Source organism: Dufourea novaeangliae, unplaced genomic scaffold (genome assembly GCF_001272555.1).
Source record: "Dufourea novaeangliae isolate 0120121106 unplaced genomic scaffold, ASM127255v1 scaffold21, whole genome shotgun sequence".
Lineage (NCBI taxonomy): Eukaryota > Metazoa > Arthropoda > Insecta > Hymenoptera > Halictidae > Dufourea > Dufourea novaeangliae.
The window spans coordinates 6,232,478-6,304,566 of NW_015373910.1; the positions used below are offsets into that span (position 1 = coordinate 6,232,478).

Consider the following 72,089-nt stretch of genomic DNA (forward strand, 5'->3'; position numbering starts at 1 on the left):
CAGCGGGGAGCTACAGGGAGGGTCCGAAGGGGTTAAGTAGAGGCTGTCTTCCGAGTAGAATAAGGGAGATGGGGGTTAGATGGTGATAATAAGAGAAAATAAGTGTTTCTTATATAAAAACGATAATATTTTATTGTATGAATCTTTCATGTTTTATGAACAAAAATATGTACATGCAGAAATTTATTTTACAATTACTTTTGGCGTAAAATTAAAATGTAATTAGTGAGTAAATTCGCCATCTTATCTGACCGTTGGGTGAGATGGCGAACATACTGGGCAAGGTGGATATATTAATTTAATGAGTACAATGTTGACATGGGAATAACCCAGCTATTTGATACTTAATGCAAGATTCATGCCACCGAGAAAAATGTAGTAAAATAAATTTGAGTGAAGAATGCTTCCTTTACGTTGACGTTCGTGCATCGTAAAAGCACAGAAACATTTCGTACGTAAAATTTTGTCAGATCTCGTTGAAAATAAGAAACGAAAAAAGATGGAGTGAAAATTAAATGTCGCTATGATACGTGTAGAGTGAAATGAAGCATGTGCAAGAGCCGGGGAGGAATAAAAAGGAACGAAGGGGTTGATATTCGAAGGCAAGTGATGTTAGCAATTTTTTACTCGCGATAAATATTCATTGATATATATCCCCCACTCTGGAACGTTTAAAGCAGGGATCGGACATCTGTTTCCACGTTCACTTTCTATCGGGCGAAATTTCCAAATGTTTGCTTCCCAAATATATTTATTGCTGAATCGTTTTCTGATGGCAAAAATGACTGGAATTTCGTGTTCCACTATTGTGCACAAGCTCCGCGTTCCATTGTTTGAATACATCCGAACTTTTCTGTTAGACACTTATGTTAATTAATAGACAAAATTTCATTTGAGTGGGTGAAATATTTCATAAATAATGTAAGCTGACCTTTACTGGAACTCAGACTAAGATTCAATGAAACTGAATATTGTATCTGTAATAATTTTACACAATGCATTATTTATTTACAGTGATCAGACGTTCGAAGCCAAAGAATTTAACGTGTAAAAAATAATTCTTCGAAGTTTATCCAATACTGAAATGTATTTCAATATGACAAGATTCAACTAAATAATTACTGACACATTGAGGGTCATGTATAGAGACAAGGCTAGTACGCAATTTTCCGACGTAGACGGTTTCTAAGTATGTGATAGGTATTAGGGCGGATTCGAATATCGGCTAAGTCCTTCCTAAGCTGTGCCCTGTCCGGGGAATTACTTTGGCCCTGCGTCCGCATTAATAAGTGACCGTCCCCGACAAACACTGTGATCCCTTGATTTCAAGACTGGTCCCAGAATCCGGCCGTGTTAGCATTAAACTTTACTGCACATAGCAGTCCTTTTAATCTAGGATTAAGCGTAACGCTTCATCAGAGAAGTAGCTACCCACCGCTGATACTCTGATATAGCTGCTTCGACGAGTCATCTGTCCCTCTGACCACACAGCATCCGGAACAATACACCAAAACCATAAACCTGAACGCAAAGACAATGTCAGTTAAAGTATATTAATATCCGTGTGTTCTAGTGTCTCTTTCTCAAGTTTCCACATCTCCACAACAATACCCAAAATAATAAAGCCTAGATGCAGAGTGTGTATATACCAAAGCGTTCACCGAAAAAAAACCAATCTTCCACGGGCCAAAAAGATAAACTTCTAAACAATAGTTCACCCTCCTCGTAAATCTGCCAAGGGTTACCCGATGATGTTCACGGATCCGCGCCCCCGGCTCTGTCTTTCTTATCGGGGTGGGACCAGAGGAGAACACTCGTCTCTTTTGCTCCCAGCTCGCGTGCACTTTGGCTTATTAAGGGCTGATTCACCCTTGCCACCTTCTACTCCCGATAAACCTCGTCTTCCTCGCTGTCCCACAACCGCCGTACATCATTGACTCCCCCCACCCCTCCTCGGAAGATGAGTAATGCTCCCCTCTAGTGTACGGCCCTGCCGACCTGACATGGACGTGGTATAGGACAGATCCAGCATACTGTGTATTTTTCTGTTCTTACGTTCATGGTGTGTAAGTAAATATAGAAATGATTAAATGTAGAAATAAGTAAACGAGTAATGAGTTACTTTTATACTTGTCTGACTATAAATGCCAGCTCTATTCCACATATCCGATCACTATATGCTAGATCTTATTCTGCTTGTTTGAGGCATTTACTGTTTTCTTCTACTCATTCCATCAGGAACAATTTTATTGTACCTGATTCGAAAATTTAGTCAGAACCTCGTATTCACGAATTAACCCGTCAGCGCGACACCTCCATCACAAAGATTCTCAGCTGAAACAATACCGTACCCAGAACCCACCCCATTCCCGTCGAAAAACAATTCATCCCCGACAACCGACTAGCGTAACCGTGGTCCACGTTGCATCAAGCGACAGAACAAAGGCCGGGTCATCGTCGAACCCTTCGTCGTCGTCGTCGGGGGCGCGAGTAAAGAATGCAGAAATGAAACAGGGAACGCGGAGACACCGACCACCGCCATCACGATGGGGTAAATTCCGTGTGGCAGAATTATGGCCCTCGGAGGTGCCGCCGGAGAGAGGTTCCTGTCTCCACTGTTCTTCTCTTTCTCTATCTGTTCCTCTTGTTTTTTGCAACCAGTGTCCCGTCGCGAAAAAAAAAAAACATAGAGATCCACTGGACAAGAGTGAGAGAGATGAAGAATAGATCGCGGACGAAGGTGGCTCGAAGGAGAGAAGGGGGTGGGAGCGCTCCTCCAGGCTCGTTTAAAAAGTGATAAATGCGCAGCTGGGAATATGACTGAGAAAAATAACGTCGAAGGGTGGAACAGCGGCGACGGTAGCGGCGGAGTCGTCGATTGGGGCTCGAGGAATCGAAAAACTAATATCCGCCCCCGGGGGCCGTTTGTTTCGTATTGTTTCGGACGCTCGGCTCCCTGGCGGTTGTCTTTGGCGTGATTGAGTGTCGCCATTCTTCATGGGTTTCGCCGCTTTCTTTTTCGTCGACTTCCGAACACGCTGATCACTGCACCCGGGGATCGCGTAACGATGGCCCACGGAGTGGGGGGTAGGGATGGGCGAAGGCTGGAACCGGCTGCTTGCGGGGGAGGCAACCGTAAGGGTGGATTGTTGCTGGTGTTTCTAGTTGTATATTTTTGGATTCTTGAACTGGAGGATATGATGATTGACAGAATTCATTGACTATCTCATAAAATATAACCAATAGAATATTAGAAAGATCAAGGGAAAAAAATATTAAAACTTTATATTTAGTGACTTAATTCTTTCTGTCTATTTGTCACCCCTTAATTGAACCATCAGATACGCCAAGGCGAAGTTTCTCCGGAAATTCTTCGGCGTTACCGGCGAAATATCGCAAGGAAGTATCAAGAACCGGGGGCGGGTGGGACGTCGTCACGGTGCATAAGCGCGACACTTTGTTCTGCAAGGCGGCTAATGACAATTTAAATGCATGGAATTAACGTAGCCGAAGCGGGAAACGTGTCTGCGGGGTGAGCACGCGAGAGTCAAATAATATCGTTTCCATCCCCTATGGGGACGCGCGTCGATTCGGCTAACTAGAAACTTGCCCCGAGACTCGACCGCGGGGGTTCACCGACAAAAAATCTCGTGCTGCAAGCGAATCGACACTCCCGCTGATTTTTTTCCATCCCCATCTCCCCCTCCTGATCGATAATTGGCGCTTCGGTTACGTTTTCGAAACTGGAAACTATCCGAAAAACGTTTGGACACCGCTCGAACCGCATCACGAGTCTGCCAAAAGTTACAGCGGGACCATTAAACTAAATAAAGGTAACATTAATCCATATGATTATGTTTGTATTAGCTTCAACATACTGTAATTAATCCTCAAAATTCGATTCAGGTATAGTACCGTTGATAAGTGTAGGTACCACTGGTTTGCATGAAGTGTTGTTCCGTGAAAATTGTAGGTAAGGTGTACTAATAAATCGACCACTATTTCTTTACGAAATTGATCTTCGTTTCTGTAGAGATCAAGGAGTACTAACTACAAAGAGTACTTCTGAGTAAACTGCGGATGTTTATGCAAATTCACAATTTTAAATATTATTTTGTAAAGGTGAAAATAAATAGAAATTTGTTTCCTGTACTGAATGTCTTAATATTCTGATAACAATATATGAATATCATTAAATATGATTAGATTCTTTATTTTAAGACTTTCTGCATGTTACAATTTGTTATGAATTCATAAACATCCGCAGTTTATTTACGAGCAGTAATGTTCCAGACCAAGTAGAATAACCCCGTACATGATCAGACAATCAAAATCCCGCTAAAAATATACACCATAAATATTAAATACAGGAAATTAGAAACCGTAAATATTTATATGAAAAATAAGCAAAAAGAGCCTAAATCAGCCTAAATAAATCCTACCACGGATCCAGTCATAAAGAGGGCTCATTAAACCTGCGCGAAGTTTCCCCGACGTTGGAAATTCCATCGGGCGGAAGTCTCGCGTTCAGCCAGCTGATCGTTCGACGCTCATTCTTGCGGGGGGTGAGTGACGCAACTTTTAATTCGATCAAATTCGCAACAGTGATCGGCCCCCGTTGTTGGGGGGTGCTCGAAGCAGGCGGGGGTGGCGCGAGATGAAACGAAACGCAACGGCTGCGTAACCGAATTTAGCGATTTTTAATTCCCGGGCAACCATGGCGTTCCGCCCCGATCTCACTCTCTCTCTCTCTCTCTCTCTCTGTGTCTCTCTTTCTCCCTCTCTCTCCAGTCAATACTACAAGGGGCGAATCACCCTAAATCGCTAATAAGGCTTCGCAAACCTCTGTACATCCCACCGACAGGGATTCCCGCGCCTGGTTCTCATTCCGGATGGTAATCCGGACAGATCTGATCGGACGCCTACGCGAACAAGGTTTCTCCCTCCCACGCGCAATCCACTTTTTCCAAGACGTTTTATTAAGCGTACAAATCAGCAACTCGTTATCGTTTCAATTTATTCAAAAACAAATCGTTTTGACTGATCAAAAAATTCTTTTCCTGTTTTTTATGAGAACTTTAGAATCTAAAATAATTGAAACGTTGGGGATATATTTAGCTGCTATCTATAATGTTTACTGATTCGTTCATGAATTGTCGTTTCCGTCAGAAATTTATGCAGGAGAATTTTTATCTATACACTGCATGGCATAACTATGAAACCACCCTGAAATTTCCGCTTCATATACATATATTGTGGTTAAAATAGAAACGAACCAAGTATACTGAAATAGTGTTGAGAAATAATGATTCTCTAGAAAAGTATAGATTATATTCCCTAGAAACGAAGTGGCTTGTTTTTATTTCAACCACAATATATAGGTTTTTAAACATAAAAAGTAATAAAAAAAAATACCTATGAAATATTTTCATGAGAACTACAATTTCACAGAGTTGTAATAAAATGATCGATTGTCAATTCTGTTGTGAGTTCACGGTTGCTACGGGGCCGAAGATTTTGAGCCATAAATAACCGAAAATTCCGCTCCGACCTCTACAAGGGTGGTCGGCCAGGGCCAAGCAGTGTCAACTCACACGTGTCGGTAAAATTTTTTCCCTGCTCCTCGAGGAAAACAATGCACATTGTACTTTCCAACTCGAGGCAACGGGTACGTTGGTGGTCCTCTTTATTTCGGACATTCTCAAGCCGATGCACGTGATATCTGTTTCTTATCTCGAAGCAGTAGGTACCCTGGCAATAAATTAACGGGCTACGCGCCTTGGCGAAACTGCGCGACAGTTTTTTCCTTCCACTTCTGCAAAGCACGTGTTATCCTAGAACAGTTGGTTTCTTTTTACCTGAATCTTGTCGTGGTGGGAGTGAACTCACAATGTAACGATGGGAAACTGCTTCGGGGTAGAGGAAGCCCTTTCGGAAAAATTCTGTCAGTCGGTTAGCAATCGGGCAACAGAGATGTTCAGTTCACGGGAGTATTACAGAAAAACATCTGATAAATTGAAAACAATCTGCCTTTTCCGGGGCCACGAATTTTTCTAACGTAGGAACAACACGTTGGATTAAAAATACATTAAGTGATTGTGTCGGGTGATCAGTGTTAGTGGTCGTGTAGTGAAGTGACTACGTATTCGGTGGAATAACCAGAACGCACTTGACGTTACAACCCTTAACTTCGGCTGGTGAGGTATACCTGCGATCACCTGCGAACTAGGCGATACCCTGCCATAAACCGTTTCAGCAGTCGATGACCAGGATCGGTCCAGTGACCTAATGACACAGGTTTGCAAACTGCAGGTGAATTTCCGAAAGGGTGAGTTCTAATCAATTTATTGCTGATTATTATATTTTTAATATAACGGAAGCTATGACTTATTTCCGGTGATAATTCTGCAAGTTTCTGTACCTAACTTTTTCTTCGGGCTTTTTGAAGAAACTTATTCATTATCAGTAACATTGTTGACCGTTATTAAACTACGAATTTTTATACCAATACCGAACTACGATCACTTCTCGTTCATTCTCTGTTATATTACCTTTTCGTTCATACGTTATTTGAGAAGGATATATGGATTGAAAATTTTAGCTTGGTTTTATAGTTATACCACGCAGTGCATAGGAAGAAGCGATGGCATTTTTATTTCGTCGTGGATAACTGAAATTCTATTAATTACTAATTATTTTTATTGTATCGTATATAACACTCAAAATAGTTGTGAAATATGTAATTGTGTTTCTATTTCATAGTGGAACTAACTCGTTTATAAAATATTCGTCGAGCAGCCGAATTTTCAAAGGTTCCGCGTTGCACTCCGATCATTTTTCAAGCAAATCGTCGGACGTTCGTCAAAGCGGGAATTAAAAGGGGGAGGTGCAGAAATATACGAGGGAATCTCGTATAAAGTGGCCGTTGCTTGGGGCTAATACTTGGCGCCGCACCGGCCGAACAAATCTTCGTGCATCAACGTGCACGTGAAATGGATACGCATCGGTCGTAATTCGTGGCCGCAGAAGTGCAGCGCAATTAATTCTCCCGCTGCAGCCTGGATCTCCGCAGTCTTTCCGCGTTTCGGCGGTGGGTTCCCGCGCAGACCCCGGCCTTTAATCTCGAACCGTCGGTGCTGCATCGCGGGACGGAAAACGTTGATTCTTGGTAGAAATAGTCCGCCATTCCCTGGAAAAGAGTTCTGCAATCTCGTATAAAATCATACGATATTCAATATAATAAAAAAAAAAAGAATAGTCACAACATCGAATGGAAACCAGATCGTTTATACTACAGAACTCGTAAAATATTTTTTTTTCAAACTAAAACTTAAAGATATCTAACAGTTTATTTCGAGTGAAATTAGAAGCTTGATCGTGACACGGAATAAAAAAATGGAACATTGCTTTCATGGAATATTATATTTTGATATTTTAAAATATGTGTTTATAGATTGGGTGTAATATTCAACGTGAAATAGGTCCTTCACTCGTTCCACAGAAAGCAATTCAGAATCTGTAACAAACGAGCAGAGCTTGTGTTCGGGCGAAAATCAATCGAAGGGTATAAATAGAAGCGAAATAATTTAACAAACTGATTATACAATCAACGTCCGACTGTGATTCAATAAGTCGGAGAACCACTGGGTATTGATGCTCGATCAGGCAGCCCCTGGAGGTTTAATTAAATACAAGCCCCCAACCCCCCTGGTTCCCGTTAGCGTGGCCTCCGCTTTCACCGCCTGTAAAACGAGCGATATTTTTCACGAAAACCACCTCCACGGCCGGTGATCTCATATCTGGCCTCGGTATCACGAGTCAGACGTCCGGATCCGATAAAATTATTAAGTCCTGCAACGGGGTTCCTCGACCGAATATTCTTCCCTCCCCTCCTCGTTGGCTATTGAAAACTGGGGGAAACTGATCTCTTGTCCGTTTCCGTTCTCGAGAATTTGCCAATTTGGACTCACGAAACATTCGGATGAATTTATTTTCTTGTTCTTAGTATAAGAATCTTTTGGAAATTAACACAAATTCGAAGAGATTATACATAAAATTTGTAGTGTTGTAAGTAGTACAAATCAGTAATTACCGTGGCCTTTTCATTACACAGAATGAATTATTAGAATATCTTGATGTATCCGGATTTCAAAATCTACAAGCTTATTCAAGCTAGAACCTTCCTTTAGTCGATATTAAAACGAACAAGAATCGAATTGACTACACGTCCATTAAAAGAGGGAGCAATAGTATCCTCACAGCTACGTTTTACCCTCTTCAATTCTTCTTCGCTTACAATTAAACCACTGCCCACCTCCAGTTACAATAAAACAAAATAATACTAGCAATTCCAAGATAGTATCCACAAAAAAGTATTCCATCCCTCGATTATCAAACACATCAGAAATTCTCTATCTTTTGTTTCACCCTATAATAGATCCTTCTCCCTCTTCATCCACTATTACCCCACTCGATATGAACATTACACACATTTAGCAATCTCAGAATAGTTACAAACTAACAATCCAAGCAGCAAAAATGACAGGAACGTAGGATCAACAAGACCCCATTGTCTCGTCTTCGGCTAGATCCTCTTTCGGCACAGGGGGATATGTGTGAGCGTGATACCAAATTAAGCTGATCGCTTCGTCACGGTACGATCCTGTCGTACCTATGGGCGCGTGACGTTGGTAGCAATGTTGCCGGGGGATATGACAGGCGCGCATGGCACGGGGCGTTGCAACACCCCCCGCGTCAAGAATTCATGCAGCCCCCGGATGGGGGACCATAATTAACCGAATACCGATACTCACCGGCTTACCCGGACTCCATCTGCGACATACGTCGCCTATGTATGTATGTACATGCGACGGGTGCGTGATTGTATATACATATGCGGCCTGGCGCGTAATTCTGCGTGCACCTGTTCGCGCGCGCAAGGTATGCACCTGTACCGGCCGACCGCCGGAAAAATCTTGGGCTTGCACCACTGAACCTCGGGAGCCATAGTATATGCAACACTCGGTATTCTTCGATCGTGAAAGAATTTTTGTCCAACAGTGGAACTTTATTAACTTACGATCCGATGGATTAATAACGCTGGAGGGGTGGGGTCCCCGTAATTTAAAGGTGAGATGTACTAAAAAGAGGAATATTGATGGTGTGATTATGAGATAGATGGTTAGTTTATGGATAGATAGTTTGAGTATGAGTAGACTGCGGATGTTAATGCAAATGTAGAATTTCAGATACTAATATCTGAAAATCGGAAATTTTGTATTGGAGGGTTCTAGGTTAATAATACCACGCGAATAGTTTTAAGCTTTATTAAAACTTTTATTTTATTACATTTTCCAAGTTAAGAGGATTTTAAGTGCATAAATATCCAGTCTAATTACGACAATCAATATCCGTCTACTTTTTACGATAAAGAGTATTGTACGTAGTGAATATCCTGGTAGTACCATGACAGTCCGTTTTAACTTTGTCTGACCAGCGACAGTCGCATTCCACTTCACCTGACCGGGTCCACCTCCGAATAGATTCATCAACCCAAGGATATTCCCTATCCAAAAATAACCTTCTACTAAACCTCTAACGCAAAACTCACATCCAGGTGAGACACCTGTCGACGCCTACACACGCTTCTCGGAGCCTAAGGCCTCCTCGCCAAGTCGACGTCCCTCTGCTCCGAGACTCCTCGCTATCTCGGCAATCGCGAGTTACACAAGGGGGTGGGCTAGAGGTGAAGAAGGGGGTGGCTCAGGGGGATGGGTCGAGAGAAAGGTGGCTAGATAGACGCGGAACGGGCAACGAAGCGGCGGGAGTGCTCTCGCGCGAAAGACAAGGAAACCGAGCGAGAGAAGGCTCGAGTAGACCCTGGGGGGTGGGGGGTGAGGGTGAGTCGAGGGTGGCTGTACGTCGATAGAGCGGCGCGCCACGGAGGCCAAGATACGACACCGCCGCCACCGCCGGCAGACCCGTAAAGGGGCGGGGGTTTTCTCCGTCTCGCCCTTGGCTCACTCCATCCTCTTTCTCTATCCATCTCCCTCCCTCTCTCCTGCTTTCGCCTCAGTCGAAGGGTTTCCAAGGGGAATGAAGCGGGTGGCGACGGGAAAGGCGGTAGCCAAGGGGGATGAGGAACAGCTCCTCGTTCCTTTCGAGGCTCCCGCAAGGAGCACGACAGAGACGCTCGAGCCGTGGTGGTGCGGTCTCCTTTCCGCTCGGCTCGGTTGCTTTTTTTTTTGTAGCTCGGCAGATGTTACACACCGGGGCGACGTGCACCGTTGCCCTGCTCCTCGATGCCCGGATCCAACGTAGGTACTACCAAGCGGACGGAATTTTTAATCGGTGTCTGGCCTCGACGGTTCTCTTGTACCACTTCCTACGATTTACGATTTCGACTTGGGCTGGGTTTGTTTCTTTATGGAATCTTCAATTATAGTATGGGGCTGTTGACCTTTTTTTACTACTGGTTCTTCTACTGCCATTCGTTCCTGAGGAGTTAGAGATGTTAGCGAAAAGCTAGGTTAGGCTTTTAGGTTCTTAGTTTGTCGCACTCATTGTGACATTACTGTACGACCTTCTCTTTGGTATTATTGAGACTTTCTGAGTCATTAACTAGATCTATGATCTCTTCCGTTTCAATGCTTGAATTCCTTTCCTAGAAGATATGTGACGTGATAGAAACAGGACAATGCGCAATTGATTACACTGGCATCAACCTTGTATCCACGCTGAAATCAGGGGCTTGCGTTTAGATCGGCGTTGAATTGCTGAATGGAAACGCCGCGGGCAAGATGAGATGTATTATCGTGAAAACGCGTTATTGAGATCTCAACGGGGTGGATTAACCTCCCTCAACAGTTTGGCAATGCACGGGAGGCCTGCGTCTGTGTGCGTTCCCGAACAATCGGGAATTTCCTGTAGGTTAGTTTGACACGACGGGAAAATAGGTATCGCGGAATCCGGGATCCGAGGAGGACTGGAGCTGTCACGAGCTCGCGTTTAGACGACTTTATGGCCTACCAATAATTACGTATTTCCAACGGTGTCTTCATTCAATTAACTCACTTCTGCATTCAGGATCCCAGAACATTGCACTAACCTTAAGCAAACGGAAATGAACCTCTTTTTCCAATCAAATTCTTATACACTAGTGTTGCGACGCAAAGTGACGATCGGTCAGATTCAACCTTTCGGATGTGTCGCGCTCTCAGAGTAAACTAATACTCGGAGCGGAGGATCGAAGAGATGACGAATAATGAATATATGTGCTGTACCAATAAGTTCTTTTATTTCACAAGACGTAAAATATATCCAGTTATAATACTGATCGTGATGTGAACGTATTGGTTGTTGTGAGTTCTCCTTGGTCTGTCGAAGTTCTGTCTTCATACAGGGTGTCTCACCCGATTTTGACATCTTGATTTTCTCGCTACTGTTGCTCGTAGCAAAAAATTTTTCAGCGGAGGCTTGAATGCTATCATGTGGAGCATATTCTGATGTTAGTAGTTTTTTCGTGAGTAGACGCGTAAAGGTCATATAAAGATCAACTTTGTTTTTTTAAATAGAATGAGGTATTTTTTAATACGTCACTCGATGCAGCTGGACATTCGTTATAAAAAACGCACTAACGTATGTATGTCGAAAAGTTAGTAGTTCAGGAGATATTTCAATTCAAATAATTGTAAAACACCATTACTGTCGTACTTTATTACCATTCCAGTAAATAAACGCTAACGTCTTCGTACATAATTATCCAATCCGCCAACAAATTACCATAACAAAATTTCTATAAACCTCGCGGTTAATTCCATCGAATTCATCTCTGTACACATAGTAGATCTCCTTAATCCCGTTCAAACCTCATCAAACGGTGTTCAACAGCTCCCGCGCGATATTTTTGCCCGTGGACAGGACGAAGGGGCTTCCGCAAGGATCACGAGCGCTGGTCAGCTGGTACTCGCGATGTACTTGGGGAATACGCGCGGGCCCTAAATCAGGGCTGATATCCTCGAAACAATTCGACCCTCGGAGGATGGTGTCCGGCGGCAGGCGCTAGCCTCCCGGGTAGCACGGAAGAAGATTTAATTAAGCCGGGACCGATTTATCTCTCTGACAGCTAACCCCGTCCTTTCCACCCGCCCTCGTCTTCCTCCTCTTTCGAATCCTCGACCCCTCGGAACCAACCACCACCATCCCCCTCGTCCCCCCTCCACACGACACGTTCTAGGTGCCCGGACTTACTCGAGATGGGGGTGGCTGAAACCCTTTCGAGCCGTAGCACGACAACACGTAGGTGTTGCTTCTATCCGCATACCCTTTTATTGATACCCTAACTGGTCCCGGATGACGATAAAACGATCGATAAACCGATATTTCGGACGCTGAAGCTGTGTGTAGATGCTTGCGTCCCCCCTTCCTCTAGGGGGGGGGGGAAGGGAGTTTGTGAAATTTGAGGGGATGTTTGGTCTGCTGCCTTTTTAGACTCGCGCTGCTGGCTGCACCTGGTGTAAACATTGGACTCGCCGGTGGGAGACAGAGTTCAGCAAGTCTGAAAATGCTGCGGTGTATTTAGAAAGTTTAGTGGTTCTGTTAGATACTCGTATTTTTTGGTAAGTTACCACTAGAATTAGTTGGTGCACTTTTTTACGGTGGAGACACTGTGCTTGCGTTCGATATGAGTTTTTACAGGGCTCAGTACTTTGGAAAATAATTTCCTATTCACTGAATGATATCTTTCATCTCATTTTTCTAATGAAATAAATAATAACAGATTCTCAATTGATTGCCAAAACACTTCAAATTCGAGATCAGCATAAATTCCTTCACACAATCTACTCTAGAATTAATTCTTTGAAATAGGTACTGAAGAGGAATTCATAATACATATTTTCTTGTAAATATTGCGTGATAATTCTACTGCGAGAAAATGCAGGGAATGTTTCGTCCGCGTAAAAAGGGTGGAAAACGAAGATCGATCACGATCGTTGATCTTTACTATCAGGCAGTTTCCAGCACGTATGATCCCCATCCTTCGGACCGCCTCTCTGCGTTTCTCTCCTGAGGACCGGTGGCACCCTACAGCAATTATTAATTAACGCTCCCCTCTCAAGGCATTAACGCGGCTAAGAGCAACCCCCTTTGCATCTCTGCCGACCCTGTCGACCTCCTCCGACCCCTTGCCATCGGTTCAAAGCGACACGAAGTAACGGTACACCTTGGGCTATGGAACGACACGGGGGTGGAGAAGGTCCGACTTTGTTCCACAAAGAGACGGACCACGTCACCCACGCGACACACTGCGCGATCTAAGACGCGTGAACTTATTACCTGTCGTCGTCGAAGCTCTGACATTTCGTCTACGCCCACACGGTATGACGTGGAAGGTGTAGAAATGTCCTGGGAGGCGTTATGCTTGACTTGTACTACTGAATTGTTTCTGAACTGATGAATAAATTCATGGGAGAATATTCTATCCTCTATTCGATGCTTCTGTATTGTAAAATGAAGCTTCGTAGATTCGTTTAGATAGAAATTAACGCTGGAACTACCAAAACCGTGAAAATTACGAATTACAGATTTACTATTTTACCATTATTAAAATTATAAGGGTGCTTTTGACGGAATCTATGTTGGCTTTAGTTTACTACAGACTTTATTTTGTGGTGTATTATGCTAGATGGTCTGATATATTCTGTATATTATTGTATTATACAATTTAATTTAGTATACATTCAGTGCTGGTGATTCGACAGACACCACGTCCACCATTCTAAGCTTTAAAATTTCCACCGAATCTCACCCTTCCTCTGATCATCGATAAATTATCCCGAACGTTCTAACAGTAACAAGAAGTTCCCGCGACTCGGCAGAGGAAACGACGTTTCGCGGCGGGGTGGGAACGCGTGAATCGTACGCAACACGCGAGATCCCGTGACACCCGTAGGATAGGATCCCAGCCGTAGTAGCAGGGCGGTCCTGGCGGTCCGCGTACCGGGATAAGGATTTATAGTTTAATATCTCGGCCGGCTGGGTCGTCGTCACATTTTCAACCCCCGAGAGAAACTATACACGCGAGCCAAGCCACCCTCTAGCCCCCGAGGCCACCCCTTTTACGGATTCTCCTAGTCCCCGAGAAACACCCACACAAATACACGTGGCACATACATACACGTAACCGACCGCCTCTGTTTCCGCCACTGTGTGTCTCCACTCTGGTCGAGGCAGCGTCGTGGATTACCGAGTCAGGATTCCAAGGAAGATTTGTTTCCGTTTGATGGGGCCGTTTAGACGTGTAAATGCGCTCGTTAGATTGGAAACGCGTGCTCGGGATCGATGTACCGCTGCGAGGAGGAGAGGGTCCATGGTTCCTTCGAAGACGAACGGTTTCGAAGGAGGAAAGGGAGAGAAAAAAAAAAGAACACAAAGAAACGGGATGACGGTTTATTGGAGGTTCGACACTGTAAAGCGACATCTAGATGGCACGTGGACGCACACCGGAAACGATCAAACGGGACGTCTGGAAATCGGTTTCGTTCGGAATATGCTTTGATTTTGATGAGGATATTTTCTTTGGGAGACTTCAATTAGTAATTATGAAGAATCTGCTATACGCCGGAGATTTCGGAATAAAACTGATGTTTCAGTTATTCGTTAAATACACCTCGTCCTTTTGTGTCCGGTCACGGAAACGTTAGCCAACAGCGGTCGGTTTAATATGAGTTTCCAATTCATCCACCCCTCTCGAAACGGATTCACTTCGAAACGGACGAGAGCAAGAAAGAAAGTCAGTGGCCGAGCGAAACCGTGCTGGGGCCGTATATATCCGTAGCGTGCGCGCCTCGATTAAAAGTTTCGTCGTGGCGGTCGACCGCCCGTGGATCGAACTGGCCTCCCGCGACACTTTCAAATTCACCGGATAAAAATTCCCCCCGCGGAATTAATCGAGCTCGTAAACAATTTGTCCGACCAGATGTTTCTTTCTCCACTGCGAGGGGGAAATGCTGTCGATATACTGTCGAAACATTTCGATGTCGAAGCTTGAATATATAAATCAAGAATCTATAGTGAAGGAATATCAATTAAGAAATCATACAAACCTGATTATTACACTTTGAAAATTCAATTGGAATAAGTGATTCCATTTTTCGGTATTCATGAATCTGCTTGAAAATCCTTAGAGGATATTTGTTGGAATCATAATCGTGTCTGGTTCGCGTAAGAACGATTTTCACCCCCCCCCCCCCAAGCCCTCCCTATGAACCGTCTATGAAATGGCCAGGGTCGTAATAAAAATTTATCGTTCTCCTAGACACTTTTAGTAGGCACCGTGGATGGTATTCTCGTTCGACATAACGTTCTATCTGACGAGGTGGAAGAAAGGTTTGTTCCTCGGGGCGGCTGGAACGCTCTCGGCGTTCAACCCCTAAATCAAGCAAACAACCATCCCCCTGCCCCTCCGAAAACACGAGAGAGCCCGAGCAGTTACGCAGCCGGTTGGTCATTTGCGGTCCCGGCAATGTCCAGGATTGCGATGTCGCGATTCCTCGGTCTCTCTGTCACGCGACTTCTCATATTTGCCTGTTAAATGTTCCGAAATTATCAGCTTTACCAAACATTCGCTTGAAATACCGTGATTCAACCTTCTATATTGCCCACGTGTGAAAATAGACTGTTACTCCAATCCCTTGGAATCAGAGATTGTTTTAGAAACTTTAATCACTTAGGTCTGAAAACCTCAGAAATTTAAAAATATTTTATCAATAATACAAAAGAATTTCAGGAGGCCGAAGTAAACCTGTCTATTTATAGCTTAATTATTATTTTTCTCCTGCGAAATTATACCAAGAGGAATGTGGGTAAACGCTCCGAGGACTGAACACTTAAGAAATTTAGTATTTATTAAAGTCGAATTTTAAATGATTAAAAAGATAGAGAAGAAGTGATTAAAATTTAGAAAAATTTTTTTTTTTTCCATCGAAATGTCGCAAAGTGTTGAACGTTTCGAGAAGCGGGACAAAGGATTTCACGGAACAGGGAGAATTATAACGAGACGGATCTCTCGTCGCCGGGTGTTTCCTTAAAACGAAACCAGCGCACGTATTCGACTAATCATACCGCCATTTCCTTTAATATCCGCAGATGGCCACCCCACCGAACCGTACTGCTGCGGCACTCTTGCGAGTCTTAGGGACTTCCGGCGAGATTATACCGTCGACGAGAGCCTCGCATCCGCCGCCACCGCCTAAATGTTTCAACTCGGTGTACGGTTCTGGGCCGGAAAAGTCCGCGTCGATCGAAATCCCCGACGAAAATGTTCCCCGTTCACGAATGATAATCCTTCGTTTAACTAGACTTATCGAGCTAATTTATTTAGGCGTGCAAATATCTCGGTTTCCGGCCAGTTGTGGGGTTGAAAATTTCGTGGGGTGAAAGTTCAAGACAGGAATGACCCTTCAATTCGTAATTAAATTAACTGACATCTTGAATATTTCTGGAAGGAGATAAAAATTTATACAAATTTCATTAGGCGTATGAAATTAATTCGTGGCGCCCACAATTAATTATTGATTCAAAATTATCTTTTTTTTTTTTAGAGAGGGCATTCGTCAACAATATTTTCATTCGGTTTTGTATAAATAAACAACAAATCTATGAAAAAAGGCAATGAATTAATTTGTACGCCTATTATTGAAAGAATTCCAGTACTATTTTTAAATAGTAAATATACAGGTTCGAAGAATTGAAAATTAATTGTAAATGATTCGAATTTATTTAGACGAATTTGATTCGGATTCAGGAGAATATTGTTCTCGATTCTATTGAATAGAAAGTTGTTACGAAAAGGCTTGGGAGCTTCCTTGTGGACCTTTTCATTTAAATCTACCGGGCACACCGTTGCACCCTTTCGATCTACCCTCTATTGGCCAAATCTCTCGCAGCACACGCACGTCATTAGCGCGGGCTCGGACTATCGATACCTAGCCCATGGCCGGACGGTAGTGCGTGGATCGTGTTAAGCGAATAAAAAGCCTATTGCTTCGGCACGGGGGTGGAAGTAATGTTCGTGACGAAATGGTCGAGCTGTGAATCCTCGGTTCACCGGAACGATCTCCCGGGGCAGGTGTGAAAATCGAACGTCTCTGGCAGCGACGTTATTCCCGGGTGTAGAATCAACTTGCAGAACAATTTCAGCAGAAAATCATTCTTCAAAATTGATCTAAAAAGAAAATAAAAATACCTCCATTCCATAGAAACAGATATTGCTTGGTAACAATCAGTGTTCACAGAGGGTTGAAAAATTACACGTGAACTCTATGCAATTCAGCAGATATAGAAAAAGAATTTTTATAGATACTATTATTTCACAGAACATATTATTGGAAACGAATTTTCAAGTAGATTCAACGATACTTTTCATTTTCATACTGAGATATAGAATTTTAGTTTATATTATGGTTAAAGAATAAACCATTGGTAAAAATGATACGTTCTATTTCCAAAGAAGTTACAGATAGATCCTTTGATACGTTTGACTTCGAATCGAGTTTAGGGATCTCTATTTTGTTCACAGAAGTACAGGGGGGGGGGCATATCGTCGTACAAACATTTCGGTTATTTACATACGGATAAGTTCCCCGCCACCCCCAGCCCGTTCCTATGGTTTGTCTTATAATATTAATAAGGGTAGTTTCCGCCCTGGCGTGCTGCGGAATCGTGGAAGGGGCTCTGGCAAGAGCTATGCCCGCTATGTCCGGCAAGGGTGGTATGTTGTAGATAGTCCTCGGCAGCGTAGCCCCCTGAGGGATGAAGTCTGGACCTTGTTAGAACGAGAATGCTAATTTATTAGGGCGCGTCGGGGAGGAAAGGGGAAAACGCTCTCGTGCCGGCGATTTTCGGATGCTTCTTCGAAAGCACAGAATCATTCGATTCTCGCCCGGTCGAGTGAAAATTTCGTATTTTACGAAACATCGGGTTCGATGGATCCTCGGTAAACGAACGGGGATGGAAAGTTTGGGAAAGCAGAACAGTGGTTAGAGAGGGGTGATAAAGGCTACAGAGGATAAAATAACATTTACTTTCCAATTGTTTGGTGGTGGTTGACGGAATAATATAAAACAGTTTTACTGACGAAGGTGAATAATGTGTTTGAAAAGAAGTTGTGGATGATATACGGGAAACGAATAATTTCCACTAACCAGACGAATTTAAACATCCGGTAAATCACTAGTACACGAAAATACAGATATCCAAGGATTAAAGTATGTACAAACGAACATACAATAATTTCCGAAGTCACCTGGACCATCCCTAAAATCCTACGACTCCAGTTCCCACCTTCTCGAACCTCCTCGAACACCCCCGAACCCCCGGTGGTCCCGATTAAAACCCCCATCGCGCCGTTTAAATCTCACGATCCGAGAAAATTCCCTAACGAGCAAAAACGAGCGAACCGTACACCGTATATACCGGGACGGCCATCCGCGTCGCGAGTCGTAAAAGACCGGTCTCAGGACTGGTCGGTATCGACTGGTAGAAGAGGTTAGCACGAGGGGGTGGGCTGGGTCCGAGGGTGGAACCGGTTCCGAAGAAAAAGTAAGAAGCCGCGATCAATGCCGATGGCCAGGATATCGGGAGTTATACTTTTAATAAAGAGGTATCCGGCCATCACGACACTAGTATTCACCACCATCGCAGAGCCTCGGAGCATCGCCGTTCCAATCCCCTGCCTCTTGGACCCGTAGGATGGGGTGGGGGGTTGCACGCGGGGGATGCGCGAGCGCCACACGTGTCTTGAGGGTGGTAATTACGCGGCATCTGCAGCCAGCCCACACCACCCTGCCGTCCGCCAGTTCTGCCCTCCACCTCCGACTTACTCCGCAACCTTAGGTGGGCTGGTGGGTGGTTTTGAGAGGAGGGGAGGGTGGGTGGGTGGGTGAGACTTGCTCTGTCTCTGTTTCGCTAACGTTCCTTCTACTTCGAGCCACCATCTCAACCCTCTCTGTTTGACTCGGTGTATGCACTCTCCTCCAGCGCTCGTATATATATCTTCTGGAGCTTTCTCTCTCTCTCCCTACCTCTGTCTCCATGTTCACGCTGGCTGGCTAGATAAGACAGGCTGCCGAGAGAGCTACGTCGTCGCGAGATCTTTTATCGGTGACCTGACGCACACCTGAGCCTGTTGGGGGCGTCGATTCTGTTATGGGTGTCATTGATCTTGATGAGGGATACGTGGGGTGGCTGGGGAATCGCTGATTCTGGGGAGAGGGATGGCGTGGTAGAGGTTCAAGGGGTGAGGATGTTTTTGGTCGTGGTACAAGAAGATTGTTGATTTTAATTGAAGAAAGGTTTGATTTTTTATTACGGGACGAAGTAACTGACGAATCTAGACTATGGACCTAACGACAGTTCTGGAACTGTGTCCTTTTTATTCTTTTTATGACTGTTCTTGAAAGAGCTGATTCGATGATGCAAAAATATCTAGCACCCAAGTGATTAAGACAAAAGGGATTGATGCTTTCCAACTTCACACTGTACCCATTGAACCTTCCTTACTCTACTCATTACTACTTTTACAATTAAATATTGCAAACATACTCAAACATATATCTGTGATTCCAACATACTAGTTCAGAAATTCTAAAATCCTAACCTGGACCAAGGAGTGACGGTTCAGAATCTCTTAGACCCTCGCCACCATCTATCACCTTCATCAGAAGTTGTCCAAATATTTTCAGAAACAGTTCAGATCTCCCCACGGTCGACGTTTCCCGAGAATATATAAAAAGCGAGTGAATAGGGGGTGGGTGCAGCGGGAGAATGGAAACTGACGAATGTCTTCAGAATTCACGACCCCTCCGTCGTTGGTCCAAGTAACGATAGTTTAGAAACTTGACGGTGGCTGGGCGACGGGGCAGCGTGAGAGACACGGCATCTGGCCGGTAGTTAAAATGCATGTAGTCCTCCGAGAGAGTCTCGTATTCAAATACAGGATCAGTCCTTCTTCGACCTCTCCGTAACTGATCCCGATCCCGATCTCGATCCCGTGTGCCTCAGGAGGAAGAACTTTTCGTCTTGTTGGGAGGGTTTCAGGATTCCTCGCCTCGACTTGGATTTTCCCACACGGGTCGTCCTGTTACCCCCGTAACCCGTCCCCACTCGTTCCTTGGTCTATAGATCCTGGATAAAAAAAAAAAGGAACGCCCTGGAACGTGAAAATTGCAATCTCTTGCGTCCTCTGTGTCTGCTAGACTCGAGACCTATGTAGGAACTAAAGAAGGAGAGACTGCGCTTTGATTTGACACTAGAATAAATACAATTAATTTCGGTACATAATATTGAGGAATTAGAAGAGCAAAAATACAATTGCTATTGTTTTCTAACAGATTAAAGATAGAACACCGGTTACACCAGAAACAACTCAATATGTATTTTTAAAAGAAATAGGAAAATTCTATTGGTTCAATAATATTAGCCCTTGTTCTTCAACACCTTCTGTCTGCTTTTCAAACAAACGAAAAGGGTAGAAAGATTTCACAAAATTAAACATTTTTGACACTAATATAGAAGAAACAAAATTCCACAGAAATTTCTTTACTATAAATTTGACAGGAATCTTTACTTTCCTACGTGTTGCAAATCAGGAGGCACTATAAATGCATAAATATCCACAGATAAGAACAAGTGGTGGATTATTTATTGATAGACGTTTAATATTTACCATTCGGAGGTTTCGAGTCATCAATAGAGGGAACGACGACTCGAACATTATAAGAGCGTGTAAATTCCGCAGGAGGTTCGATTTATTCCTACTCGCGGAAGGCGGCTCGGCGTACGAAATGGCCGGACACGCGTCGAACCAGGCTCGAAAAAGGGGAAATGAAGAAAGCTCACCCGATGTCTGTTTCGCCGGCCCGTTTTTATCGGCAATTCCGACTTTATCCCATCCGGGCTGGCTGTGCCCCATCCTCTCCTTACCATTCGATATTGTATTCATAGCCGTGCGCTAAGAGACAGAGATATCGGAGTGATTCACGAGCGCGGAACCGACGGAATTCATATTAGGAGAAAAATGTCACGGTCCCTACTACGAGCGCTCGCCAACCCTCCGGAACTAACTGCTGCTCCGATGCCCGGTTGCTGGACATCGTTCCGCTTGTCCCTCGGCACATAGATTTCCGCGATATCGGGCCGCGTATCGATTGTCCGCTCGTCCCGGAGAATAAAATAACAAATAGAAACGGGGGAGTGTAGAGTCGAGTGGTATTGGGGGAAGTGTCGCGGAAATACCAAAAAAGATACACTTCCTTTCCTGAGACCAGTGGTTCAAACGTAAATGAAGTAGTGTAGCCACTGTATTAATCAGACGAGACGAATTAATTAATATGGCTTTCATTAAGCCTGGCATCCAGGCGGATCGGTAACTGGTGATTGTAGAAATGGAAAGGGTGTGATTCTACATGAAAAATTAAATCGAAGATGTAGAAAGAAATTTTTTCGAACGTGGCTTCGTTTTCGGGAAAATCGACTTTGAAAATGAATCTGAAACATATGTATATTCAGTATAGTAGGGGAAACGGATTGCATTGATCAGACGCGCTAGCCAGGTCCTATTGCACGCCTAGTCAACAGATTTTCTTGAAAATGGAGCCTCGAATGAAAACAATTTTATTTTACACAAAAGTTTTATAGCGGTATTTAAATAATCCAGCCATTTTTGCATCCAGTCAAAGACTATAATAACCGCTGACGCCACAGTGGCATCATGCGAGTGCCAACTGACATTTCTCAAATATACAAAGTTACTGAATTTTATTTACACACATAGGAGAAACCATATTTTGTTAATTCTTGACAATAGTAGCAGGACCCTGATGAAAGTTACTCCCGAACCCAGCCGATCGTCAAAGCGTTAACTTAAAAAAAACAATTACTGTTCATTAATTCCCAACTTCCTGCATTCTCAGCCGTGTTCCACCGAGAACACACTGTCGGACGTCACAATTGAAAGCGGAGAGCAACCCAGTTACCCCGTCTCCTCTCCTCGGACAAAAGCCTCGGATAGAATTAAACAAAACCGGCGTTGAAGGCCACGAGCCGGGTAACAGGAGCGCGAGATCCACGATTTTCCACGACGTGAACGAAACATAAATGTCCCCCGGCAGCGATTCTCGTCGCATCGAGTTGTTGTCACGCGGAGGAGTTCATGAGGAGTAAAGAGGATCACGCGATCCAGATAAAAGAGCGAAGCCCCGCGGGTGCTGCGGAAGGGACCGATCCACGTGGACCCCTCGCATGTATCCAGCTTAGCCTAGACCGCAGTTTAAGGAGCTTTGGCTTTTGTTTAATCCAGAGTGAGTAAAAACGAGATGAAGCGATCCGGCTTGGCCGTAGCTGCAGTCACTCCCTGGCCCCTTGATTCGCGGGAAAATCCCTCTCGTTCCGTGACGGCACGGGTTGCTGGATCAGGCCGGAAGTTGACAGACCCTCTCCATCGCGGCTACCGTTCCCTTAATCATTTTTCACCCTGCCTCCGTCACTTCCTAACGCTGAACCTCGAACAGGAGGAAATGGACGACCCTTAAAAATTGCGGGGAATCTTGAAGAAACAAAAGCATTCGACTGGTCGTAATCATGAGTATCGATCAACAGCAGGATCTTGTAGTCCTATCACTTTCTTAACTCTTTCCATGGTAGTCATACGATTATGAATTTTAAATTACGAAATTAAATTTTAGTATCATTCTTGTTTTCATACCTGTGAGTAGGTGAGAGTTTCTTCTATCCTTGTATACATAGCATGAAGAAAACTTTCGTAGGCTCTTAGAAGCTTATTGGTAAAGCAAGACATTATTGACATTTGCTTCTTTCATTTTGCTGGAATTCAAGTGTTCCGACATTGTGAGTAATATAATGAGAACTTGTGGAACATTCTTTTTCTTTAAAATATTCTAAAGGGTTCACTGGTCAATGGTAAGAAACATGGGTATTAATAACCGATCAGTCCTAACCTCCGAACAACCCCCAAGTGTCGCCAAAGTCTTGAACAAGCAAAGAAACTCGCGAAACGGTTCGAGCTGATTAATCGCCGACGAAAATGCGTGGAATAGGGTGGTGGGGGTCGGAAACCGCTCCTCGAATATTCCGTGACATGACGGCTCGCGTCGTGTTTTCTCCTCAATTACGTCAATCCACTCACGACCCCCCGCGTAACGGAGCGACTACTCGAATCGAAGCCCTCCGCTCGGGTCCTTAATCGGTCAAGTGATCGTAGACTCCGCCCGACAACCGGCTGCTGGTCTGGCCTGGCTAGCTGGCCGACGCAACGGCGGAACAGAGACGGATCCAGAGAAAGACAGCCAAAGGGGGGCCCTGGGATCGACGGGGCAGGGTGAACGGCGACGTGGGGTGAAGGGGGTGAACGGTGGAGTAGAGGCAGAAAGAGAGAGAGAGGTCAGGAGAAATGGCTAATTCCGGATATTTATGTAGGGGGTAAAGTAGGGGTTGTTACGGGCCTCGAGATCGCCGCTATAACCCTGGAGAGCCAGAAGCGACCAACTGACCAGAAAATTAACCCTCCAGTCGATCGGATAGAGCCGGACCACCGGAACAGAGGCCGATGCCTTGACTCGCGTCAAGCCACCGCTTCCGACGTTCCCTTTTTTTTTTTTTCTTTTTTTCACTCCCTGCTACTTTTCCGTGAATTTCGACCCTTTGAATTATCGACTGACCGACCATCCACCCTTCACACTCGAGGGGGTGGGTTTCTTCAATCAGGCTGTCGCGGAACTGTTTGGTCAGCCGGAACAACCACCACCTATGGGACAGGACTGGGTACGAGTAATCTTTGGACTGACGGTTCGATTCTGTTGCGAGGACGAGACTTGAGGATCGAGTCTGGTAGGTTCTAGTGTGGATTATCATGTGGGGGTTGAATCATACCCGTCGGCGATGGTGGTAGTTGGGATATTCTTGCGATTAGAATTGTCGAAGATAAAGGTATTGCTATTTTCATCGTGTTGGTAAAGGGGATAGTCTGTTGAAAATGTGCAAATTAATAAACGAACTGCTTCAATTATATTGTTACGAGCACCATGAGACCACAGAGTAGAAGGTCTTAGGGCCTACTTGTCTCAGAGTGAAGTGAAGATTGGAGCTATCGATTGGAGGAGTCAATTGTCTGACCAGCCATCAATGGAGAAGAACGTCAGCCGTCAGATAAAATTACGATAAGAGTTGCATTTAATTATAACTCATTATTCAATACATTTATAAAATTCTATTTATTATAAATAAAATTGAAATCTGGAATGACATCAGGACGCAACAATACAATCTGAACAAATACACTGTCACGACATTTTAATCGTTTTTATAAGAGTCGATGAACCACTCATTTTGACTGCTTCGGTGTTGAACTGCAACGCTTTTCAATTTTTTTTTTAATCTGTTTCTGATAATTCTGATGAACAAAGTGAAATAGGAGTGAATGGAACATTTAGAACCCTGTAATACAAGAGGTACGCGATTCTTCGAAGGAAAATACTATTCTTTGCAATCGTGAATAAAGTGACATACTCGATGATAAAAAGGACAATTGTCGGGAAAGTTCGAAGGGATGCTTCCACAGTGTTAATCGCGACGAAACAACGCGAATCAAGCGAACCGCCACAGATAAACCGGCGCGAGCCCCATACCAACACGACCGCGCCAGCCGGCGACCCCCAATAAAAGTCAACAAAAGACTAACGATTCATTCGGCTAATGGAAAAGTCCGAAAACAGAAGCGCGTCCGGCCTTTCCCTCCCCCTGTTTCAGTTGTCACCCCCTCGACGCGCTTCTACCGTTCATAATTAAGCAGACTTTTAGCAGATTAGATCCGCGATCTCGCGCCCGTCCCCTCGTTACTCTGTAAGTAGTCGGGATGAGCCGCGGGGATTCTTTTTCAGGCTCTTACCCTACGAAAAATATCACGCGAGATCTTATCCCGTGTTTTTCCTGGACGTTGTTCCCGATTTCCTAGAACGTTTCTTGTGGAAGAAATCGGATCTTGGTGAATTGATGGCTTCGTTGATTTTGGAGACGATAGGATGAGGATCTGTAGAATTGCCTGGAATAGAAGAGTATTGAAGACTGATGCCTGTTTTGTGAGTGCTCAGAAAAGATTAACTGCAGTTAATTGATTGTCTGGATGTGGATTTCTATTTGCATTTGAAGACGAACAACAGTCAGCTTCTATTAGCTATCATACATACGAATTAGATGAAGCATGAACTTCAAGAGGAGGATCCAAATGGACCCAGGTATCTATCTATGGCTGAGGAAGACTTTTAAAGCCTTCATCGAAGCTGATATATGTCTAGTCACCTGTACATTCAGCCATTTCTAAGAAGATCCTCCACGAAGTAATAGAAAATTTGTACCCACTGTTTCACACCCTCATCATTAGAGGGATGGACCCAGGCTCGATAGGCCAGCAGTCCTCGACAGTTCCCGTTGAATCAATGCCCAAAGACCAGACCCAGTAGGAGAACTCATCAGAAGCTTCTTCTTTTGGATCAGTACGACTCCTCCACGGTCGAGCCTGCTAAACGGAACGAAAACAAAGAAGATCGTTTAACGATATTGTCAGAGCAAAGCTACCCTCGAGGGCCAGCCAGCCACCGGTTCCTCCGAGACGAGCCTTGAGGGGAACCAGTGCCGGATGTTGGATGTTGGGTGCCGTCCCGTTCGGCTGGCTGGTATTATTCCGAGCCATTTGTCACACGGTCGACCCGACCAACCAACCCCTTTCGTTTCCACGGCGTTCCATTCGCGCGAAGCCCCCATCCACAGCGCGTTTTTATAGCCGCGAATCGTCGCAATATGCCGACAAGGGGCTTACGTTACTCAGCCGGCTGAAGGACTCGAGGACAGATTAGGAGGGCGCGAGGCCTTTTTTCCTTTCTTGTCTTTGTTTCTCGCAGCTGTCTTCGTCTTCCGTCAGTCGAACGGATTAAGCCCACCTAATCCAGATCTCGCGAATACTTCAGGAGAAGGGGCGACCCTTGGACCCTTTGGTCTCCGAAGGGTTCCGCGGAAAGATAATTAATTCTCCCAAGGTAGTGTCGTTCGTCGAGACGGGATGCTAAGTCCATTTTAGTCGATTGCAGATTTTTCTGAGACATGGGGAGGATTTGTTCAATGGAAAGTGGAGGCAAATCCTTTTCCGTGAACTGGAACGTTTTGGATAGACGTAGTGTGCGATTGTTTATAACTGAAGATAAAAGATCAGGGGTCAGAATTGTGTCTGTCTACGATAGGTTCTTTCTACTTGCGTTGAATTTTGTAAGCCGTGAATCAAGGTATGTCATTTAGTTTACACGCTATTTTGATGTACAGTGATAATTAGAGGATCGTAAAATCAACGTGAAACAAGTAACGTCAGTATTCGTTGTAAGTAGATTCAGCGAGGATTGGTCAGACAAGCTACCCAGACATGTCTATCCTACCTTCCACTTTATTAGATCGATCTGATCGCAGATATTCCACAGGACTCTCCATCATCTTCCGAAATCAAACTCACCCCTTCGGTTCCCCCCAAGAAACCGAAAAACCCAGTTTTCAGGTTCACTTTCCACAATCTCTCGCGATAGGGTGCCATCCGAAAGAAAGATTCTCTTTCTTCGAACCCTCCTCGGAAGCTTTGCCCGAGCCATTAAGCAGAATCGTTTGGCTAACCGAGACAAAAATCCGGCGACGATATTTTTTTCTTACCCCTCCCCACCCTTGGCGTGCCGCGATTCCGTTCTGACGGGAGGGCGGTTGAATTCCGTGCGTGCCAGCACGGACAAAAGACAAACGCGCCCGCCGCCGCGTCGTCGTCGTCTTTCGTTTGTTTCAAGCGTCATTTGTTTGGCTGGATGGGCTTCTGTCTCTCGGTCGAAGCGGTGCTGCTGCACGCCCGGAGCACACGGAGCCGTTTGGGGACGGTTTTTTTTTTTTCGGGGAGGGTGAAAGGCCGCGGCAGATATGAGGGTGGTCGCATGGTTAGAAAAGGCCACGTTTGAATGCCGCCGGAAAAGGGGCTGAAGCGGCCCTCCGCGTTTTCTGCTTTGTCGTGCCACCTACCGGCCTCCGAATCACTTCTGGCACGACGGGACCTTAAACTTTTGCGGAAACGTGTCCCCCGGACGCGGAAACTGCTCCTGAATTTTTTCATTAGTCGCGGACTTCCGGTCCCTTCTTCGAGGTGTGAGATAAGTCCTTCGTGGAGCTTGGGAAACTTTTTGCTTCGAATTTTAGCATTACAATACTGAATTATTGACTTGAATCACTTGCTTCTAAAGCTTATCTTCTAATCATTTGATCTTGGGAAAATCGATTTAGATAAAATTTTCTGGATATTTATTTGTCTGATCAGTTCAGGATTAAATATCTGTAGATAGTATTTTTCATCATCTACGTCGATTTTCTGGGGACTGAAGTTGAAGTTGATACTGATTCAGGGGCAAACGCTTTCTAGGAATATGAGATCCCATTTCTGATACCTGTTTGTTCATCCGCCGATCGCGCAGACGGGTCGAAAGATCGAAAAGAGGAAGAGTAGAATGGAGATGATGGATTCGGCGGAGCTGCCGTTCGTTCAGTCAACGTCAGAGGTTGACAATAGGTTCAATGGATGGAGCGCTCCTTTATTTAAAGTAGCTTTGTGTCCTCTCCGGCCTCTTCTTACCCTTCGTCCAGTCGGGCCTGCAGTCGAATCGGGATCGTCCATTCTGCCCCACGAAGAATCGGGTTTCTTTAACCGTGGCCTACGGTAGTTAATGAAAAAACGGTGATTCGGCGTAGCAAGGTTCACCAAAGTGTCCTGGATGTCTTCGATCCTTCTCGGATGATCTTCAACTTCATCGCTCTGATATTAAAGTATTCGAGTTACTTTTACTTAAATAGATCGAAATCTTCTAGTGATATTTTTCAATTAAATTTTCTACCCTTCAAAAAATATTATTGACGCATTCGATCAGATATCAGGCATCAGTCACAGACAGTGAGATCTTCGTTCATATCTTTGACCATGATTTGAATGTGGATGGTGCAAAAAATTGTGACACAATATGTTAAACAATAAAAGATGTTATCTTACTTTGTCTAGCAGTTAAGACGTCATCCCTGGCTTCCTGCGCCAGGAGCGAAGCGTTGATCGTTTGCAAGGGCTGAACGGGGGACACCGTTTACAGCGCCCTTCTCCTTTTTCTTTCAATACCTTAATGTCAGCCAGCGTTACGAGCCTTTGTCTCCGATCCGTTCCCCCGCCGCCGCGTTCCAAAGGGTTTTCCACCGCGCCGCTTGAATCCTACTCGAGGATGAAGCTTTATTTAGCAGATGATATTTACGACTTCCAATCCTGCGAGACCGTTCTCTCTCTCTCTATCCCCCTCTGCCACCGTTCGACCAACTTTTATATTGTCTTTGGCGAAGTTCGCCTCCGTTCGCCTCGAACGTTTTCCTCCCCACGCTTTCATCGACTCGTCGTCGAGTTCGATTCATCCATCGGAAAGATGCTACTGAATGCAGTCATGGGTTTCTCGAAGACGTTTCCATCGTTGAAATTTTCATTCGAAGAACCTCCACGACTTTGCATCGGGAATGGACTCGAAGGTGGCAAAGACGATATTGGTCGGATTTTCAGTGTTACTGATTGATATGTGGTTTAGTTCGTGAGTCTTCTGAACACTGGAATGTTCTTCTAGCAACGAAAAAGTCACCACGGATGTCGATTGTAGTTCTAGTTTTATTTCCAGAAAGTTTGTATTGTTCGCTTTCGAACTGGTTTTGGGCGCACCTTTTGTGTCTGACTAATTTTAGTCTATACTACTTGTATTCTCAATAGGGTAGAGTATTAAACATTCAGAGGTATTCATTTTTAACTGGTCACATATTTTTTCAAATCGTTTTTATTAATTAATTTAAATCTTCAGAAGTTACGTGGAGTTTATTATAGTTTATACCACTTACAACAACATATTATTGTAGACTCAGTTTTAAGAATACTGATAAATGTCTGTGTCTCCAGTAAATCGACTATTTTAAATATTTCTTATTATATATAATATGTATTTTAACGTATAGTATTTAAATTTGCCCTGCGGCCTGTCAGAACTTCATGGCAAAGGGTGAATGATCTCCGAATATTATCAAACAATCGTGGGGGAGGAGGCTCGACGTGCAGACATGAAATTTCTTCGGCACAGATTAATGTCTACGCAGGAATAACTATAAGAGAGGAGGTTTGTTTCACGCATAGCCTGGAGCGTTCGTTATATTATGTTTGCCGCTGGTGTTTACAGCTGCTCGTAGGCCGGATGACAATCTCGGATCCAAGGGTGGCTCGACGATAAGACAGACGTGCGCGCATATTTGTTTTCAGGCCGAGACTGTTCGAAATGTTCGACGGAACGGAATATCGAGTGAGGTTCCCGTTGAACCTTTTCATTTTCATCCATACCACGTTACGTTAATAAAAACCGCTATAAAATACAATATTCTTGACACCAAGTCTGTAATTCTAACGAATTACGTCCCTGAATTCTAAAGAAATATTCACTTTTACTTAACACTTATATTGGCCTCTCTAAACAAATTATAATACTGTCAATAGTATGTATTAAAATCGGTTAGCCAAATCGTGGTCCCCATCAACAACCAGATGTTCTAACGACAGGAATTGATTTCGCTCGACAGTAACACGAGTCGAAGACTCGAAAGCTCGGCTTTTTTCTTCCCGTAAAAAAAGCACATCGAAGCGTCCCTTCTCTCTACACCCGATAAATTATACGTCGATAAATTGAAGCTACATCGGTGTCCGCCGATAAAAATCGAAGATGCAAACCGACCAGGCCGACGGCGGAGGAGAAAAGATCGACGGTAACAGCGATTCATTTTTCATCGACCTAACCGAATTTGTCGAACTCGGAGCCGCGCCAAGGGTGGGATCTAATTTTCGGGCCATTACGATGTATACGAGCTTTTCCTACCCTCTCCGGACCCGATGGCCGTGAACTATCATTTGTACGAATTACACCGGCCCCTTTATATCGGCGATCGTTCATTATTATTAGCATCGGCCCCTGTACTTCCGTGATAGGTTCGCGCAAGGATGCTCGTTTAATCCTTCCAGAATTCTCCCCTCGGAAAAGTTGTGCGCTACTTTTCGTTGTACCAACGCAATTAGTAGCAATCGTTCGAGTGGAACAGTCTCGAGTCTTGGAACAGCAATGAACGGAATTAAACGATTCGCGACAACGGAGTACAACCAACCGATGACGTCTAATCGACTCCTATCCAGTTCGATCCAGTCCGACTAATTTCAATCCGTTCACTATACTACTTAATAGTTTTAGAAGTCGATTCTCGGATCTATGCTCCCTGGACAGGTGAGGCTGTCCAGTTCCTTCGATCCTGTCGGACCTAATTTCAACCGAATCACTGTCGGTGGACCGAATTTCCTTTCGTACCACTTGAGAATTCTAAAAATCGATTCTTGGATCCACGTTCTCCAGACAGATGTAGCTGATTAAAGGGGGCTACAAGCACAGGTCCGCAAATTATTTAACACCACCCCCGTCTTCTGATCTTTTCCATCAGGTAGATGAACCCTTTCATCCTCAGGAGAGAGAGACAGAGTAGGGTCCGGCTGATGGGGTTCGAGCCGGCCATGCCCTGATCCGCGACGATGGAAATTATATATATACACGTACACATAAGAGGAAGGCGGGAGACTGTTACGTTAAAGAAATTAGAGAGATAATTCCTCGGACGAATACCCAATTTACCCTTTCGTCCGTTCCCCGTAGCGTCCTGGCCTTATTATCTAAAGTGCTCGGCAGCCAGCAGAGGCCGCGGCGGAGAAAAAAAAACGGTCTCCGTAGAAAGGTGGGGTGGGGGAAAGGGAAGAAAAAATCAAAAGAGGAACATGCACCCTCGGCGGCACCTCCAGCGAAGCCCTGGAGAGGGTTCGCCGTGAACGGGGTGGCGGCGTTGGTTCGCAAGGACAAAAAGTATTAAAGGATACCTCGAAGCTTCTCTTGCGAACGTGCGCCGGACGGAACTCGCCTAGCTCGAGACGCTGCTGGCGAAGTTTTTTCGGCTCCTATCATTTATTCACGCCAGAGTTATTTTCCGTCCGCGCTTCAACGCCCTGCCCAACCTCCACCAACCTCCTCCCCTACTTCGTCGGTGTTCTTCGTGGCCCACGGGGTGGGAAAGGGGTGCTCGACACCCTGCACCCCCGTCGTACTCTTCTCTACACTCTTCTCCCGTTCCGTCTTCGTTCTTATCTGGCCTTTCCGCTTCGTCTGACGGTCTGTCGATTCGTAACCCACCCCCCTCGATTGACGCGAGGAAGTGAAGTAACGACGAGGTTCGAATTTTGTATTAGCGTAATGGTTCGCGGTATGTCTTCTCATTGAATTGACATAGAATTTGGTGCATCTGCTTTTTTAACAGTTTGACTGCCACGTCATGTAAATATGGATGATACGTACATTGCAAAGGATTATTTAACCCTCTAATGGGAAAGCCCACTCTATTTTTTATTGTCCTCGTTTCAAAATTTAATACTTATATTATTATATGTTATATAACTAAATTATTATATAACAAAAATACAAATTCAAGATAATGACTTTTTTTACTTGTCTGAAAATAGCAAAAATGAGCTCTGGTAGGATCCGACTCCACTTTATCAAGCACGACCTTCATGGGATTGAAATTTACCGTTACAAAATGTGTGTTTGAAGTTAATATCGCGGTATAATTTAAAACAACACCAATAGCCTGTATTAAATAAACGCATATACTCTCGAAGATTTATGACTTAAAAAACGAAACAAATTGTGTCTGGTTACGTACGGCCTTTTTCACTGTGGCAGTCAATGTGTTAAAGTGTCCACTCTAAAATGTGGGTCGTTGGATCCCAACTTGGATAACCCACCCTTGCGGTTCTTTTTGCACCCCACCTTCCAGTTTGACAGGACTGTCTGGTTATTTGGATCTTGAGTGATTAAAGTGAACTTAATTTAGTACTATTTATGTTACAAGTATTCAAAATGCTACTCCATTTGAATTACCAGATCTATTGAGACATTACAGTCTACTGATAATATTGGTGAGATCCTAGCGTAGAATCAGCCCGAAAGAAGGGACTTAAATCGGTATGATTTTGATACGTGGATATATTACCAAAAATCGAAATAAATACCGGTATATTTTCGATTTCTATAAGGGTAGGGCTTATATAGGGTTATGTAGGGCGAAGGTAGAACCGAAAATACCGGTATAATACCAGTATTTTACTTCTCGGTAGAAGTCCCTGCCCGAAACATCGATCCCTAGATCCCAGACCTGTACACAACCCCCTCTACCGACCGCCACCGGAATCACTGTTTCTCTAACGCGATTCGCGAGCGCGAAAATGGATCCTTGTATCGTCGAAGGGCAGAGATGTTACCCCCGATAAACCGCGGGGAGCCACGGAAATCGAGCCGCAGGTCCGCCACCGCTTGAATTGAAAGAACCGGCCCCCAATCATCCCGTGGAAATGCATTTTCCGTCTCTCTGGCTTCTGTGCCGGACGCCGTGGCGGCGGTTTTTGGGGCAGGCTTCATACGTGCCGTGCGCACACACCGTCAACAGAGAGAGAGAGAGGACGAGTCTCTTTTGTCGCGCTATTTTGGGGGGATGAACGAGCCGGGGACATGAATACGAGTTCGATCGATGAATCACTCGACGTGCACCGTTGACGTTGACGTGGAACGGGAGAACCAACCGGGACAAACAGAGAGAGAGAGAGAGAGAGAGAGAGAGAGAGAGAGAAAGAGGTAGATAGATCGTGTCCAAAGAGTGAGAGCAAGAGAGGGATGTGAAAAAGAGAAAGAGAGAGAGGGGTAGTGTTTCGTGACGAACGATGCAGCAGGAAGAGGATAGTCGACGATTTAGGGGGATGGAGAAGGGGGTTACGGAGAGGTCGGATGCAACCCTCTCGCATATACGGTAGCAGCTCACCGGTTGCGGGTGTAGAGTATGCAGGTGCGGGTGTATTAAAAAGGCGGGGGTGGCTGCGGTCGCGTACCAATCACCCGTCGGGGATGAGGAGAAGTGGGAGGGAGTGAGGGGGGTCGAAAGGTGGTCTGGGGTGGCTCGATGGACGGGGCCAGTCACGGTGCAGAGAGGGATCATACAGAGACGGTTTGTTCCGAGAGAGAACACGCCCGAGCCCACGCAACCCCCGTGAAATTTTAATCGTGTCGTCATTGGGGTAGTTTGTTGCGATAACCCGACCAGCATGGACGTGTACGGGTTTCCCCCATGGATGAAAGAAAAAAAAAAGAGGAAAAGAACGACGGACCCCCGTGCTCCGAGATCGTTGAACTGGATACGGTTTTTATCTTTTTCAGCCGGACGGGACTCGTCTTGCCCCGTTTTTGGGATTCTTGATGGGAGGTTGAAATTTGTTCCGGATTAATGTGGTCCATCGTCGTTTGATTTTCGTGCCTTTTGTATGGAATTTATCTAGTGGTTTTGTCACGATTAAACTACTCGATGGATAGTCTAACAATTTCACAGAGCTTCTTCTTGACACGAATGGCTAATCTATTCTGGAAGTTATCGGTAGACTACCGATTTTCATAAAAAATGTGATTTTGATTTGAGAATTGATCGAGAAGAGGTGCTTGGGCGTTAAAGGGTTAAAAGTAAATGAAAAAAATGTAAAAAAGTAGGTTTGTTTAATACCGATATTTTCGATTTCAAAGTAACAAGATACATCATGTATATCAGTCTCATAATTTTGAAATAACGATTTAAGGGTCTGCGCGTTAAAGGGTTAAACTCGATCGAATTTTCACCCTATACTCTATTTCACCTACTTCTGTATATTATAAATTCATCCGTAGTCTCAGTTATCGATCGAAATACCTTGAAAAATATAAAAATCGAACTACAACGAAGGAAGCCTCCAATCATGGTGGATGAATTTACAGAAACCACACGGTGTTTAAAATTCCCCGGTTAAACAATCATCGCTCCACCCCATCCCGAACTCTGTCACCCTCCGTTGTGAATTGCCACGGGTATCAATTAATTTTTGCTTTCTTTTCCCGCGAACGATTCGCCGATAATGCCAGGAATGTTTACCTGTCGCAATTAGCGGGTCCGACGCGGCGCATTTTCATCGGTGAACGCAACCGTGCACGCGAAGGGGGGTGGGTGGGGGCGGTACGAGTGAATGGCTCGCTTGAAAGATTCATGGAGACGCGACGTCCGCGCAACCGGGGGTATTATTGCTCATTTGATCGGTTGGGCATCGGAAAATAATGTAGAAAATTGTTTTGCGGTATTTTTATCGCGATTTCAGGGGACGGGGCCGCCACGGTGATAGGAACTGCCGAATATGGGGTTGGAGGGGGTGGAAGGGAGGGGTCGAAGGAGGGTGAGAGGGGACGGCGCGCGCTTTGTGTGTCCCATCAATCACGCGGACCTTTTCATCGAACGGATATCGGGCCTGCCCGTTTTTGCGTGCGGTGCATCCCGCTCGATTGCAATCGCGGCGAATTATTGAATCTGCTGCATCTCGTCTGTCCGGATTAGGTTGGGTTAGTTCGCACTCGTTCCCGACTTCCCTCTTCGGTATTCCCCTCCACCGCGATTTTCCATCCCCGAAAACGCGTCGAATTTTACGGGAAGTGCCTTCTAACTATTTCCTTGGTCTTAGTGAACTGGTTTCGAAACATTTTTGGATGCTTGTTAACTTTTAATGTGAACTGATTTTAAATTGAACTGTGTGGAAGTATCGAAATCAATTTTATTGGGGTGTAGGGAATCCTTCTATTGGCAATAAACGTCCTCTTTTGTTAATATTGAAATTTAGGTGAAGATAGAATTTAGATATAGTACAAATTGTAGCGAAATTTTGCGCTTGTAATTTCTGTTCTGTGACTATCCTGACAGCAATCTATCAAAGATTGTATAATGTGAATACAACCCGATTTCCTTGTCGATTTTCATCCCTTTTAATTCGATATGTAAATCATTCTCAGGAGTATAGGTAGTATCTTCGGTAGGTTTAGTAAAGAAAATTTCGGAATAATTTGTGATCTCGGTACTTACTGGTCGAAGGCCAGGCTCATACGCGTCTCCAGGTTTTCGTCGGTGCCGCGGCTGCGTAAGAAGATGGTCATTGAATGGAACGGACGATATTACTTTATTTGACGACGGTACGTAAACAGTGAAAGATTTCGTTCTCGAGGCCAGTCACGCCAACGTTCTCCCAGGCTCGTGAGATCGACTTCTCTCTGTCACGTTCGTCGGTTAACGTATCCCCGTAAAAAAAAAGGAAGAGCCAGGGAGTGACGTGACGTGGCCTGGACTCGGGAGCCTCAGGACATGTGATATTTACAACGCGTCACGAGTCACGCGACGTCACCCGCGATGAAGAAGCTTCGAAACGACCTCCATCAACACCAGGCAGAATGGTAGCAATTTTACAGAATTCTTTGACAACGTTCCTTTCAGCCTGATGGGACGAGGATCGTCGTCGGAAGGTCAATCACTCTCCTCGCTCGAAATGACAATCGGGTAGTGCTTAAACACGTACGATTAACCTAGGCAAATAATTGGACTCCGCTTATATTTACATAATTATATACGAACGTAAACCCTGGTTAGTCCTCGAGTCCTTGATAGATCCTGGCCGAGAACGACCAGGCGCTAAGCATTCCACGGTCGAACCCTGACTCTCAAGGATGGTGTACATTCAATCGGATACAGAATCTTCGTGGTGTCGCCGAGACAGAAATTAGGCCTCGACGCGATAAAAACGCTAACATTGACTCGTACGACCTACATCGATCGAGAGATCCGCGAATTTACAAGTTCGTCCGGATGCTAACCACACCTGGAATAATCTTCCACCCTTAATAGGGTCTCCAGACGTGTCTAGGCTTCGGGGTCCTTTCTCTTCTGGGTCTGACTCCGTCCCTTTCGACGTCAGTGTCGTCATCCTTCTTCCTGGTGGTTAGATCTTGACCCACGTTCTCTTTGTCCTGTCCTCTTTTCGTGCTGAGGTCCACGGTACCCTCTAAACGGATCTTCACGGAAAGATCTCGTCGAGGGATCTGTTCGTCGTTCGTTGCTTCTTGATCGTTAGAGTTCTCCATGCTTGGCCTGAGGTGAACCGATGCGTTTTGAAAGGAAGCATCGGTGGTGGCGTCCTCGACGTCGCTTCTGACTGGTGAAATCCTTGGGGAGTCTTGTTCAGGTAGTGATTCGTCGCTCCTGACACGATCCCTGGTCTGATCGTACTCGTTCCTGTCGTCCACTTCTATGCTCCCGTCTGGACTGTCCAAGCCTGTGCCTCGCAGAACGTCCTGATCCTCGTCCTGCTGTTTCTCCTCCTTCAGAACGGTTTCAGGACTGTTGCTGTTGCTTCGTAGCTTCCTGAGCTCCTCCAGCCTGGCTTGATCGGGCCTCTGAAGTCGTTGCTGCGCCATTCTTAAGGCCAGAGCGTGCCATTCCGGCTCTAGCATGTACTGCTGCGTGTGATATAGTGGATTGTAGAGCCAAGACGACTGCGGCAACAACGGCGCGAATATCGATCCGAAGATGGACCCTGTGGCTCCCAGAAGATGGAGACCTGTTGTTAGAATGACGATCAGTTTGGGAATCCCCTTTGGGAATCATAGGTTGATGTAATTTTGAGGATCGGGGTGAAGGTTGTTAGTGACTTTGATGATATAAATTATAAACACTTTGCTTTGCTAGAAAAGTTTCTATGTATAGCATTCAAAGAAATTCTGTGAACTCAGAGATATGATGTAGGATATGAAACTTTTTCTACCGATAAATAGACAATACCTTGGAAATGAGAGTGATGCCCGGATGGGCTGGGCGTCGTCGTTGTGGTAGTCGTCGTCTCAGCCGGTGGTGTGGGCGCCGCGACGGTGGCCGTAGTAAGCAAACCAGGTCCAGAATTACCAGGTGACGATGTCGGCGTCACCTCCCTCACAGAGACGCTGATCGGACCCAAATCGTTCCTAGACGACTCTTCAAAAAAGAATCATAGTTTCCCATTAACGAACGAACTATCTTCAACCTGTCGATCATACTTTTCGGCTTTGACGTCCCTCCGAAAAAAGAGCACTGACAGCGATTCCAACGAAATCTATATTGAGAATTTCTGGGTAGATAAGACTGGATCCATTTCAAGAAGAAGAAAGTCTCGTTTCTCAAGGACGTCATCCCTTAAAGACAGCGCAAGGTGGAGTCCTTACCGGTGTTGGGTCCAGGCAGCCTAGGAGATCTTTGCTCGATGCTGTGGTGGAAGGGATTGAAGGCCGACGCACCAGGTGCCGGAGGATGTGTATGCGAATGGTGACCAGGAGGCGGCGGAAGACAGTGCGGAGGTAGAGACCCTCGGGGTAGACCACCCCACCCTTGGCTGGCTCCTTGCTCCAGACCCAGGTGTTGCAGGCCTGTGCAATCGAAGTGATCCGAAATTATGTTTGTCAGACGGTTGGACTTTTTGGACGGTATCTTGGACTCTGGAATAAGCCTCGAATCAAAAGGGACTGATTTTCCGATCAGAAGATTAGGCCTAGGAAGAACTTGAGGAAAGGATTTTTAGGATATATCCCTTCGACGAATGATGTAAACATCTTGGTTCAACCAATATACATTTTTATTTTATTGCAAGCTCACCCTAACGGATAAATACAATGTTACGGAGTGAGATACAAAGTAGCTGAGTCTCCTTGAGAAAAAATCAATCATGGACCGTAACAGACGCAGCATGTGTGCCTGAAACGACCACGCGTGTTGCGGAGGGCTGCAATAAACAACCCGCGTGGCGTTCATTAGAAAAGAAATCGCTGTCCGGGGGTTGATCCGGAAACGTTATATAACATCAGACGGGGATAAGCGATCACCGGGTGACGGACGTAGCAACAGAAAAGCTTCCCTTTGACGTAGCTAGCGTTTGACGTGGATGGACAGTTAAATTTATCCAGCGGAGAATAGAGGGACGATCGATCAATTTTTCTTGTTTTTTTTTTTTTTCAATTGTAGCCGATACCACGGCGGCCATGGGAAAGTTTCGTGTATGTGTGCAGGTATGCAATTAAATCCACGACATGGAAAGAATTAATCTGTTCGTGGAACGATTACAACGGCCCTACCGTTATCGAACATTCGTTCTTTTCTCCCCGGAACGACGAAGAAACGAAATTTCGAAGGGGCTGAAATTTACCACGCAGGACATAACACTTTCTAACCCCCGAAGATGAAACATAATATCTTTAATATACCTGTATCGAAAAGAACGGTGCAACTGAAGCGAAACTAAAACCGTTGAAGTAGTTACGAAACCGCGGTGAAACGAGTTCCACCCCTCTAGCCCCGTCCCACCCTCCCGACCAGGGTGATAAAGGAAGGAGTAAAAGTGAAGCCGTAGTCATTGGTATGGTATCGGTTTTTCGAAACACCTTGATCAATAGCAGATTATACCGTCATCTGTGCGGGGCAGTTTAAAAATTCCGTGAAAGCTCCGAAGCCACCGGCTGCCTAGGAGGGGTGGAAGGGTGGGGATGGGGTATCACGGCGGAGCGGTAAGTAGGGGAGGCACGGCCGTAGAGTGGGGAGGGTTGTCTGGTTACTGGAACGTGGGCGTGGCTGCTCGTGCTCGCGACCCCTCTCATTGGACCAGCCGACATCCCCACTGTCTCGACGGCTCTCGATGGTGGGATAGGAAAAAGCTCGGTAGGGGTCGAAGGGGTGATTTTTAAGCTCTCTTTAAGCCGCGCTTGCCAGAGAGGACACCACTATCTCGCGTTCTACCACACCGGCGTGGAACAGCGAGCAGGCCAGCTGGAAGCTCTCGCATGGAGAAAGAAAGGGTGAGACGGGAGGGATGGGTGTGAGGGAAAGCTTGTAGCTGCAGCTACTTTATGAGGGGATTAAGAAAACGATAAGAGGCGCGCGAAAGCTGCGCTGCCGGCGAGCTTAAGGAGGCCAAGGGTTTCCGTGTACCTGACGTGCCATAAGTGAGGACTTTGCCGGAGAAATCCTCGGACGATTTTTCAACCCCTTTCTCGGAATACTGAAAAGAGAATATCTCCAGAAGCAGAAGTAAATATTGGGCTGTATAGTTTTTTTTTTTTTTCATTTTCATAGGAAATTAATTAATTTGGAAGTTCCTGTTGAACGTATGAAAATATATGTTCGACGATGTAATAATTTTTTAACTCCATTAGAGGACTCTTGCCGTTCACATCATTTATTCGAAGTTTAGCCACGAAGTTTAACCACGAAGCTTTGGTATTTGACAGTGGCGCGAATCCATTTCAAACTGCTCGTAACATACTTTCAATTTAATAAACCCCCCCAAAATGCCTGGCACCCTCTTACAGTACTCGCGTGCCGGGACGGGGGTGTGGAGGAAGGGGTGGCGGGCGATAATTCCGAAAACAAATGAAGACTAATGAGGGGAGAACCCGGGCGAGATCTCTGAAAGAGTCGGTGGGAAAGAGACGGAACGCACTGAGAGAGCTGAAAGGGTTCAAGGAGCCGCTACCCTTTAAGGGGTGAGAAATGTTAAGCTTAAACGTTACGGCCCCTAGGGTTAGTTGCCTTTATGTGTGCCTTCCCGTTGGGGTACCGGAGCTTTAAGGGATGATGTATTATCGAGCAGCATGTTCGAAATGTGCTACGTTATTTTGGCCGCGATAGATTCGGTCGAGTTCACGGTTACGATTCCATACTTTAAACACTCGTTAACGAATATTGGCATGTAAAAGTCTAAGAATTAATTAAGCTTTCATACTTGACACGAGGTCTAGATAACATAGAAAATAGAAATAGATAGTTCTATATTGGGAAATAATGGAATAGCTAAAAAGGGTCCCCATGTTAGCCAAAATAAATTTACAGAGGGCTAATAGTATGAGTCAATCATTGGTCAGACACAACAAAAAATTCTTCCTAATTGATCCAACTCATGTGTAGTGAATTATAGAAAATCGTGAAGTTATAAATGTATAAAATTCGCAGTCTACTCGTAACAATATTCCGTTGGAAGTATTCTTTCACGTCTATTTTATGTATAGAAAAATAATTTTTCTATTCTTTATGTTTATTGTCTAGAAATTTCTAGCGTAGGTGTGGGTCTACAAGACCCGAAGAAAGTAATTGTAGCTTTCTCCTGTTCCACCATGAAGCCAGCAAGGCTACAAAAATATGGATGAAGAATACACAATACCCACCCCCAACATTCTTTTGTTTCCGCCTCGAGAGAGAAATTACGAGACGGGTGTGTTCTACGTAGGTGAGAAGGTGAGGCAAGTTACGTCTGTCACGCCTAGAAGAGAGCCGTCTGCAGGGTAACTTAAGGGGCGTTTAAAGACGTTGGGGCTGCAGCCATGACGGGCACCTCCGAGAGTAAAGAGTAAAGCCGGTCGTTCGGGGGTTGCTCGCTTAAAACCCCCAGCCCCGTCCGCCACGGCAGCCAGAGATACATAATAAATTAATTCGCGTATTTTCCTGTCCTCCTTATCTATTCAAATCTATGCAAAACAGGAGTTAAAACGCCCTTCTTCCTCCTAAGGCGTTAACCCTTGTGGAGCCTCGCACACCCTCCCCCCTCTTTTCAGCTTCTTCTCTAACCCCCACCGTCACCTCCCCCTCCCCCGCCCACCCCCATCCACCGTTCCCACGTTCTAGCCTCTCACTACCGTCGGTCGGATGTCTTTGCACACCCACCCTTTGCGCCCGTTCTCATTATCGCGTCGCAGCAACCCCTAAAATGCCACCCTGGAAAGGTCCCTGGCACCGATCTAAGCTCTACGAGGAGATATTTCGAGAAAGGACGAGAAAATTGCTGTCTCTCTCTCTCGCACCCGTTTCCAGCCACCGCGTTTCATCCCCACCCGTCAGCATCCCCCATTCACCCCTTCCTCCCTCCTTCCTTCTCTTATTTACGCTTGCATCCTCTTTGAAGTTACGAACGCGGATAAAAACGAGGAACTTTTCGAAACGCTCATTGTATGCGAGCTATTCACCCGGAGTCACGTCTCCGTGTACTTTCCTTTTTATTCCCTCCCACCCACCTCCGTGATCCCGTACGTAGAATTAAAAAAAAAAATTTTGACGGGTTCTCTTGGAATTTCTTAACGTAAAATCCGCCGAAATAATTTTGTTCTTTTTCCTGAAATGTCTAGAAATCGGAAGAGATTTGCTCGCTTTTTTATTCACGCGAACACAACTTATCAGGGTGTGTATTCGTTGGAAGGGATTTAATTTTGTAAAAGACTTCACCACTACACCTCCACGTTTAATGGAAATCGATAGAAGGAAGAAATTACAAATCAATGCCACCGAGTGTAAATTCACCGAATTTATCTACCCCCCTCCGTCTTTATGGGGTTTTTGTGTCACCGATAGAGAAGACGGCGCAGCGGCCGCCTAGGGGAGGGATGAAGAAGAACGGCGCACGGTATCATTAGTTACCGTCGCCTCCGTCGAAAGGTTCTGGTCACCGGGACTGATTAAAAGACGGGACACCCTGGGAACAGCAGCACCCTTGGAAGACACGCAGGGGAGGGTGAAATGTGACGCGAATTTAAAGGATCCGTCGTGATTTGACGCCACCGGGGTGGACAGGGACAACCCTTAAAAAGGGAACCTTTAAGGATCCCGGCACCGCACTCGTGAAGGGTTACTTGGTCTTCCGTGTACGTGAAAAGGCCCCTTAAGGGCAACCGGAGAAGTCGTCTTCTTTGAAAACCAACCCCCTTGTGTCCCCCTGTCCAGAGACACTCCCTTCGCAGAAGGTCAAAAGGGATATTAGTAATTAATTAGAACACAATTGCGCTGATTCTTTCAAGATCTATGCACAAAATTACCCTCTCTGAGAAACCATACCATTAAACGAAATAATACTGACGTGAGTTTTGAAAGAAACATTTTTCATTACAATATTTGTAATAATTCATTCAAAATGAAAGGTTGAAAGAAAAGAAAGTCACGGACATCTTTAAGGCGAAGTTCGTGAATATACTGCGAAACGATCCAAGAACGAACCGACAGTTTTAAACTGAACGTTCCTAACAATCTCCCCCAAATGAGGTAAAGGCCACCTTATTGAAACAGGGGTTGCGATTTTTCCGGCCCTCCCCCGACCCCCTGGGGTAGGCGGTTAATTGACACTGGAGGGTGGAATGAAAGGGGGTGGGGGTGGAGACGCAGGAGATCGAGCTGCGCGAGCTGTTCTTGTTAACTCGAATCCCGACTCTCGCGATTTTTCATCCCCTTAGCCCCGGACTGACAAAGACGGCCTCTCGGGAGGTGCACGTGATCAGGGTGTTTTCATTCCTGGACAATCTCTACGGAGGATCTTTCGCGTGTTGCCAGTCACCGAATACATTAATTTTCGTCCCGCTCCGGGAACATCTATCGCGAGCATCTCTCCTATCCAACTTTTCTCGTGTATGTAAATTGAATCTTGCCAACCTGCATCGACACGTTCGCTGACATTTAATTCTCCTGTTATCTACGTTTAAAAAATAATTAAAATAATTCCACCCCGTAAAATTAACTCAAAATCTTTTACAACCTTCTTTTTATGAATAGAAAAATATGAGAATAATCCTAATGTAATTATCGGTTAGACAATTAAGTTTAAGATGTTCTCTATTTGTCAAAGGTATCAAGAACAGTCTGACCAGAATACCCAAACAAGGTGTAAGACACCAAGTGTGCCGGACTTCGGTAGCTCCGAGTCCTCAGGGATACCATAAAATTCAACCCTCCCCTCGGGGGTTAGGCCCGAACGAAATTTAATAACATCCCCCTAGTTACACCTCAATGGGCACCTTAACAACCCCTGTGCTCGGGTAGCCGACCGTCTCTCGCAGTTTCCCTTTCCCTTCGTCTCCTTATCAACCCCCGGGGCGCGCAGATATCTAATAAACCAGCTCTTGAAACACGTCTTTATCCGTGCATCGATACACAGCCGCCTTCCCACCCCCTGATTCGCTAGGGTGGCAAAAGTTCAAAAGCTGCCCGACTGACCCTCGCGCTTACGAACTGGACAGAGGCGCAACCTGTGCACGACGGTACGAACTAGCCGCGAAAGGGTTGAAAAAGTGGTGGACATCGTTCGGTATATAAACCGATCGATACGCTCGGTGATGTCGGTCGCGACTCCGACAACGTGCACGACCCAGTTTAACGCGTGCACGTGTGTCGACCGTTAACCGAGGGGAATCGTCGAGTGCGTCTTTCTATGGGGTGGCCAACGAAGAATAGTATGAATTTTTCATTCGGTGTATCGATTATGGGGGTTGTTAGCGACGGAGCTGAGCGGAAGGGTTGGAAATTGTAAAAGAAAGGTGGAAGACATTTTTTTGATCTAAGGGTAGTTTTCTTGGATTTTTTGGGAATTAGTATGAAATGGTAAGTGATCAGAACGAAGAATGAAGTGTTGTTTGTATCCTGTACGGTGTAATAGGGGTTGAAATGAGAAGAGACGAGAATTGTTGGACTTTAAAGAGGTCGAACATGTTCTGTGAATGTTCTAGACAACGTAGTACAGACTTTGTCGTATAATACTGCACAGATCAAGCGACTTTGCGCACAGAGAGCGGATCAAGTGGGTGTTTATGAAGACGGGTGATATAAGCGTCTAAGCGAGGGTCTTTACTAAACTCGGATGGAATATTCAACGATTACGCGATGTAGAAGTGTTGAACTTCAACGAAACTACTATAAAGAAATATCCTTCAACCATATCCACCAAAAATCCAACAACCTTCTCCCCATTAAAAGAAAAAGTCATCCCCAAAAAAAGTTACAACAATCTCCAGCCAAAAGAAATTGAATTCCACGATAAAATCGTGTCCTATTCTTTCCAGAATTCACGGGATTCAGCGTCACAACGGCCTCGTATCGCGACAAACTCGCGTTCCTCCCATGATTCAATTTGCCCCCGCTTAACGATACGAGGAACGAAGGTCTGTGCAACGTTTTCCGTTCGCGATTAACCGTGGAACAATTTTATGCACTGGGCCCGCTTGGAAATTGTTGCGTCCGTCCTCGTTAGCTGAAATTACGATGGAAATCTGAAGGGAAAGAAGAGGCGAAGTCGGCGAGGAACCGGGCGCGGCACCGTTGGTCCTTGATTGAGTAGACCACGGGGGATGAGGGTCGAAAAGGGATGGGGGATGGGACGAGGAATCGACGGCAGGACTCTGCTACTCCACACCGACCCCCTCCCGTGGGGGAAGGGGGCGGCGGCAGGGAGAGAAGCTCCGTTAAGCCGCTTATCATGCCGAAACAATACACTGTCGGTGCACCAGTATCAGTACCCGACCCTCTCGCTGCTCTGGAAGCTAGTCCCATCAAAATTTCGAGCTTCGAACGAATTTGAATTGGAATCCGTGCCGCCGAACTAGCCTGTCGATCCTACCTGGGGAGGGAGTGCGAAAAAAAACCACCTCTGGAAATTCGTCCAGGCGACGTCAGTCGGTTACCGTGATACGATGGAAATAGAAGTTTCCGGATTAGAGGACGGGTTTTTGGCTCCTGCGTCTGTTCGATGGAAATACAGGATCTACTGGGACCTGGAGGATCGAATTTGATCGCGACAGGGTGAGCTTATCGCAGGTGTGTAGTATAGAAAACGAACCTGAGGATCGTTAGGTTGGAATGAATTTAAAATGTTTTAAGTAGTACAGGTCAATGGTATGTCAGACGATGGATGAAAACGATATTCGAAAGTTCTGGTACTATCCCCCTGAAGCTTTCAACTATAAACGAACATGTACAGTATTCTACACTCTATTCTACACAAATGAGAATTAATTAAATACTGGCGATCCAAATTAAAAGCATGTTCGCCCTTAAATTTGAATTCCAGTAGATTCGATGAATCAAATTCCCCGAGTATACAGGTACAAATATTTTTGCAAATGAAATACGCTGTCCAGAATCAACAATTGTGACTTCCACGTCGACAATTTCGCGTTGCGGCGAACACCCCCAACAGTTTTCTTCCTACGGTCTCCGGAATTTCGCGAAGCAACGCCAGCAGTTGCTCGTCAAACGGCGGCTGGCAAAGTTTCGGCGCGAAGAGTGAGCGTAAGTAGAGCCGTCGGCAAACGAAAAGGCGGAGCACACCCGGCTGAAGCTTAATCAGAGTCTTCTCCACTTAGACGCCCGGCGGCAAAACTCAATTTTGAGTCGGTGCCTGCCGACGCTCAATTTTGACACCCCTCGTAGCCGCGAAGCGGGCGCGACGCGTCGTCTAGCGAAAGCCAGTCCCTGGCTTCGTGACTGCGAGGGAGGGGGACGGAGGACTCCTAGGGTTGGGAAACTTAGTTATCCGTCGACACGAGGTATACACACCGTGGGAGAACGAAGGTGGTGCGCGACATAGGGAGAGTCAGGCGGAGAGACGGTTCCTTCGATCTGGAGACACACTTACCGGACAACTTGAATCCCAAAGGGTCCTGTGGATGACCGAACGGGAACGGCCTGGGCCCGAAATGGAACGGATGGAAGGCCTGGTGTCCTAGAACGTCAGAAGGAACATGTGAGTTGAACGGAAATTTTCGTTCGCTCGCCATCTTCATTGCGTTGATGTTCTCTGGCCACTTGCAAAGCTATATTACATGTTATTGTACGAGTCGAGTCGGTAACTATAGACAAAGAAAGTACAAAAGCTGTGAGACTACAAGGTACAGAAAGAACCACAAGGCTGATTTATCCAAGATGGGATCCAACGACCTATATTTTAGATTGAACATTTTAACACGTTGACTGCCACAGTGAAAAATGTGGTATGTAGTCAGACAGACTCTACTTCATTTTTTTTTTAAGTAAAAAATTGTCGAAGGTATATGCGTTTAGTTCATCGAAGCTGGTGATCCTGTTTTAAATTATACTGCGATATTAATTCGACACGAAATTTTGTAACGGTATTTAAATAATGAAACAACTTTGCAACGCACGTGTCACCTTTATTTGGGTGACGTGGAAGTCAAAGTGTCAAGACAGTGGAGGGAGGGATCTGAATGTGGAGGGTTTAACATTTATACATCTGAAGAACAATCGAAGTTCTTGACCCTAGAAAGACGAAGACTATCGAGTGTTGCACACAGGAACGTGCATATTAAAGAGTTAGAATCGTGGGTGGTTGCAGATCGAGTTACCTACAGCTGGTAAACTCTTCGGACACTCACTTGTCTTGGATCTTGGTTCCCTGGGTCCGTCGACGGTGACCTTGATCGCCTTGGACAGGGTGGCTACCTGGGGCGGCGATGTCTGCAGCATGATCGTCAGGGTAAAACTTTTACCTGAAATGAGAATCGAGAGTCAAAATATAGACTGCGGACTAGAATTATCGCCCGGTGGTAAAACGAGCAGGCAGAGCGCTCTCATTGGAGCTAATTAAAACTAATTTTCTAACTAATATTTAACTCATTAAAACTAATATTCTTGGCTTTTGATCGCCCACAGTCTGTATCTTGTATGATATTTATGAAAACTAGGTGGCGAACTATAACAATACTCTACGCCACGATTGACGAATAATTTATACTCAAAGAAGCATCAAGGAACACCATAAGTCAGGGATGAGTTCTCGATACATCCATGAGTCCTCGAAACAATCGATACAAAGAAGTTCCAAGGTTGATTTCGAAAAATTCTAAATAAAAATGAATAGTATTAAACGATAATACTATTCATTTTTACGATAACCCTTTAACAGTAATTTACAAATTACGTTTCTCTTTAACTATCTTCCATACATAACCAACCCCCAATCCAATTCTCATATGATATTCTCAATATTACCAACGGTTCCACAATAAAATCATTACAGAATGTTCTTGACATTTCCAAATGAATTTTTGACAAATTTCTGCCGTTTGTCGGTAAGATCAAGATTCCCCAGGGATTTGTTCGCGAAGTGATAGAATCGATTGAGAACCAGAAAGTCCTTCGGGGGGTGTTGCACGGCAAACATCCCCCATCGTTGGCCGCCAGCACCCCCGCAGCAATCGCTTTCGACTAAATGTCTTCCCCTTGCTCCTTTTCCGCGAGAAACGCGGCCAACTGTTTTCGCTCCGAGGGGCGGGGAGGGCGCGAACGACAGCAATGTGCGGGGGGTGCGCTCGCTGGAAACAAAACACAAATGTGCCGGAAGTAAGGGGGTGAACGAGTGGCGCCGCCGCGTCGATGTTTGGCCCGAATCGGCCGGAATATGTTAATGTCGGCGCCGGGGAGGAGGGGGAACGGTAAAACCCCGAGAGGAGCGAGCCCACGGTAGAAATATACGCGGGCCGCTTGTCACGCGCGATTTCGTCGTTTTACCTTTCGCCGCGTCGCGTCAGCCTCGATCGCTCTCCCGATCCCACGTTGATATTCGTACATCCGTCGGGACCTTTCTGGCCCTCTGATCGAATTATTCAGGGTGCTCGACTGCTGGTGTCGGAAACTTTAATTCTACGTGTCGAAATAAAACGGAAATCAAGATCGACGGAATTGGGTCGAGGGTCTCGTTTCTCGAGTTATTGGCAGGGTCACTGGCATGGTGGTCACCGGTGATCGGAGAATTCCACGGAGAAATATTTAATTTTCTGAAGGGGAATGTTTAGTATCTCGTGGATATAATTAATGGTAAAGTAATAACGAAAGTAATGAACTGCGGATTTTTATTAGTACCTACGTATTTTTATTCACGTATTAAGAGTTCTAGGACGGGGAGAAAAATTCTGTTCAATCTTGTTTTTCATGTATGAGTGTCCAAAATTGTCAATTTGTATAAACATCCGCAGTTTAGTAATGAGCGTTCAAGGGCACGTATAGATACTGTATATCGTTAATAGCAAAGACAGAGACAATTATATTTTATTGTGATACTGTCTGAATAGTAAAAACTGTGGCAGTCAATGTCTTAACGATAAAAAAATTGAGGTCAGAAACGCCTGACTCCAGGCAATCTGCGTACAAGCGTAGGGCATGACGGACCCTTGAAAAAAAATACATCGGTACTCCTAGCCGAACATATGATATCGACATTTTCCTTGCCACAATCACAACATCTTTAGGTCATTCGCGAACATTCGCGACGAAGAATAGGATGTCTGGACTGTGCCATACCTCCTGCTGTTTTCAGTCGCTCGACCACTTCGATGTTTACACATTTTTATTGCTCTTCTGTCCTTCGAGTGGGATTCTAGTAACGGTTCCTTAGTTCGGTGGTAGTCGTCATCGCGGACACATCTAGTCATCGCGGAATAGTTCTCGAAGAAGAACATTCGTGTTTGCTTGTAGTATTAATTTAATTTATTAGAGTCAGTTTTAGTTTAATTTAGTTTAGTCACCGCGAAATAGATCTCGAAGAGAAGCATCTGTGTCTCTTCATAATACTAATTAATTTATTACAGTCAGTTTTTGTTCAGTTTATATTAGTTTATTCAGTGTTTAGTTTGTGTGTAAGCTGTGGTCTCTTTTGTGAATTTTAACGAGTCTGTGGTTTCATATCGTACAATTCGTGTGTGCTGTTTTATACAGTGTCTTGTACATAACATTTTTTGCTGTTAGGTAAAGATGTATTTTTTTGTATATGCGGAATTTCTGGTTTCAGACGTTTCTGGTCCGTATTTTTAACTGTTAGGAACTTCTAGACAAAGCCTTCGAAATAATTTCGTAAAAAAGACAACCATACTATTTAAGATACTATTGAATATTTTTGAACCAATTTTCTTTAATTCTTCTTTAAACACCTTAGGGAATAATAACTGCACAGTGTGATTTCTGTTTAAAAAAAAATTGTTCTGTATATTTTCACGTTTCTAGACAAGATTTCAGTTTTACGGGGTCATAGGTAACCCGAAGGTGGCGTTCCAGGGTTAATGCAGTAACACGTACCAATAGTTCTAATAAGGAATCTGTAGAATCTAAAAGATTAACGATCAAGTTACAGAAGACACACTGCAATAATCCCTGGTACTAAATCTTTGAAAACACCCTCAGCAGTTGAAAAGTGTTTCGTCCTTGAAAAATTACACTCCTAAATCGGATGATTATACTACAAAGACAGAATAAGAATGAACGATCGTTCGTTTCACATAAACCATCTCCTTCGTGATGAATAGAAGGCTAATTCTGAGTTCGCGAAGCGTTTCGTTTTACGCGTCTGTGTCCAGTGTTTTACGATTTTTGCTGGCAGTCGAATCGAATCGAATCGGTCATCCACGTCGAGTCAAAGAATGCTTCAACGTTTGGGGGTGGTGAAAAATGGGGGCTGTTGAAACGGGTGGCCGGCACTTAGACGCGTTCTAAAGCTACGACCGTGAAGTTATACGGCTTATAATGGGGTCGGCGTGCGTATATGCACGCGGTTGCGTAGTTTTATTTTATGGTGGCGCGGCTTGGACGGCAAACGACCGGGTTTTTACGGTGAACCACGACATTTAACCGGCTTACCGCCATCGTCCAGGCGAAATATTCCGGGACGACTTTAACGTTGCCGGGGGAAACGCGCCCACGTCGACCTCATCGCCATACTTTCTGGATTGATGCTCGAATCTCTTGGTGAATTTCTATTACCTCTTGGACCTGAGATAATATTTTCGTTTTTTAAGATAGTCAGAAAGAATCATGTATTTTTTGTACAGAATATTTTTTTAGCGATTAGAAGGTTTAATCTTCTTTTTCTTTTCCTACTTATACACTGATTACTAGACCGCGGATTTTTATGCGAAATAACATTTTCTAAAGTAATTTATAAAGACAGAAGCAAATGTAGAAATTTATTTTTCCTCTTAAGTATCTTATTGGGTTCAGACTAAAACAGAAAAAAACCTGCCCGCCCTGTAAAGGTTAATGGAATAAAAATTTACTGAACTCGATTGAAATTTTGCCTTTTACTGTCTTCCGCATACATCTGTGTGCTACAATCTATCTTTAACTAAACTCCTGCTAGACTATTTGAGCTGTTAGATAGAAAAAAAATTGAATATATTTGTGAATATACGTGGTCGATTATGCGTTAAGATATTTCAAAAAGAAATTTAAAGGAAAAATGTGATTAAGTATACTGTGTAGATTTTTTATTTTTCCCTCCCAATAGAGGAAGAAGTGGAAAAAATTTGGGACGAAACAGAGAGATTTTAAGGACAGGGGAAGGAGGTCTAACGAGGCCAAAGTTTATTGCCAGTGCGGTGTCAAATCCGTGATGGCGGTACGGGCGCGAATCGAGGGTGATAGCAGGCGTTTTGAGGGTGTTTATGAGGCATTATGTGTAACTCGCTGGAAGAACGATCCTCCCCCTTGAGGTCTGTTGCCCTCCACCTGCCTACGCTCGCCGAAATCGTAATTCGTTGCGTGTTAAACGGCGGCTTTCCAGGCATCAATCTGCCCCCGAAATTTATTCGTTCCCCGTCGCACCGTGGCTCGTCCGCGAATCTCGCGGTAATTTCTCAAACCATTTGTGAAATTCTCGAAACGATACACTTGTCAGAAAAGAATTTTTACCCTACTGACATTTAATATCAAAATCATCCTGAATTATAGAACTTCGATCCAACTATCGATCCTATTAGAAAATACAAAAATGCGTAAATATTCACATTGAGAAGTAGGTTTCTATAGAAAAGAACAATTGCAATAGAATCATTCCATTTGTATAGACAATTTTCTTATGAAACCAAAATAAAAATTTCGATTTATCAGTGATTCATCGTCCTCAGAAACTACGAAGTTACATTTTTTTTTAATTATAAAACAATCTATCGTTGAGTTCCACCTTTAACAAATTTTTTATTAATTTCAGTGAATATTAGAGTCGAAAGAATCACGCGATCCCAGCGACTTTCGACGGACACAGCGAACATCCCTTCGTTCGCCTCGCGTACGGCCGTCGATCCGCGCTTACACACCGCCTCCATCCAGCCGCGATTCGGCCAGTCAAAACGTCAGAATCTTAAAACACGACAAACACTCTGAAATAACGATCCGAGCCACCCCTAACGCTCGCCTCGCCGGCAAACAGGGGAGTTTTTAACACTGCATGATCCCTAGGCAAACTTAGGGTGTACGGAGCGAACGGAACGGCTCTCGTGTCTTCTCGCGGTGTGCAAATCCTTGTCGTGCAAATGGCCGCGGACTATCGCCAGCTCATAAACGCAGGAGCATTATACGTTTTTTTCTTACGCCTAGTAAAAATACCGGCTGGTCTTTTAACGCCTCCGAGACAGACGAAACAACAGTGACTGCGTTTAGTAACGCCGAGAATGTGGAGTTCTGTGACGACTTTGATGACTAAAATAAGACTTTAGGAAGAAGTTTCTGTGGAAATTGTTATTTTAATATTTCTGTAACAAGCATGATCTATTTCTGCATGGAAAGGATTAGGATGGATTGAGGATGATCTTTAACCCATTAACTAAGGGTATATATTCATGAAACTGGTCGTACATACGCAAAGCATAGGTTTACCGAAGCTAATAATTATGGACAACAGTATCACTGAAAAGTCATAGACTCAGTCAAGTATTAAACTCGAAAAAAACGAAATCTTGCATCAAATAAGACAATGTAGACAGAAATAATTTCGCAAAGTCTTCAACTCGAATACCTTGCCTCGAAGAGTCTCGTTAAAGCCGTGCAGCGACCAAAACATCGGTCCGTCGTTAATCCATGCAAGAACGATTCCCGTCGAAAAGAAGCGATATCCCCCGATAGGGACTCGATCCCCCCCTTGTTTCAGGAACCAATCGAAGCAACGATAGCCCAGCGAGAGGAATCTTTCGGGCAGGAGTGGACGCGTCGGCGTGTCGAGGCGCGGAGAGGATTCATCGGAGCGTCGCGTATGAGCGCACGGAACAACCGTTGTTAAAAAAGAAATAAAAGAAAAAAAGACGGGGTAAAACCCGGGGGCGGAGAGCGTGGAATTAGCATATGTAAAAAGAAACAGAACGGCCGGGCACATAGGACGACCAGGGGAGAGACCAGCACGAAAAATAATGTTTAATCGGTAGAATATCTCGGCGCAGCCATTCGCCGTAGAACTGCCCTCCTCCGTCGTCATCCCTTCGCCTCCCCTCTTTGTCCAACCCAGGCTGGGTCTTCTACTGCGTGATCCTTTGCTTGAAAGAGGGCTAGACTTTTTAATTTTTAATTGGGAAAAAAGACGTCGCCGAGGTGGTCGACGAAATCCGCGCCCGACCAGTCGGATTTTCAACGACGTGTCCCCGACGTTCCGTCTTTCTCGGGGGGTCGTCGATACCTTGCGGACTAGGTAACAGGTTTCCCTTTTTTAATACAAGTTTCATTGTGTCGTTAGGATTTTCTCTATCGGTTTATATTCATTTTCTTGATGAAGATTTGAGGCGAGAGTGTATTGATATCCTTGGATGGTTTTAGGGGTAGGGGGATGAACTTTCAAGAATTTTGAGTGTTCTTTAATGGACGTCAGTTGGTTTGACAGGTATGAAATATAGGAAATTATAATTATGTCTCTTTTGGTTACTTGTTTTTGAACCTGACGTATGAGTAATAACTAGAAAATAGTTCGTGGATCTGGTAGTTGAGTAAGAGGTTATTAGAAGCTGTCGTCATCTTTTATTGTTATGCGTTTGTACAGGGTGTCATGTAACTGGTACTAGAACCGGGTAAGGGGTGATTCTACGTGAAAAAATGAGACGAAAATATAAAGTAAAATTTTTTCATTTTAGGTTTTGCTTACGAGACAACTGAATTTAAAGGCTCGTCTAAAATATGTATATTTGTGCGGGGAATAAGTAGAAACTGCAAAATTCCTTACAACTGCGGAAGAATCACGTAAGAAGTTTCTCTTTCGTGATTTTTCAGCTAATAATTAGGCCACAGGGGTTTCTCGAGAAAGGGCCAAGGAGAATTGATTCGGTAGGGGCGGGGGTGTGCAGTCTTCGCACGCGGCAATTAATTAAACCGGAGGGTTGCAGTTCCGCGTAAGTCACGCACGATCGACGCGAAATTTCGAGGATCGCAACAGCTGTTCCGCAACTGGCTGAGGCGGGGGTGCGTTTTAGAGCTCCATGAAAAAGAGCGACGACCCTCTTCAACGTCGACGTGCCTTTACGACTTATTAAATCATTTTCCGGGCGCTTCTAAGTTCACTTGCTGGTGAACCTCGGGGGACGAGGAGTCGAAGGGAACTCTTCAAAGTCATAGAGGGAACTCTTAATAAGAACTATAATTTGAAAACGATATATAAAAATTGGAGTAATTAATAATACTGCCACCATTACATATATACGAAGAGTCAATAAGTGAGGTACACACAGAATACATCTTATTAAAATCTATACCAAGTAATACCTCTTCCGAAAGAGAGAATCTTGTTTCACTATCCTCGCGGTTTAATTAATCTCACCCCTCGAAGTCATCTAAAAAATCACCGAGTACACGATACAAGACTAACTTACCAACATCACTATGTCTAAAATTACTTCCATAATCCTTCAGACGATAATTACACAGAAATCACCACCCAGACCCAGTATTACTATACCTACACTCCGTTTTTCTATCCAACGTTTCATTATCCTTCAGACGAACTCAATCACTCACCTCCAGAATGTCTTAAAAAAAAAACAAGATCAGCGACGCAAAAGGTCGCAGCGCCATTCTTTACAATCTGTAAACAAGCTCGAAGATCAAGGGATCGAGGAAGCAACGACGGGAGAAAATCGCGTGAATCACGATCTGAAACCAACTCCCAATTGCGCGAGGACATCGGTCAGGATCTGGCTGTCGATAGCTCGAGCTTTGCCTCGGATTCTCGCGCTCTCCTGCCGGCCTATACCTCCGTCCTGGGGGCACGTCATAAAACACAGGTAACTCCGGTATTTATGCCCGTCGTTTTTACGCCCGTCGCTGGCCGGCCACCGGCTCCTCTATACCAGTCGCAGCCCTGAACCTACATAACGGGGGCGCACAAGTCTCGCCGCTCGCGCCTGGTGACTCCTAGCAGTCGGAGCTTGACGCTAATCCCTGTCGGGAAACGGAAGGGGTGGCCGAGTGATATACGCCTCTGCGCCGCTATGATAATATCCTCCACCCCCGTTGCACCCCCATTCCGCGCTCACTACCGCCCTTTCCACCCCTCTCGCAAGACCGCCCTTTTGTTTCGCGACTTTTACGCGCTGGATGTGGATATGGGAAGCCACCTCTGGGTCTAGAGATAGGGATTCTGGGACTTCTTGGACACCTCGCGTGTGGTAGAGGTAGGGCTGAGAATTTGGGTTTACTGGGGAGAAATTGGAAAATGGTTTTGTGAAAAGTCTTTTGAATCGAGTGTACATACTACTGAAAAAGTAGTTTTTATTCGTTTGAGAATCATTTAGAGTGGTCTAGAAATGATGTGGAAATATCTTGGTGGGTAGTTCTTTGGTGATTATCGCGTGATTGTTGAGGAAAAGAGATTGTTGAGAAAAGGAGCTGGAGATTGGAATGTTTCCTTTACGAGAAGTCCTGTGAAAGTATTATAAATAGTACTAAAAGAAACATTGGGAAACACGTACAATACTTCATAATTCTGAATGGAATCTGTCATTTAGAACGTTAGTAAAACACTAAACCCTTGATAAGCTCCCATAGATTCTTGATGTACAATAAAATCTCTACTATATGAACCAAGTGTGCTGGATCTGTAAAATTTCTCATAATCCAAACACAATATGAGATTCAAGACAGAACTATCATCACACAGTACATTCATAAATACCACGAATAAATTTCTCCACCCTCAAAAGTATTTCGATACACCCACCGTCAACGATCCACAAAATCCGAAGGGTAATTCAGGTTCATCAGAAGCAAACTGTACGCCAGAAAATGGTGATGCATCGGGTGTCCAGAGGGGGAGGAACAGTGTTCGATTACCGCCGATTGTTCGTTCTCTTTTTTCTTTTTTTTTTGTTCCAGGCATCGCGCGATTAAAAGGTGTTGGGAATGAACGATGGGGACACAGGAAACCGTGGTTCGAGGCGCGCGCGGCTCATTTCAATTTTTCCGAGCAACGTTTACCGCTCATCTCGACTAAAATCATTCCTCATCCGCATTCGCAATATTAAATTGGCATGGCGAAGCCCGCGAGCGAGCATGGAACAAATATTTGCCCCAAAATGGTCAGTGCGCGCGGGCCGCGTGCAAAATAACGGAGGCGAAAAAAAAAAAAAGAGAAACCGAGGGGAAAAATGTACACGGAATCCGTATATGAAGCGGTCGCTCGGCTCGCTCGCGCGTTGCCACTCGTCTCCGTGGTATTATGCGCGCGATACGCGACCGTGACTCGCCGGTAAACATCATAAATTTTCGACTTATTTAGAAAATCTGTTTACCCGTCTCCGTAGATGATAACGATTGCGCTGCGGGGTCTGTGTTATCGGTGATCGCTGGATCGCGTGAGCCGAACGTTTCCCGCCGGACAGCTCCGAATACTTCCACGAGACGTAGAAAAATTACACAGAAACACCTTGAACAGGCTTCACAGTTCTCGTTGGAGGTGAGGAATCGGTAAACTTGTTCGACTGCCTTGACTTAATTTGAATTATTGATATATTGGACCGTTGGTGATTAATCGAGGATTTATTTGACTCTAGATTTATAGAGTAGAGAAATAATTTATTTCGTCGGTTCTTGAATTATGTTAATAATAATGGGATTTCCAAAATTATTAGGTAGTGGTGGATGTTGGTGGATAGTGTGGTAATTAATCAAAGATTTCTTAGGCCCTGGATATATAGAATAGAGAATTTATTTTATTTATAGTCCAACACTAGTGTAAATCTAATACAAGTGATAGAATGTACCACAAATTCCTTGGTTCTGTGATTCCACTAAATCGAGCCTAATTGTCGAATTGAATAATATCGAGGGTATCAACTTAAACAATACAAACATATCCTAACCCCAAACGTTCGATCTTTGCCCTTGAAACAGGCGAGCCATCGTCGTCCGTGGAACAATGAGTAATCGTGAAACGGTTTTCACAACTTTTTCGCGAAATTCGTCGACTGAGGAGGATATCGCGGATATATAGGGAATCACAGAATAGAACGGTTGAGCGGTGGGGTGGTCAGGGGGGGGTGGGTAGGTGGATGGTAGTAGAGTGGTTGGCTGTAAGCGGCTTTGGTTTCCATGGCAGTAAGCCCTCATTACTGTATTACGGGCAGCCCCTAACTACCAGCCGTACGCAACGATTTGCCTCTAGAACCTCTATGAGGGTGACGGATCATGCAAGATTGTTTTCCGCGTGTCCGGGCAACGCCGATATTCCAATCCAGCCGGAAATATTTCGCCCCCCAGCCTGTCCAAACATCGAAATTCTACCATTGTGTTCGACCCCCAATCAACAAGGAAAAACATTCATCGACAGTGTATATTTTTCCCACAATGGTTCCACATCGTGGGAAACAATCGACCGAAGTAGTTACGTACGATTGGACGTATGGGAAAACATGTTTGCAAATTCCTGTGCTTCGTCGACGAACGACGTTTAAAGGGGGTTGCAAGGAAAAAGAAAGCTGGCATTTAAACCACCACCGTTTAAGGCTCTCCCCATCGAATGTTAGAGTGACGGGAGGGGGTGGCGCTGTCGAAGTAGAAGATCGTCGATATCGCGGACCCCGCAATTTCCTTTTCCAATTTGCCATAAACAAGTCGAACCCTGTGCCGCCGCCCCTCGTTAACCGGCTACGCTCGTGACTGCTCTCTTGAAAGACTCGCGAGAGCAACGACGACACGGAAGACGGAGGAGGGAGGGGTACGACTCGGTCGAATTAAAGGAATTAAAGGACGCCTCGTTACTCGTATCTCTCGATCCACCCCCTCGCCGCCCTCTTTGGTGTGTCTAAAGGAAGAAAGAAAAAGAACCGCGACGATCTGGAGGGTAGCCTAGGAGAGTCAGAGGACGACTTTGTTCGTCTTTCGTATGGGTGAAAGGTTCTACGATCGACCGTTTGCATTAAGCGCCCTTAATGGCGGCGATTATTGGGTCGCATTATTCAGGGGGACCACCCCACGGATTTTTCACGACCGTCTTCTTTCGCTCCTTCTAGGGCGAAGGAACGCTGAATTATTGAAACGTGGAGTCGGGAATTAAAAAAAAATCTCCGCGACGGCCGGCCGAGATATCGAGTCACGGTGTTTGCCGGGTGAATTAAAAATGAGGACGAAGCGTCGAGGGGCAGGGGGGCAGGTTGGGCGGGCCACGCTTCACCGTCCCAAGGAAAAACGAGGCCATCAGTCGGCCCACCGACTTAATGCACCGACGCCTGAATGATTTAGAACCCGTCTTCTGAAAACGCTTTCCTTGGATCGGCCTCGCAGGTTAGGCGAATTTTTTACGTTCGATTTTCCTGGAGAACCCTACTGGTCTTGGTAATTGGTCGGAGGACTGATAATAGAAAAGTGGAGGCGAAGTTAGGATGTTATAAATAGAAAATAAGGTATGATACAAATATGATGGAACCAAAGAGAAAATTAGTATGAGAGTACTATTGGTAGGTTGTATAATTTAAGTTGGTTACACTGGGTGAAACAGAAAAGAGTCGAAACAATTGATTGCCTTATCGATGATTCTTTTCCTGCTTACAGAAGGTTTTCTACAATTTTTGTTAGTTTTTTATACGCTGGATCTTATGATCGAAGAACTTTCCCACCCCTGATAGAGTATGCCAAGTACACTTCTTCCTAGGTTTCACCCCTTTTGGGCTATTTAATTTCGTTCTGTATCACTTTTTTAAGTTTTTAATATTGTCAGGTACAGAAATTTATTGAGATTGAGACTGGGAACTAGTGAGGGTTGAACATTCGGCGGTTATTGGTCTCTGAAGATTTCTTTTACCCCTACGGAACCCACCCCTAAGCGAGCAAGAGATTTATTATCTGTTCTAGACGTAACCCATAATCTGTTTTCCATCCAATGTGTCAGACTTGGAACACCATAAAAATAATCCCCCTGACAGATAGTAAATATTGTGTCTATCTAAAAAATTGTCCACATCGAAGCATCGTTGTGAGACGAAGTTGCTTCGAAGATCATGCTTTTTAACCTATCGACGGAAGGATAGAAATGTCCTCACCTCGACCGCTTCTGCCGACGAACCTGAGGTCGTTGAATTTCGCGACTTGGTTCTTCATCACCGCCGTGGAATTCCGCAATTCCGCGCAGCAATTCTCGTCGTTCCCGGCACGCACCGTCACCAGGGTCCCGTCACCGACGTCGCCCAGGGCCACCACTTTGAACGCAACCGGAAGCGTCTTGTTCGACCTCCAGTGTGCTGGTAGCACAGTGCAGACCACGTGGGGGGAACCTGTCGACAATGATCCGTCAGATCACCAATTAATATCTACCTATCGGGCAACAACTTTAATGCTAACTAAAGCATAACAGACCTACTCTAAATGACAACACTTAAGCAACATCGATATGCTTTCCCCATACAGTAAATCCTTGATAAGTAAGACAAGATAAGAAGAGATCTCCAGGTATAACGCTGACTTTTTTACTGAGATTTAGCACAATGAGCTTACGATTCTCAAGCCAATTATATTTGTTTCAGTCCCATGTGGCCATTAATTTATGAAATATTTAATGTTCACTGTCTAAGAGCCTTCGACCACTCATCGAGGATTTACTGTATACTTTTCCACAATTTTGTCCTTCATCGGGATAGAATTGAGAAGAGCCTCAGAGGCTCTCAGTACATAATAGCTGAAATTAATAATTCTAACATATTTCACTTCTTTTAATTCAGTTTATTTATTTAGTATATTGTTATTTGTATGTATCCACATGTGGTTCTCGAGTATTTCTGATAGATGATATATGACTTCCATCCTAATAAGGTCTGACCACCACTATATATATTACGATATTGTTTGTAATATATAATATTATTATATTCTTCATTATGATATAATAAAAGAGCCTCAAAGGTTCTTCTATTCGGATGAAGGTCAATAATTAACAGTACTTCGACATCAAAGAGCTCGAAATCTTCGGAATGGAGGGATAAAATAAATTTTCTTGAACAAGGTGTTTCTTCTTACCTGTTCGCACCAGTTCGCCAGGATGCTCAGCGAACAGTCCGTCCAAGGTTCTTTCAGCGAGCAGATCCGCGGTGATCGCATAGTCCGACAAATTGTTCCCACCAGCGGATCCTTGCTGTGGGACTTCATTAGCCAGGTGCATTCTTCTTCTCAAGGAAGAGTTCCTTGTCCTCCTGATCCTCGTGGCACCGATCTGATGCACCGTGTTCCCTTGGTGAGCCGGATGCCCGTTCCGTATCAGTCTCGGGTCCGGGTAGTCTAAGCCTGGAGGCCGATCCTCGGGGCGTGCATCACGTAGAGGATTCGTCATGAGAACAGGATCATCTGACCGTTTCTCTGAAATATCCTCCTTGCGTACCAACACCTGACTATTCGACTCAATTGTTTTTACCGAACAGTTCACACTAAATCGGATGAAAAAGACTCTGGTTCCATATAGACACTGGACGTTCAGCCACTTTGTTAGGATTTTAATCTTATCTTCTGAATCGTAGACTCGAAGATTTTCGAAAAGAGTTAATCAATCTCTGTTAGAGTATCACTTCGAGGGTTGTTTCTCTGGAAGATCACGTTGAACAGCACGCGCTAGTCCGCCCCGCGTGGCCCAGGAACCTTTGATCCTTATTTCATTACCCCGCGACAGTGGGACGTAAGAGCCGATCCGTTTGCAAATTCTTCCTCGTCTCGATTGCCAAGTCGCGGGGAAAATTCGTTTTATTGGAATCGACGACCGCCCCTCGTCTTCGTCGTTTCTTTGATCGCCTGTGTTTGCCCCACTCCGGGCAGTACAAGTCGACGGAAATCGGTGGCCACTCGTCGCAGACTATCCCGCGAAACGATATAAAACACGCGGGCACTCTCTAAAATCCTCGACGATCGCGACCAATTAATACATCACATCGGCGCACGTAACGCGAGAACCCTCTAACAGGTGTGTTAGCTCTCTGGTACCCCTCTAACGTGGCAACGCTTCTCAGGCACCACAAACTCCACATAGACACATTCCTGCCTCACCATCCCCCAATACACTGAATCATACCCCTAAAAACAAAAAAAAAAACGCTCGCTGGTATCTGACAAACTCAAGATCACTGACAGAGTTCACCACGCGGTCACGTTTCGTCGAACGAACCATCACACGCAGGACTTATCAACGATGTTCGAACACTTCCTAACAAGTGTTCGCAGCTGGTTATAAAAACTGTTCCCAATGTATCTTCACACTGATTATGATCAAACGATCTTCAGTGTCTCGAAGACAACTACCCCCCTTTAGGATAGTCGAATTTCCCAGAGACCAGGGGGTTACAATTCACTGACACTCGTGTCCAGAGCCTCGTGGCCCACGGGGTCCCGAACAGAAGGATCCTCTCTCGTCTCTTCGCGGTCGCTGGTTCGGCGGGTGGCAGCGGCAACTTCCACGGGTAAAGGTGGGTAGTAGATAGGGTGTTTAACTCGCGCGGTCTCGTTTCGGTTCGGCGGTGGAAGATGGCGGCTTCTGCGGTGGAGCCGCGCGCGGTGTGGTTGCGGTGTATTTTTGAGGCTGCCGCCCCCAGCCACCACCGAGACCACCCTGGGTAACCTACCCCTCCGTGCCTCGCTTCCACGCCGCCGCCACCACCGCCGCCGCCGCCGCCGCCGCCGCTGCCGCCTGGCCGCCGCGCTGCCCGTGGTAGTAGCTCCTGCGAAGTGGTGGGGGAATTGGTTTTTCCAAGCGGTGGGGAAAAAGTCTCTCTCTCCTGCCTCGGCTGGCCGACTGCCACCCTCTTCCACGATCCCGATGCTACTCCTGGTGATCGCGACCACCCGATGACAACATCCACCCCGCCTATCTTTTTCAATCCCCCCCCCCCCCCCCCCCCCTTAGGATAGAGGGAGAGGAAGAGATAGCGCCTCTGTAATTCGAGTGCCTTCGTGGAGAAGATAGCTGTACGCACCTTTTCAGAATCTATGCAGATTGGTTAAGGTGGATGAATGGGGATATGTCTAGTGGAATGTGGGAACAGTGCACTGTCAGGGGGAATGACTCAAGGTGACCTTCGTTTTGGGAATTCGATGGAGCGTCTTTGGTCTAGGTCTGATCACAGACTCCACTGGAAACGGACACTGATAAGGGATTGTGTAGTCTGTATTAGAACACTTCATGTTCACTTCGATCCAAACGGCTTTAGAACTGATGTGTAATTGTACCATAGAAGACGTTCAAGGGAGGAATCGATGACAGAAGGACACATCCTCCCACTGGAATCTTTCTTATGAACGATCGTCACGTCATTTCGTCCGTGAATCACCCGGACCGATTTCTAGGAATCGTCTACATCCTCGTGATAAGAATTTAAGGTCTCGTCCCCCAGTGGACACTCTGTTTACCACGGGAACGAAGCTGTAGAGAATCCTCAAGCGTTCCACCGCAATTCCCACGAAGGAAAAAGGAGTGATCCTCTTCTCTGGCCAGTAATTACTGGGCTCCCTCCGATCGTTTCCAGGTTGCGGTCGCTCGGTACACCGATAACGAGCTTGCCCTTTGCCTCCTACTTCCACCCTGTCGTCGTTCTTCCTCTTTCTTTTTCTCCTGCTCGGTACGTTCCCAGTCGACGTCGGTCTTCCGTCGTTCAACGACCTCCCCGCGCGAGACTGCAAAACGACACTGGGAAGAAAGGGAAAACAAAGACGGCAGAAAGGTCCCTCGTGTAGTTGCGTTTAGCGCCGAGGAATAACGGGGGGGGGCCTTCGCTGCGCGATGCTCGGGGGCTCCACGAGGGTCGCGCGCTAGCGTGCGAGCGAGCTAGAAGAACGAGCGGAACGGGGACGACAGGGGCGGCAGGGTTGAAACGGAGAGGAGATCGTGTCGGCGGCCCGTAGAAAGAGGGGAATACTTTGTCTTAATGTTCCCCGTCATACGTGTGGAGGCAGGGCCTTGCTGAACGCTCGGCCAGAAACGAGAATCTTTCCAGATTGCGAGGGTGGGATCCTCTCGACTTCAAGTGGTCACAATTATCGTTATTGCGACGCGTCGCGAGGATTAAACGCGTCCCTCCGGGGGATCCAGCGACGACGGCGAGATTTAGAAATTAATACGACTGAGAAGAAATTTTAAAAGGCGACCCCTCACCCCCTGGACGATCCATTGCTTGGGACTTTTGAACCAGTACTTTTGTAGGGTTGACGTTTTTTCGGGAGTTTGGAAAATTCTCTAGCTCTGGAAAGTGTTTTCGTTGTTAAGGAGGATGATATTCTATCGCATTTAAGTTTGTTTAGAATTATCGAAAACTTTGAATTTTGTGTTAGAACTCAACAGTCCTAATTGAAAGAAGCTAAGGAACTTGCTGTCCAAGAATAAGTGAGAAATACGACGGTTAAGAAGTTGACAAATGAAGTCAGTAGAAATATTAACCAACAAAAATGAAGGAATCAACTGAAGTGCAAAGGAATCAAGTAACTTCTGGTCCAAGAATAATTGTGAAATAGGAAAGTTGATGATCCGAGAAATCAAGTCACTGGAAACATTTGGAACCGAGGAACCTTTAACTAACAATCAACGTCGATCTTCGCTCTTCCACGAAGGACCTAGCAAGGCCAACACAAGGACAAAAAATGATTAAGAAATTTAACCGAATTTCACGACGAACAAGCGCGGATTCGTGCCAGAAGGCAATCACGACCGTCGAAATTAAGTTCGGTCCGCGGCATCGCGTTTCTCTTTCGACGAACAACGAAAGACTATCGATCATGGACGGATCTGTAGCAAGTCAGGATCCCTGGGCGACTGAGAGCCACCCCATATAATCCGTACACCCCTATGGGTAACAATGCAACGCCTCCACCGTTCCGTACCCTAAATGTCGAGTTCCCGAGATGCATTTCGTCATAGATCGGACCCTCGGGCGATACATCGCCGTTCTTTTTTTTCTTTCTTTCACCGTGCTCCTACACTTTTCCGTCCCCGTTTTCGACACACCGCGTCACGTCCACTGCTCCCCACACGACTCCCCTCTCCGTACTAAAAGGAACGCAATAATCTCGTGATCGTTATTTATTCGGCCTGATGAGGGTGTGAAATTATACGCTGGCGCGTTTTATTAGAATGCCCGCTGAGACTTGCGGAAAAAGAGCGAAAAATACGGATTGACTATAATTCAGGGAACTTCAAAATATCAACTGGCGGTCTAGATCGTTTTCGTTGTTCGATGTACAAGATGTTTCAGAAAAGTTGGACAAAATTTAGGAGCTTGTAGAAGTCGAAAGAAGGAAAAAAGGTCTTAACCCCAGAACTTATATAGGGGTAATTGAATAATACACTGAACTCTTAAAGTTGTAATTGCTGTAGTGTCTTTAGGTTGGTAGATACACGCGTTTTAATAATCAAAAAAAAAAACAAATAATGTTATGGTATATAATATATTAAATAATATTATAATGTACAATATATAAAATAATATTATAATACAACTATTATAATAAAGCAGCTGTTTTAGAAATAAATGTTCGCGTTGGAACTCTCGCGTTGGCGTTCTCCAAATTAGAAGACCTTTGAAACGCATAAACATCTACAGTCTGATCATTTATTTCAGAGTTATAGGAATAACTTTCAACTGGAACCTGTACCAGCATAAGAGACTTAATTTCGTGTCTATCAAGCAAAAGTACTGTAAACTAGTGTAGACAGAAGTGGATAATACTTTACTGATTAAAACGTCTTGTAACTCCGAAACCAATGATATTTGGCCCAACGTTCATTCAAACATTTTTGCTTCTTTCGACGAATACCACTTCCTACTGAAATTTACTGAAATTTACCATTTTGAAACACTCTGTGTACAGGATCGTACGCAACGAGAAGAAAGAGAATAAAATCTCAGACGAGTGTTAGGCAGAATTTGAATAATAGCGGAAAATAGAATGAAATTTTCAAGATAAAACGACGAGGTATCGAATATTTCGAATAAAAACCGAGCCCCGCTGTTTCGCGCTCGCGTGTCAGTTTTTCACGGGGAGAAACAGGTATTTAATTATACCGTCCGGTTCGACGTGATTTCGTGTAATTAAATCCTGTCGCCATAAAATTACCGGGCCGAAATGCTGGGCGACGATATTTTTCAATTAAAAGAAAAATATATTCGATCACGTCGGGTCCGGGTCGCGGGGTCGTGATCGACTCCCACCGCCCCGACAACTATCTCCCTCCCCTCTCTCTTCGCGCTCTTCTTTTTTTTATTTTTTATTTTTTTATTTTCTCTCCACCCTGCCGGCCCGGCGAACGCCCTTTCGACGGTAACGATATTCCATAACCCGCATCCGACACGGTCCACATAATCGGTATCGCGGCGGTGAATGCTGGACGATTATCGACGCACTTTTCCGTACAAATTAATTGGCCCAATTAACGGGACCGAACAATTACCTACTGGCGACCAATTAGATCAACGCCAGTCGTTGTCCATCCACCGTCCGTACCCTCCCACGGCTCTGACCGGCAAGAAATAATTGGTGCTCGCGCTTCCCCGACCATCCAGCTGTCAAAAACCGTGAACAAAATCGCCTCGAATGTATAAAAGCCCCGTAGAACGAAAAACTGAAAAAAAAAAAAAAAAAAAAAAAAAAAAAAAAAAAAAACGAAAGAAGAAAACACGCCAGAATTGATACAAACATCCGCAGGATATCAAGAGCAACTCACGTTGAATCGGAACTAGTCCATCATACTGGAGAACCCACAAGGCGTGTATCCGTTTGCCTCTCGACCAGAGTATATCCACTCTTCTCTGTATCCAGTACCAATTATCGATGAGACAGTCCAAAAGTAATAAGAAACTCTCTCTGGAAAGGTGCACGAGTCATCACTGTCCGTGAATTTCTCCAGTCGGTGACACTTTGATTTTCGCGGGCCACGAAACGTCTTTTCCACCAACGCGGTACAAGGTTGTGGGAGTGGGGGTTTTGGCGAAGGTTGTCGGAGGGGTTGGTAGGGGGTTGGAGGGAGAGGATGATGCGTTCCAGAACCGGAGGTAATCACACACGGTTAGCACATGTTGGCCGGGGCCAATTCTCGAAAAAGGCCGCAGCTCGTCCTCCAAGACGACCGCGTCTTCGGGGGGTGGACTGGGGGGTTCTCTAGGTGAGAGGATCGTTCAGGGGGGAGGGAGGGTAGCTGATAGGGGACGGAGACGATAGAGGCGGCGCCCGGGGGCGGGTCGCAGTTTTTCCACGAGCTTGCGCATGCGGCCACTTTTATGCCCCACCAACGGTACCCGCCGCCGCTGCCTTGGCGTTCTTAAAGGCTTCTTAGGGTGAGTTTTGTCCCCTACTTCCTCTAGTCCTCGCGCAACCCCCGCTGCACGAGACACGATGCTTGCGGACGATGACAGTCTCGGTGTACCTCCGGTAACTCGAGACCCTTTTTGCCGTCGATCGCGTATGGGGAGAGGAGCTGTTAACCGATGTTCTGGGATGATTGTTCTGGGCTGACTTCCTGGAAGTTGCTGGGTGCATGGAAAACATCATGAAGGGATGTTTTTGGAAATTGGAGAATTCTTGGACGAGTCGAATGATGCGTGAAATGAGAACAGATGGGAATTGAATGTCTGATGACATGGGCGTAGCCAGGTTATCAGTTGGGGGAGTCCAATTTTTTTTATTGTATAGGGACGCAAAATCTATTTTTTTTTTATAGAGTAGTGGAAGAGCCTAGGCCCCCCTGGCTACGTCCTTGTTTGAAGAGTAATTGTTAGGGCAAGGTGACGATGTTCGAGAGGTGTAAGGATGGTTTGAATGGGAATAGATTGTAAGTTATCATTATTTTAATCTTTTATAGTGTCCAAAAAAGACGTGTAAAGGAGCAAGATGGTAGATGAAAGAGATTTGAAGAATTATTGAAGTTTCCAAACAGTTGGCAGCAGGCAAAAGTAGACAAACCTAGAATGGTTTAGGTGTTTAGCTTGAACTAATTATATTATAGTGTCGTCATTCAGATTAATCGGGTTACTTGGTATTAAATTAAATTCTTTCAAGAAACACTACATTACACTTCGTTCGGAATTTCGCATTTTACTGCGGAGAACAATGTGAGTTAAATTTCGATCCTATATCTTTACAGGTAAATTTCTTTGAAAAATAGCGAATTATACTTTAAAAAAGTAGTACCAAAATTTAAGTTGCCTCGTAACCTTCAATTTTTCAAATAACATAAACTCATCGTTCAGATTAATCCATTTATTTCGTAGGAATTACATACTTTTAACAAGCACTAATTACACTCCTTTGAGAATTTAGTATTTTACTCTAAAGAACACATAAGTTAAATTTCAATTCTATAACTTTCCAGACAAGTTCTGTTATTGAAAAATAGTAAATCGTACCGAAACATAACTTCCACGTCCTTCAAGCAAGTTCACGAAATATTCCACGGCATTTCGTCTGTCGAGAAAAAAAAAGATCCCTCGATGTCTACGGAGTTAGTCAGCCGAGGCCAGGGGATCCGGTGTAAGTATCATCGGCACAAGATTCCGCGTTTCCAAGTCCTCGTCGATCCTACGTAACAAGATTGTCGAGAGAAACCAAAGGAGTCGAGCTAAGGAGTTGTCGGTCTGGAGGCGGCTCGAAATCAGATTAGCAGCCAGACGCGTAATCGGGGCTTCTCGACAGCTACCATCGGACATCGGGTATCCACGAGAGAGACTTGCATTGTCCGATCATCGACGTTCTCCACGAAACAACGAGAACCAACTCTAGTCTCTTCATACAGTATCAAACTTCAAAACTTTTATCGTCCATCGTTCTGCCAGCCTCGTGGTAGATCCATCGAAAAGTCCTGGCTCGGAATCGAATAACCAACAAAAGGAAACGAGCGAGAGAAAAAAGAAGGGGTTGAAGTCGAAACCATCAATCAGATTCCCACCTGTTTACCAAAGCTTCCTGACACAGGATTTCGTTCACGACTTCCACGGCAAAAGAAAGAGAGGGAGAGGAGTCTGTCTACACGTTCCAGAAGGAAATTGCCAGGAGGAAGGAAAATGCCGCGGGTGTGCAGGGGGTGGGCTCATTTTTCGATAGGGGTTGCACAACCACCGAGACGACGTTTGGCGACCGGTAGGGTGCTGTGAACAGAGAGAGGGAGAGAAAAAGAATGAGTAGAAAGGAAGAACGAAGCCTCGTCGCGGAGAAAATAAGAAAGCAAATTACCTAGCAGTCACCTACCCCTCGGGGTGAGGTGTCGATATGACATGTAGGGAGACAAGGGACCCACGGCTGGCAACCCCTGGGGTTTATTACAAGGGTGGAATCAAATACACCGGGTGTCAAAAAATGAAACGCCACCCCACACCGCGTTCATCCTTCTCCCGCGCCCTATCCAGAACGGAAGGGTCGTCGGTGGGATGAGGTCACGGTAAGTTACGAAAGGGTGGGCGGGGAGGGGTGGGAGTTGTAACGGAGTTCGCCTCGGATGGTTCTTCGCGGGCTGGTGCGCGGGGTGGAGGAGGACTCTGCAGATGGCTTTTCCTTTGTGAACAGCTATCTGCAGGGCTCGATAAAAATAACGCGGCAATTATTATAAAATTATAATAAATATTTCTCGATGGATTATTATCGGTTCCTCTTTGCGACTGTAGATTTAATTATCGAATTGGATTACAGGAAACTTGCGGATAGAATAATTGTTCACTTCTGAAGGGGCAAATAGTATTTATTTATTTATTCGTGTACAATTATTACAATTATTTTCTTCATACAGGCCAGCAATCCTAAAAGAACTATATTCTATATTTTCGACTACTTTTTTCCATGTAGAATCAGTTCTTCTCGGGTTGCACCATTTCGAAAGCACACCACAATCAGCAGTAAGTTGACTCATTCGACAAATTAATAGAAAAATCTGTCGTAGGATCGTCGTTTTTCCCATGGCTGGGGAATTTCGTGGAAATAATCAATTCCACCCTCGGCTTATTACGGAAAATCGTTGTCTCTCGCGGAACCACCGGCAGGGTCGACCGTCTAAGGGGGATGCCGTCGTTCTTCTTCTTCCCCCCTGCATCGTCACCCCATTTGCCGGCTTCGCGCTCTTGTTTGTTTCGTAATCTTTAAGATCGGAAGGGTTCGGAGGCTCTTCTGTGCCACGACGGGGAATCTATTGTCGGCCACGACGCCCAGAGTATTACAACGTTCGATCGATGAAACCGACTAATTTGAACAGGTCCCCGGTCATCGAAACCGAATTCCAACGATCTTGTCGCTTGAGGAAAAATTGGATCTTCGACGGGAGAACGGCGATAGACAGTTGCGTAAACGGTTCACGTGGCTAGGACGATTAATTTCCGTTCCTTCAACGGCGAAACTTCTTGCAGCCTGGGACGGAGAAACGAGTAGTGATTAAATATTATGACCAGCGCGATCTTCGGGGACGCGTCCACGAAAAACGTTACTTAGCGTAATTAAAAGGACGTTCTAGCGAAGGAATCCACGCATCAATGGAACAGAACACACTTCCAGGCTCGAGATCCCCTTGATCGCGTTAATCCTTCTGCGAAAGGAATTCTATACCTTGGTATTATATTCGTCGGTGGTTATTAGATTTTGAAGATTATTTCTATGGTTAAAATGATCCTCGGTCTTTCTTGTATTTTAGATGGTCTTGAGTTAAAATGTATTTTCTTCTAATTTTTAGTTTGTTATAGCCTTCAGTACAGTTGGAGAACAAAAGGCACACAGACATTAGTAAAAACTGAGCATAGAATAATTGATATTTTTCTCGACATCGAAGGAATTTTTAAAATCTTCTTTTCTTTTCTTTCTTTCTTCTTCCTTTTAGTATTAATCTTCATTATGATTCAGGGTAATTGTATATTGCGTATTTACACCAGTTATAATAAATTATTCTTATTACTATTTTTCATCGAGGGCCTAAATTCTTATTTCGAATGTTTATGGGATTAACTGTTTAGTAGGTACGTTTGTCTACGTGAATTGTAATAAACAGATTATCGGAAGGACTAGTCGAAAAGTAAAAAAAGATTCGAGTTTTCCAGAATGGAAAGCAACGAGTTCAATCTGGAAAGTTAATGTTGAAGACACGTTCGCAAAGATCTTCGGTGATTATTAACAAGAGTCCGTCGCAGTAGGACGAGTGTCCCGGATGATCCACGATGAAAACGTCTTCCAGACGACGACGGTAATGTCGTCTTGGACACAAGCAGCCGAGACGAGGGTCCGTTAGTGTCAAGAAACGACTCGTCACACGAGGGGTGCAGCGCCAACCTCCCCCAGTCCAACTCCACCTAACTTTCTCACCGTTTCTGAGCAACCTCCGATTACCCTGGTTACGGGAGCGTCTCGAGTGTCACAAATGTTCCCGGCGGTGGCGAATCAGGGACGGTTTTACCAAGCATCCGTCGTTCCTGCTCCCTCAAAAACTGATATGTACACATTTCAGACCACGTTTCTATTTTCCATAACAACTGGACATGACGGAATGATTAACTCTGACTAACTGGAGAAAATTGATTGACAAACGTTATGAGAGTGTAAACGAGTCGTTGAGCTTGCTGTTAAAGGAAGAAAATGTTACCTGCACGATGACTCAGAAGAAGAACGTACAGAAACGTAGAAACCAGAAAAAGAAGGAACGAATATTAAGGGGTAGTTAAAGATGTGAGAATATTAATTGCCACTGGAATTAGAGGGTCGGGAATGGGTATGGGAATAAATCCCATAGCAGAGAGATCCAGAAATGATTTAGGACAATTAAAAAATAGCTTGACAGCTGCATAAAGGATCAAGAATTATTAAAAAAGAGATTTCCATAGTCACTGTGTTAGCAATACTGATATATTAGATTCAACATATGCCTTTAAAGAGATAGGCTTCTTAATTAGAAGCGAAGAATTTTAAATAACTAATAGAAGATAAGAATATAGCTATTCATACTTTATCGACCAAACAAGAGAATTTAAATTATAAACGTGAAATAATGGCTCTCATAGAATTTATTTAAACATCACAATGAAACTTCGATACAGCATACATTTCGCTATATTCTCCTAGCGATTACAATTTAGAAGAATATCCAATTGTAAACAACTCGACAACAGGCCCTAATTAAATAACATCGATTACTGATCCATTACCCATACAGTAACGCCAGCTGTTCCTAGAACAAAATCGCGTGCAGCTCCGTCAAAGAGTAATGTACACTCCATCCAGCAATTACAAAGACCGGGGACACCACACGCGGAGGATTAAGGACGATAGAGGATCACCGAAACACAACAGCCCCTTAATCAGAGTAGTCCCGTTTCCCCTGTCAGTGGCAATCGTCATCGTCTCTGACCAAGAACGGCCCAAGAGAGGGAGAGCCGGACCAGTCCAGGCGGGCGATCCTAGGGGTCATTTCCATTCGCTCCTTGCAAAGTGGTATCATTTCCCAAGAGGCTGGGGTCTGGCCCCGGTCTTCAAGGTCCTGCGGCACGGTCCGCCCTCTCGGTTCATCGAGTATCGGGCTTCCAAGGATCGATAATACGCGTGTGTACGAGTTACCGAACTCGCAATAGAAGCCATCGCTGATAATGAAACCGTTCCACGAATGCTGGGAGTGGAGGGCACAGTTTTCATCGTTGTTTGAATTTCCCTCCGTTTCATATTTGATTTCAGGCGAACAGTTTCTGGGAGGCGACGGTGGCTTCATCGGATGTGACCCTCGGCCCGGAACTAACTGTGATGCTGGTTGTCTTTTTTCGCCCGAAGCCGCGTGCTGGAATTATGGGCCGGGGTATTTGCATGGAAATAGGGTGTACGGAGTTGGAACGTTGGAATGGGGACACGCGGAATAGTCTTGTCACCTGGATCAGTCCACACCTTGGACTTTTAGGTCCTTCGATTCTGCTGATGGATAGTTCGGTTGATGATATGGACAGGGTGATGTCGAAGGTAGTGGATCACTGAACATCAGGACATAGAAATGGTAACTGAAGATCGGAGATGAGAAGGAAGAAGTGTATCAATGAGATTGTTGTAAAGTAGAAATGACAGTTGGGGGTTCAAGTATAGAGCATTTAAGATAGACTAGAGTCTTTGGATCGACAAGATTGCGTTACCAATCGCAAGAAACATCAGTGAACGGGAATTAATAGTTATAGCAATAAGTAACCCACTATTTCCCATGCAAGTTAGTATGTATCATACCACGTTGGAGTGTATGTTAGAAGGGAAACACGAACAGAGTTACTCAAAATCTTCCCTTTGTTACGACCATAAACATTTATTAGCAGATTCAAATATCTTTATCGTTGGAGAGTTAATTTCAAGTAATATTATACACAATGTATTTTTCTCCTATACAGTAAATCCTCGATAAGTGTTCGAAGGCTCCTCGGCACAGGACATTAAATATTTCATAAACTAATGACCATACGTTACCCTAAACCTCATTAAAAAGTGAATGTTACACCTGGGGACCTCTCCTTGTCAGTCCCAATGAGTCTTCGAACACTCATCGAAAATTTACTGTAGTTACTTTTGGTTTTCCTGCATCTCAACAAATACCATTAAACTTATGAGCGGTAGTGTACACAGGGACATTCTTAGGTTCTTTCGTAGTCGGGTGTCAGCCACTTGACCACATTATCGACAAGACATTAGCCCCAACAATTCCGCGCGCTTCGATTACGTGGCCCAGCTAAGGGACGACGACGTGGGGGGGTTCGGTACGAAACCCGATAACCGAGGAACACACTCGGTTTTCCGGCCAGTTTCGGATAGCAAGGACCTTCCACCGGTGACAGTTTATCAAATTGCAGGTCTGCCCCCGGTGTGTGCCTTCCCCCCCCCCCCCCCCCCAGTAAGGTGGAACGAGGGAGCTGGGGGTAGCTTATTAGAGCCACGACAGCAGCACGGGCTCCACCTTGAAACCTCCAACCAACCGCCATCCTGCCGTGAGTCTTACCACCTTGCTTCCTTCCATC

The 72,089-nt window shown here is 45.0% G+C and overlaps 1 protein-coding gene across 1 annotated transcript; it reads right to left on the reverse strand.

Annotated features, from left to right (window-relative positions):
* Positions 1–35,957: 35,957 nt before the first annotated feature.
* On the reverse strand, positions 35,958–59,452 carry LOC107194133. The gene is made up of 7 exons (XM_015583699.1): positions 59,143–59,452; positions 58,173–58,403; positions 46,275–46,388; positions 45,518–45,604; positions 37,314–37,514; positions 36,898–37,086; positions 35,958–36,676 (listed from the first exon to the last, which is right to left on the reverse strand). The coding sequence occupies exons 1-7, from the start codon at positions 59,450–59,452 to the stop codon at positions 35,958–35,960; spliced, it is 1,851 nt and encodes a 616-aa protein (XP_015439185.1).
* Positions 59,453–72,089: the final 12,637 nt, after the last annotated feature.

What these genes read in the sequence shown, in the direction of transcription:
- LOC107194133 (XM_015583699.1), bottom strand. Translation starts at nt 59,452, where the DNA reads ATGACGAATCCTCTACGTGATGCACGCCCCGAGGATCGGCCTCCAGGC. An exon ending in TGGCGAACTGGTGCGAACAG is followed by an intron (nt 58,404 to 59,142) that starts GTAAGAAGAAAC and finishes CATTGTCGACAG; the next exon opens with GTTCCCCCCACGTGGTCTGC. An exon ending in GCATCACTCTCATTTCCAAG is followed by an intron (nt 36,677 to 36,897) that starts GTATTGTCTATT and finishes TTCTAACAACAG; the next exon opens with GTCTCCATCTTCTGGGAGCC.